General features: G+C 36.9%; 1 long non-coding RNA gene across 3 annotated transcripts; it reads left to right on the top strand.

Annotated features, from left to right (window-relative positions):
• Positions 1–13,233: 13,233 nt before the first annotated feature.
• On the top strand, positions 13,234–67,695 carry LOC116485528. 3 transcript variants are annotated; one of them, XR_004252886.1, is made up of 6 exons: positions 13,234–13,287; positions 37,309–37,469; positions 57,083–57,137; positions 64,077–64,155; positions 66,307–66,437; positions 67,366–67,695. It is a non-coding gene; the product is annotated as an uncharacterized LOC116485528 (long non-coding RNA). The 3 variants fall into 3 exon arrangements; XR_004252885.1 differs by lacking the exon at positions 57,083–57,137; XR_004252887.1 differs by lacking the exons at positions 13,234–13,287; positions 37,309–37,469; positions 57,083–57,137 and adding an exon at positions 61,824–62,003.
• Positions 67,696–72,089: the final 4,394 nt, after the last annotated feature.

Here is a 72,089-nt window from a genome sequence, read left to right as displayed (position 1 = left end):
AAGGGAAGCAATGTAAAATGAAGATGTAATTTGATGATTTGTTAACCAGAGCAGCCTGTATTTTAAAAAAATATATAGTAGGGACAGAGTTCTCAGCTAACAAAGTTCCTTATCTTCTCTTAAACCAAGTACTAAAGATTAAGAAGGAAAAGTAAAAATTCTTAAAGTGGATCAGGGACTCAGAATAGAATCTTTGTTTTCCTCATAGAAGATGAACTTCCATCAAGAAGAGTTGAGGGCATTCCTGTATTTAAAGCTTTAAAGATTGGTGTTTGAGAGCATCTAGTATGCTCGTAGTTAACTGCAGCTAATAGCTCTCTGGGCAACAAGTTTCCTAAAACACTGAAACCTAGCATTCTTGAACTCAAATATGCTATATGCAAACAGCAGTGTAAGCTACCTCTTGATAGCAGTTCTGAATGCAAAGCTCTTGTAGGATTATTTGCATGATGATAGCTGCAGGTGCACCTGCAAAAGATGAGCTTCACACATCAGGTTTGTGTTTTGTATGAGCAGTATTTCTGTTTCAGATGATGTACAAGTCAGAGAGCAGTGATGAAATTTCCACTTTTCATGACAGACATGTCTCCTGTACACAGTGAAATGGGGGCTCTATCCAACAAAATATCTCCCTGAGCTTTTTGTTGGCACACAACGGAAATCTGAGAAAGAAGTCTCCAAGTGTAAATCGGTCATTTGCTAAGTCTTACATAGGTAATGAGTGGGAAGTACTTAGGGTTGTGACAAAGTTCTTATGAGCCAACTTCAGAACTGCTCTGATCCAGACCCAAAGGATTGTTCCAAAACAAATAATGGTGCAGGTAAGCTGGATATAGCTAAGCTTACCTACCATTCCTAAGAATTAAATCTTATTTTATTTCCTCACAGTTATCACTAAACTCTAGTTTACTTGAAACTTTACATCTTCTGCTTAAGTTTATCAAACTAAATAGTTTTGTTGAGCTCAAGCTGTTTTTCTGCAACAAAGCTTTCTTCCTTCTGACTTCTTATCGATTTTTTTTCAAAACTCAGAGTAGTTAATTCTGTTCAGGAAATTACATATTTAAATGTTAGACAATACCCATCAGTTCATTTGCTGACCATACCACAACATGCTACAGGAAGCAACCACAGTCCTTAAAATGTTCTCATCTGGACACATGGAATGGGAGGCATCATATTTGCAACACCTACTTCTGAGTCTTCATGGCTAACAACAACTTCTTTGACACTTGCTTTTCTGGCATTTGGGATTTTTGCTTGGAGGTAGGTCACTGGTTTGTTAGCAAGAGGCTGATTTTGGTTAGGTACAATTGACATAACCAGGCAGGAAATTCACTCAAATTCTTTTTATGGCTTTGCAGCTGCTCTGGGTCCCCCCTCCCTGGGCTGTAGGACAGGTGGCTATGCATAGCTGAGCTCTTTGGGAGGGCTTTGCAGTTCTGTCCCTGCTATGATACTGCATTTACTAAGAGCCCTGGAGCATCCTGCAGGCTTCCTGAGCCTGGAGTTTGCTCTCAAGGAATATCTACATATCATTATCTCACGTTTTCAAAAACAGGAGACCCTGCAACAACTTTGAACATCTGCCTATTTTTTTATTTTATATTTTTTTTCCTGGGTTGGAAAAGGTCTGGGATGACTACAGTCCAGTGCATGTTTTACCAATTCATAAAGTACATGGCTGGTTTCCTTGTGTGTTCTCGACATTAAATTCCCTTTTATCTAAGCTGCAGTGCCACTGTGCCATCAGACCGGTTATCATACAGACTCTTTCTGACTGCTATTTGTAAGTTCTTTTATACAGTGTACATGTTTTTTGTTGGTTTAAGTCCTTTAGAAACTTGGGGGAGCTTTGCGATGTTGTCTGATTAGTTTTGTTTTGTTTTGTTTTTTTTTATAAACAAGTTTATCACCAGCTGCTACACTGAACCTTCATTTCTTTGTCAGCCTCAGGTCCTAGAACTAACTCTCTGTGATGATTAGAGACTTAAATACTTTTTTTTTTTCCCCCTTTCTTTTTGTCTTTAGTTTCATAAAATATGAAAGTGATTACAGGAGACTGTGACACACAGAAATAGCTGGAAAAGGTTTACGTACTGGCTTTGCAACCAAACATAAAGTCTAACACAGAATGCTGAGAGTCAGTAGGATTTTCCAGATTTGCAAACTATAGGATTACCAGAACAAAAAAAAATCTAATGCCTGTATGAAAGTAATTGCACACATATTGCAGACTGTACAGACAGTTTTCAGAGTGACCTTAGAGAAATTAAGGGTAAATAAAATGGGTAGATTCCTCAATGTGAAGATGCATTAGATGATTTGTGCCATATTGCCATTCGTTTTTCTCCTATCTTTGAAGAATCACTTCTCTCCTTGTATAGCATGATGGTTAACTACTGTATGACAGCTGTCAAATACAATTTGTTTAAAAAGCACACATCCTCCAAAACTATCAAATTCACTCTTGCTTTTCAAACAGGATGCTCATTAATCTTGAAATGATGGCTTAGGTTTGTAAGAACTGTGGCACTTAGTTACAAAGATGCCACATGTAGTTACAAAGATGTCACTTTTCATACTTGCTCTTTAGCTTGTGCTTGGATTGTACAGTGTATATATGCAACTAATAAGATTGTGGAAGGAGTATAGCTTTTCATCAGCCCTTATATCAACTCTCCCCAAGACAAATTATACACTCAAAGTCAGACCTTGTAGTCCTGCATCCCCATGAACACAGCAGAATGACTTAAAAATGCTAACATGGAGGAGTATTTAATGCAACAGTATGTATTTTTGTAATGGTCTGATTTTAATAAAATAGGATAGATTTATAACTTTTTGAAAGTAAATGAGTAACAGACTGGAGAACATCAGGGATACTTGATGTGAGTATGCATACCAGCCTACAGCATCTTTAATAAATCCAGCTTCTGCTTCTTTCAAAAATATTGATAGTAAATGTCAGGTTTTTGTGCAACTGATATATGAGTTATCTATATGTATGATATGTAGATAGATATCTGATAGATTGATATACATATTCTATCTGTACATGTTCTACCTGCATGTTCATTACTATAGTAAAAAAATAATCTTTTATGCTGGACAAGCTGTCTATTTGGCACTGAAAGATCTGGTATAGTCATGATCATCTAAGGACACGACATAGCTGAGCTGTGCAGGTAGGGCTGATCTCTTCTAAGTAAATGACAAATGTAAACTAGTTTGGAAACAGTGTATAAGCTATCAGGTGTACAAGCCATTCTTCAAATTTGAAAAGGTAGTAGTAAACTTCAAAAACCGAATACATATTGGGAACAATCTTTATGACATCAGCTAGGTAGGCAGTGAGATTGTTTGAAAGAGAGTAGTAGCTGATATCTGTAGAGTGCAAAGGAGATGGGAAAGAAAATGAAATGGTTATCTGTATGGGAAGGGCATAGCCAGTATCATTAGGATTTTTCACTCAGAAATGAACCACCAGAAAAAGGAGTAGTTGGTTTGAGTTGTCTCACTGGCAAGTTTTTGTCTGACTTTACTCTGGTTTGAAATAGTTGTTCAGATTAATCTTTGTAGGCACTGTAAGTGCACCTGGGACAATGGGTGAACTCCCAGAAATGCAGAGGCAGCATCCAGGGACACTGATGGCTTGGTTATAGGGAGATTTTACTGCATCAGTAATGGAATAGATATGACAAGTTTCACACATTTTGCTCAGGCTTGCTCTACATTTAATGTATTTGTCCTTTCAGGGTAGGCTCATCTTATGTAGCAGGAATAGGGAAGCATGTGAAGACAAAAGTGGTTGGTTCTAGGACTTATTTCCAAAATAAAACCCCAACAACCAACCAACCAAAAACAAACAAACAAACAAACAAACAAAAAACACTACTACATGCTCTGATTGGTTGGTGATTTTTCTGCGTGAGCACTGTCTCTGAATGGCGTAGAGCAAACACAAGGCTGGGACCAGAGGCCTCTTCTGAAGATCTTGCAGTCTTTTGGTGCTTCTTTCAAAATCTGACTTAATTCCTTAGATGAATGTCCTGCTAACTGTTCTCTTGGTTGCAGGGATATTCATCTGAGAGTAAACATTCGTATTTGAGGACTTAGTTGTGTTAGACAGACTTTTGGGGGTATATTTCAGATGGTTACTGTTTTTGACAAGAATAGATACACTTACCTTTGGAGGTTTTTGTTGTTGTAGTAGCGTGTATTGTTCCTTCTGAGCTATCATTGTGGTGGCTTAATGTACATAAGAAATTGAAGTGATAAGGGAGTATTCTAAATCTGTTTCATCAGATGATGGCTTTCCAAATCTGGGGGAGAAATCAGTGACAGAAGCCAGGTTTCTTGTGAAGACAATCAGAATGTCATCTGAGTGTCTTAGCTTTTTTCCATAGAGGAAAATCTTGTTCTCCAAAGCAACCCTTGAAAAGGTTACTATAGTTTAGGGCTTTCTTGGTGCTTATTGCTGTCTTGCCATACATATCCTATTTCACTTTCTTCATAACATGTGCCAGAGAGAAATGTGTTTGGAATGGTCCTCTCTGGGGAGATGATGCAGTAATTTAGTGATCAATAATTTACTTTCTTTTTAGAAGAATGTCTGTGCACCAATTTTCATTCAGATTGACTGACAGTGGTGGTGGATGACAGAGATGAGAAAATATTATGGGCTGTTATTAGTTTCTTTTGCTTTTTTGTTCCTATGTGGATGGCAGAACTTTCTGACAAAGGAGTGAATACTCATATGATCATACTTAATATGATCACAGCACTTAGGATAATAGCTCGAAAGCCTGTATCAGCTTGTTCATATGCAGTTGAAAAAGCTCACATAATATCTCAAAAAGCTCAAAAATATATCAAGCGTTTGAAAATCTCAATTATTTTTTTTTTCTTTTACGTGTCTTAAAATATATATTATGTATCCATTAAAGGTAGTTATACAATGAAGAATGGTTACTGGAACAAACAGACAATCAGAACATAACGTTCAGTTCCATTCATCTTCAGTTATGAGCAGCAAGAGAAATAAATGCAAATAGGGAAGAAAATGTATGTAGGCAGAGATAAAGCCAAGTATAATCACACTTAATGCTAAAAAAGCTCTGTTTGACTTATTCACAAAATGCCACCTGTGAAAAACATTCTCAGCTTGGGTTTCTGGCTCCTCTGACATTTGATTAAAGCTGGAATTAAGCAGCCCTCATTAGAACTTCAGGAGAATGAATTATACTTAATAAATGTATAGTATGTGTACCTGATATGAATGCCAGCACTGTACACCCTACTATTAACATCCAATTATGTTGATGAATAGCAACTTAAACTATAATTTCTTAGAGCTATAAATTTTTAGTTTTAATATGCTGCCATGTGTATGTTTACTGTGGCAGAAAACCAAGGCAGTCATGTGATGACAACAGCTTGGTACCAAATCTCTGACATACTAGAAAGGCAACAGTGACGTTGGGACTCAGCAAGAAGGGAGAAATGGTGGAAGGAAAAAGGAAAGAAAAAAGTATCACTTGTTTTAGAGACTTTTTGTGGATTAAGTACTTTGAGTAAAGCCATTTGTGGTGTGGCAAGTCCTCATGACGGATAAATTCTGGCAAAACTATTGTACAGCTGGAAATACTTGGCACTGAGATGCTTTTTTGTGTGCTTGCCAGTAAGCGTTGATTTAGACTTCGTCTTCATAATACATTTTTAAGCAGGGTTTCAAATAAAAGCAAGAGGAAAATAAAATTATATTGGCTTTGATTGACTCCCGCTTATTTCTGTTGAAGATGATGGAACAAAAATTCACAAAATATCAAGTGGCTGTATCAAGACACTTGGAAGCTGTTCAGGTTTCTGTAGGATCATCACATTTTTACTAGTAGCACCCCAGACCTATTTAGCAAATATTTTCAGGTCTGTTGACAAGAGGACAGGGGCTTCCAAGTGAAGATGTCAAAGTAATTTCCCCTGAGGTTATGGGAGAAAAAGTTGTTTGAGTGGTTTGGCTGTTGTGGTGTTGGTGAGTATTGGTATTGTCTAAGAGGAGGCCCCACAGAGGAAGAGGGAGAGAGGACAGCTAATTTTTTCATATTCCTTTCCCACCTTCCCTTTGTAAATGTGGCCAGTGACTACTACATCTTGAAACTTAATCATTTGAGAAGTGGACGGCATATTGCAGGAAGAAGTAGCTGGCTGCTCCCAGGATGAGGTGTCTTATTGTGTCTTGTATTTCTTTGGAAAACATTCAGTTCCAGTAGCTTGAGCAAACAGGAATCTTTGGCTGGCAGCTCTTCTGTTGGAAACTTAATCTTGACTATAGAGAACATGATGGTGAACAGCTTCCCCCTTTTGTGAATTTCATTTACATCCTGACAAATATTGTTCTGTCTTATGTGTGATGCTTATTGGAAGCTTACAAAATGTGCATTGACTGGAATGTAATTTGGCTGCATACCATCTTCTATAAGCAGGAATCCTCTGGTTGAAAATTTGAGGGGCAGGTGAGAAGGAATGTGCTGTCCCTTGATACTTTGTAAATCAACTTTTTTTAATAGTGTCCCAGTAACCCACTGATTCATGGCTAAATAAAAACAGATTCAGAAAAATACTGTTGTTTTTTGTTGTTGATGTTGTTATTATTTTTATTTCTTAAGAATCACTATAGAGAGGGAGTATTCCCCAAGGATACCAAACAACTATTATTTTTTCAAGATTTTTTTTTCATAAAAAAGGGAGATGTTTTAATGGAAGATACTAATATTAACTACAGAACTGCATTTGTAGTAGATAGTTTCATTTCCTTTTAGTGGTGTTCTATAAAGCTTTCTGAACAATGCAGAGAAAACAAGGGCATTTTTGAGTTGCAAATTAATCCCTTTTGTTAATCGTTCAGCTGTAGAGGTAAAATGTCTCACAGAATACTTCAGAATCCAGATCATGTGAGCTAATAATGTTGTTCTTGCTAAATTGAGAAGCTGTCTTTATCCTAATTTCTTGCTTCCTGTCTAAAAATGTAGGAAAGTCTATTTCATGCTGTTTTCTTTAATATTAAAGTGTTTCTCCTTTAAAGGTTTAAAGGTTTATTCCTAAAAGGTACTGTAATGTACTTTGGCCTTATACTTTAAAGAAAACAGTCACAGTATTTGCCTAAAAAGATAAGTTCTCTCTCTCTCCTCACTCCCCCCCCTCCCCCGCCCCCCCTTTTTTTTTGACAGTAAATGTGAAGCACAGTACAATGTTATAGTCAGACCTCAGATTAGGTCAACTGTGATTCAAATAAGTTTGTATTCTCTTGGACTTTGTGTAATTCTGTTGGATTTCATCTTGTTGGTTTTTACCTTGAATCTGTGTATTTGGGTCTCAACTTAGTGCATTGTCAACCTACTAAAAAAAAAAAAAAAAGAAAAAAAGAAAAAGTAAAAAAGCATCAGGTGCAATTGTATGGGATTAAATGGCACAATTGCTGAAACAAACAATTGTGATTCTATAATTCCCCCCCCCCCCAAAAAAAAAATAATGGCAGAGTGGTTGTGTTTTATTGCATTTTACCAGCATAAGAATTCATTTTTTCATTACTCTCAGATGAAGCAGTCCCTCTTCTATTCTGTTTAATTATATGCTGTAGCTGTTGGTGAGGACAGTCCTGGTGTGTGAAAATCTAACAGGTCTTGAAGATTGATCATACTTTTGCCACTAGAGACACGTCCCACCAATCATAATTGTAGCTTTGTTTGTTCTTCCAAGGCATTTCAAAGCTAAGTGTAAGTTCTTCACATTTTTACTCTTTCAAAGGTCACTGCCCCATATAATGACAGGTGATTTGAGGAATGGATGAGAGGGATTGCTCTAGAATCTTGGGAAATATAGAGATAGGGAAATAAATAGTATTATATAGACATATAATTATATATAGAGTACTGCTGCTGGAAGTTGAAATGCTCCAAACTAAAGCATGGTGCATGTGTCCTTCCCCGTAATTTTGAGCAACATTCTCAATTTTTTGTGTTGTTTGTCCCTAGGAAGAAATACAAAGCTCATTGTTATAAGTAATAATTTATTCTTCACAGCTGCTTGTTTTCTCCTTCATTGGGTACTTGTGTTTCCTCTCTCTAACTGGCACAATAGCTTTGTGTGGGTGCCCTTGGAGGTGGGACTACGTGTATTCTTTCAGGTGTGCAAATAGCAAAAGCCACTTTAAATTTAGTACCCAAACTAGTGGAACAAGAAGGTTCCTCCAAGCTGATTATGAATGAAGAATAATGTAGGAAAGGGGAGATAAAAAGGAGATACTGTTGCAGGGCAGCCAAGGAAGGAAGAAGTGACAATGACCCCTCTATTAAAAGGAGTTTGTTTATTTAAAATAAGGAAGGGATAATTGCAGAAAGGTGGTCATGGGTTTCAAAGTGCTTGCATAATTAGGACCTTTCTGGGAGAAGTGACTTCTAGCAGTTGGATAATGCTTTCTGAAACCTGTATTTGTAAATACTTCCCCAAGAGGCCAACAAGACATTGCGTGTGATCTTTACTAGTCAGAAATTCTTCAGCATTTCTCTCCCAGAGGTGAAGTCTTAGAGTTACATGGCAGTTTTAGATTCTTATTTTGAGGCCTTATGCTTCATCTGAAACTGAAATGCCCTTTGTTATAAATTAAAAAGACCAATAAGGTCTTTTTAAAGCATAAAGCATTGCAAAGGGTATAATTACATTCCCATCACTGTACAAAGGAGGCATTTATGAATGCTTTGTGGTTTGAGTGAGCTGCTATGCTTACCCTGTTCATGAACAGTTACATTATAGTACAGCTTTCAGTGTTGTTTTCTATTATTCTTATTCTTACTATTTTATTTATTTATTTTTAATGGCAAAGTTCTGTTTCTGTAATTGTCTGTACCTGTGAACAGTTGCAGGTAATGTCACAGTCTTTGGCTTAAAAGTCTACAACCTTCTGTCCTATTAAATCAGCAAAATATTTATCATTATCAACATGATTCCCCAATTAGCTTTTAATTAACTGTGCCATTGCTCTTCGCTTTCTGGTGCTTGAGGCAGAACCAAGATCTGTTTCTGTTCTTGCAAATCCATTTGTTCTCCTTTGAGACTGCTCATCTTATCTCAGGCATGTCTCTGACAGCCAATGTTTTCAGTGTGCCGTTAAACTACCACTTTACCCTGTTTAGATGTTCCAGATGCGCTGACTTCCTTTGCTCAATATTTATTACAGTTAACAGAATGAAATGGAAGCTGAAAGCCCATGGCTAAAACATGTCCATTATTTCTTCTGCTGTTTGCTTGCATCTCCAAGTAGCTGTATTGGAAATACTTCTGTTTTTCTTTTAATATTAGGTTATAGGAACATATCTTTTGGACATGTTATGTCTAAACTTCTTCCCTGACACCTGAACAATAACATAGTCCTGAACTGCCAGCAACGGGTCCTGAATTTATAGAAAAATATCTGTCTTGGACTTAGTACAGGATTTTCATTTGCAAAGTATTAAAACACAAAGAAACAAAGCTGTGCATATCAAGCTGGCTAGCAGCCACGGCGTAGGCAGCAGAGAATTACTTAAATTATTGGTAGTAAGAAACAGTAACGGAAGTGAGACATGCTTTTTATAGTGAGAATTTCATAGAGGAAAAAAAAAAAAAAAAAAAAGAAGAAAGCAAAGAAATGTATTTTTGTTTATAAGTGACTTGACTTGAGTTCAAGAGAAACATCATGAGCAAAGTATTGTGGCAACCTCTCTGTCACAGGCTGTTTTCATTCTTAAAGTGGCGTGGTTATTTAGAGAAATGCCGAGGAAAAAGCAACAACCCGCTAAAAGACAAAAAGGCTAAGTTAAGTTCTTTTGTTTTATATTTTGCCTTTATGTGGGATAAATGCAGAAATGTAAATGGCATCAGGATATTACGTAGGGCAGGATAAGTTAATACTTAGTCCTAGGTTAAGCTGTTGGACAAAATAATCTCTTGCAACAAGATGTCACCATCAGGGAGTAAAGAAAGCTTTTGATCTCTGTTCAGGTGACAAATGTCACACAGTTTTTTGTTTGTTTGTTTGTTTTGTTTTGTTTTTGTTTGTTTTTGTGTGTGTGTGTAAATGGGAATTTCACGGTGAATGCTTTGTAATTTGGATCTAGATTCAAACATTGTTTCGGTAGGGTAAAACATGGTAATTACTTTTGCAAAGGAGATCCTCAAAAGCTTTTCTCAGTGCTTACTGGAAGAGAAGTTCATATGCTTAAAAGCTCATCAGCATTTCTAGTTTGGGCATTTCCTTCTGCAAATGTATCTGCTTAGCTTAGAGGGAGACAGTATCATTTGTTACATGTTTCATCTCTTTGAACTCATGGACTGCCACAGGTCTGACAGTGTTTCTGTACATTCTGAAGGAATTCAGCTTCACCTCTGCTGTGGATCAAGCCATTGATCAAATTACAAGTTTTCTCTTCATATTAATTTTCAATGGGTATTTCCTATATTTTGGAAAAAAAAAAAAAAAAAAAAAAAAAAAGCGCCTTAGTAATAATTTTACCCAGTTGTCTGCATATTTTTGCAAAAGCAGTTCAAAGGAGTTGTGTATTAGTACTAAACCCAAGAGTAGCAAATTCCAACTTTCTTGAAGGTACAGCAATGATTAAAAGAAAATGCTGTGACATTTTATGCAGCTCTTCAAAATGAAGGGGAGAGGAATAACTTGAAGAGGAATGATTTAAAAGAAGCACAGTGACAGAGTAGTCACTAACTGCTAACAGGTGGATGCTAACTGATAGAATGACTTCAGTAGTGTGTTCTACATTTTTTTTTCCCTGTCCTTTTGCTTTCATGATGCCAGCATCCACAGAAGATGCCAAATTACATAACTGGAAGTTGATGTATGCTGCTCAGGGGAGACATCTCCCAGCAGCCACAGGAATATCTGCTCTGTTATCTTACAAATTCCATGAGCTGTAATAGTTTGGGTGCAAAAAGCAGCTCTCCAGCCTCCATTCAAACTGTAGTCTTTCTGCTGGGACTGACAATTGAGAAGTGTTAGATGCTCTAAGAAGTGAGCTGAGGCCACCAGTTCTTCCCATATGTCACCAAGCTGCTGCCAGAAGTTAATGACTTCTAGTCACTACTGATATGAGATTATTTTATAATGAGCATGTAGTGACAAGCTACCTATCTCATTAATCCCAGAGCTATGAAAAGCCTTTTTTTTTTCTTTTTTTTTTTTTTTTAATTTTTCTTAGATACCTTCAACAGCCTGCTTGCAGAAGGCTGAGGGATGCTTGCTAAGCACATCCCTGTTCTGTGTGGTTATTATTATTTTTTTTTAATGTTATGCTATATCATAGATACAAATTAGGAAATATCATTTCTTTTGAATTCTTACTTTACATGCCTTTTGAATTCTTACTTTTAGAAAGGAACTTAAAACATTTTTTAGTTGAAATTGCAGACCAAGGGGTGGTACAGAGTAACAGTTCCCAACCTTCACATGTGATCCTGGAAATTAAATCCTTGAGGAAGTCTACCTTTTCCCTGCCTGATCAGCCAACACAAGTGCAGTGTGGTCTGAAGTCATCTTAGCTTGCTTGTTGCAAAATGATAGATACATCGGTGTAGTAATCTGGTCTTGGGGCAAGTGGGACAATGGGACTCCTGGCATCATTTGGGATTGATACCTGTAGGGTATAGCTGCAGGTCAAAAATCATCAAACCTGTGAACCTGAAAGTCACAGACAGAAAAGTAAGTAACAGGATGCAGAAATTCAGCCACTGTGATGCCAAAAACCAAAATCGATCTTTCAAGGACTGGAGCTTGTCTCAGCTAATTACCAGCTGTGTTTCTAATGTTGCTCTTACTCCTTTCCCATCTTATCTTTGCTTTCATTTTGGATGTTATAGGAGCGTTTCCCTTCCCTTGTAGGAAGCCCTGGTCCAAGCTACCTGTTTGCTCTCAGAGGCAGTGCCAGCATTCTCTTTCCTCCTGAGCCTGCAGGATGGCAGTGGGATATGGATGAGGGCACTACACCCTTTCCCATCAGCTCACCATATGTATTCCTCCCATTCGATAAAATCTAGCATGAGTCTGGCCTCAAATACAAAATGATTAGCTGGCACATTTCAGGTCAGTGGTTTTTATTCTCTGTATAAATCTTTGGTGTTTTTTAACTGACAAAGGCCTGTAAGCTGTAGTTTGCAAAGGAGCCAGAAAAACAATGTAAACTGTGTGTCACCAAGAACTAAAGCTCATAGCCTGTATCAATTATAGGACTTTCCCTCCTTGCCCCTCCTGGGTTCTAACAAGCTCTTTTTTTAATTGCTTTATTATCCAGCTAATTGGTATTACTTTTAAATATGGTGTTAGTAGTTGAACTTCACTGCTCCCAGCCCAAATTTTTTAGCTTGTACTTGACTTCTTTAATAAGTGGGTCAAAACACAGTTCACTGGAGACTAGATTCCTACATCTATTATTACTAGCTGACCTTACTGATCATTTTAGAGAATCGTGCCTCCCTCTGCCTCCCATCTTCCTCCTTCCCTCTCTCACTCCTGCTCCCTTGTGGTCTTTCTCACTCCCTCTTTCTTACTCTTTCCATTTCCCTACTTCACCATGAAAAACAGAGTCCTTAATTCCAGCTGCCTCTAAAATATTTTAAAATACCATTTCAGTTTATAAACTTTTAGAGATGCATAATCACACTTAGTCTGTGGGCCTGTCTCTCACAGGCTTAATTACCTTGTACATATTTTTACTGCAAAAATGTATTGTGGAAAAGTGAGAAACATTTAACTGAAAGGTAGACTTTGACTCACAATTTATAATGTAAATGACTATTTCATTTTTATTCTTTAATTACTGTCCTGGGACACTTTTTATTATTTGCTATTTTCATGAACTAATACTCAGTGAGGACTGTGCATGTGATTTGTGACTATAAGTGGGCTCACTTTTTTTTTTTTTTCATCAGTTTCAGCTGTCTGATGCAGAAAATTCCAGATCTAGTTCTTGGAAGTATTTTTTGTTGTTGTTGTTTTGTTTTGTTTTGCTTTTGAACTCCTTAAATTTATTTTCCTCTTTTTTTTTTTTTTTTTTTTTGTCAGAAAAATAGAAACAAATTTATCTGGTTATTCATACAATTTTCCTCATCTTTTTTTCTTCTTTTCCCTAGGAACCAAAATGAAGAAAGGAGATCAATATCTGAAGATTTCTCTTCTTTATTGTCAGAAAGCTGACAGGCATTTCTTATTTTTTAAAAGACAACAAGAATTCATTCATATCGGTGAGTTTAGTTCAGTTTACTTCATAACATAGGGAGCATCTAATTTATTTGTTCAGCAGAATGTATTTTGGGCATGAAATATTTTGCACGCTTAGAGATGTGATGCAAGTGACTTCTTACACATCTTTGTTGAAGAAATACTCAGGAAACACAGATTCAGATCCCATCCTATAAATCATGTGACCTTGATGTGTCAGATTAAGTTAAACCACTTGTATTAATGTAAGTGCATATTTTTCTGCTTATGATTGCTCATTGCACAGATTTCCAATGTAAGGGACATATAGGGAAATAGAAAGGTTAAAGAAGGACTTGTAGCATGTAAAGAGAAAACTATCTCTTTCATCTGGTATTAATATATTCAACATTGTGTCATTAAATTAACCTTAAGGATTCATTTATACATGCCATTATCATAAGTTTATACTTGAGGATCATAAACTGTAATCCTTGTTTGAAATTTGGCTGTACTCTATGCATATGCTTAATACTAAAGTCTCAGGAAATAAGGTTTGATTTTGTAGGTTATGGATGGATAACTAATAATAATAAAGGTTGTATATAAATATTGTAAGATCAGCATAAACATTGTAAAATATTTTTTTGGTGATGGGCAATCTAATAGAAACTTGCAAGCAAGCTTTTTTTTTTTTTTTTTTTTTTTCTCTTTACAAAAAGAATAAGCTAAATTGATTGTAAATTTTGCAGGTGAGTTTAAGACTTGCAAAACTGAAAAGGCCACACTGTTCTCTTGCATACCTGACTCCTAAGCACATACTGTTTATTACTGGAGAGCTGCAGGAGCACAGGAAAGATGGTTTGGCAGTATGTGTCACCTCACAGTGAGAAACAAACAGAATGAGGCATTCTGAGTATGACCAACTTGAAACAGCTCAGTACTATTTCCAAATATATATGCAATTGCATGCAAAGTCAGATAACATTTTATTTTATTTTATTTACTTATTTATTTTTGCTTTTGTGCAAATACTTTCTTCAGGATACCTCTACTGAGACTTGAGGTAACAAAAATCCATTTAACAAAACCTCTTAAGACCAGCCTTACTAATTAAAAATGTCTGTTAACATGAAAGTGATTCCATAATTGCATGCTATAGCATTTTATGTGCAATTTCTTTCTAGTGACACTTGTCTTTTAGTCCAGGAATTCATGACAGATGTCAGCAGGGCTTCTCTTACACTTCTTACTCATTTGAGAAAAACACATCATTATATTTCTGATACATGCAGACAGTTTTAGAAGAACCGCAAGAAAATGCAGTATGCATTTTGGGGGAGAAATTGGCATTTGTGTTCACTTATTGTAGAGTTTTTGCTCAATTGTAGCAGTCAGATGTTACCAACATATGTATTGTCTGTTAATCAGTAATGTAACACTCTCTGCACTGATCCACCTAGTAGAAATCTTTTACTAAACAATAACTTCTGTTTCCAATAAGGATTTGAAGCAGCTTTTTTATTTCTTATTTTTTATTAAACTATTGCAGTCCTTTACTTCTGTTTATAAACACAGGTGAGTCCCTTCAAAAATGTTACAAATGTAAAAGCTAAATTATCTTGACATCAGATGTTCCAGGGTAGATTTCTGACTAAAACGGAGTGTAGACTGTTTTGTCAACCCTAAACTGATAACTGAATAAATGCATTAGTTTCTTGTATAGTTTCTTTATTGTTACAGGTAAGGATTTTTTTTTTTTTTTTTGTAAATTACTCGATTGAAGCCAAAGTAAATTTTCCCAACCATTAAATAAGGCTAACATGCATTTTTTCTTCTTCGTAAGAGCAGTATTTCCAGTATATTCTCACATGATCAACTTTTGTTTATTTTTTATTAAAACACATACTACAAACAGGGGAAATTCCTATTGCTATTTGGGGAAAAGACAAATCCTTGAGAGTAATTTTGAATACCATTCTGTTTTGGTTGTCAGTCATTTTTGGTTTTGCCTTTTCAGTCTGAAATGACTATGGAACCTTCTTGTTCCTTAGACAGTAGCAGATCATAAGCAACCACATTTCTTCCAGACTACGACAGCTGCCTATTTTTCATCCCTAGTCGACGTTTCTGTTCCATGAAACAGCTCTTTAGTACAAAGCAACAGGCTAGCACAGTAGTGAATCTGCTTCCTAAAGAAGATAACCCTGTGGATTTCTGTTTGGCTTTTATTTTCAGCATAATCTTACTTTAAGCAAATATACAATTCACCTATACTAATGCACTGTGTATTTAAAATAGTACAAATATCAGTGAACAACCTTTAATAGGACATAACAATTTTCAGTATGTGTTGGTAAAGGTTTCCCAGAAGAGACTATATTTCAACCAGAAAAGGGCAAACCTGCCAGCTTATCCTGAGATTAGAAGCACAATCAGTGGGAATGTTCCACCAACTGCACAAAAAGATTTGAAGATAATGCTTCATCTTCAGATGAAGCATTGCCCTTTCTCCAAAGTAATATCTAATTATTAATGCTTGCCCAAGAATAGCTGTGCTGCTTTCATGCTTCTTACCTTTTTAATACTTGCATCTTTAGACTTGGATTTTAGGAAAGGGAACATTTAGCATAACCTTTAGAGCTTAATTATGGGTATAAATTAAGTAAAGAATAATGGTTTATTAACCATTATTAATAGAGCTAACAGGCTACCCTTGTCAGTGATTAATAATCTTCAAAAGACAACTTCATGATGAAGAAACAATTGCTGAAACACCCAGTGATACCAACTTGAAAGTTGTTAGCACACATTATCACAGTGAAAATAGAATCACCAAGCCTTTATCAAGGAAAAAATCAACTCAGGAAGTTAGGAAAGATACAGTCACAAAGTTTGGCTTTCTCAGAATGGATTGGGAGTGTGAATGGAATGATCACATGTGGTCAAGGGAGAGAAATAATGTGTGAGCCTATCATAAACAAGCTTTAGGAAATCTTTGTCTTTGCTTAGTACTAACACACTCTGTTCTAATAAAATAAGCTATGCAATGATATTAAGATAAGCAGCAATTTAAAAATGAAAGAATAAAGTCAAATAATTTCTGCGTTTTTGCAGAACAACTGCAACCAAGAATGGTTAGTGCTTTCAAACATGAAAGGCTTCTCTCCCTCTGTCAACCTAACACTGTAAGACCTAATTTGTGGGAGGTTGCATCCACATTTTTGTTAATGGGAAATCTTTTAGTCCTGCTCTTTAGTAGGGACAGGAGAGTAACAGATGCTTTTTCCCAACAGAATTAACATGAGGTGATGTGTTCAGGTCTTTTCAGGCATGAACAGGTGCCCTGTTTCTAAAAATTAAATTAAATAAAAACAAAACAAAACAAAACAACAACAACAAAACAAGAAAAAAAAAAAAAAAAAAAAAAGCACAACTTTCTAAAGCTTGTAGATGAGGAAATAGATGAGCCGAAACCAAAACATATATTAGATTTCAATGTTCCCATCCTATCTTTGCTAGAACTGTAAAATTCTACTTCCTTCTATCTAGTAGTAAATAAACAGATGTTTTGAAAATTACTTAATGAATATATTCTGCTTCTGAGTTAAGCTACAGATGTGCAAGACTCCAGATGTTAGTTTAAAGCTCAGATTTGCTGTATTTTGAAACAAGAATCCTGTTTTCTATAACAGAAGGAAAAGGAGACTTAGTTTTCCTATAAAAGGTCATGTTGTTTTTCAGAAAAATGTTCTTTGTTTCTCCTTTATTTGCATTAGCATATTAGCCCTTGAGAAGAGAAATGCAGCGATCTTCCTTTAATTGTGTAATGGCTCTTGATCCTTTTTCAGCATGGTATATCATCTCCTACAGAATTGAGGAGTAGGATTGACAAAATAGCTATAACTACTATCATCTTGTTTAGGCACAGTCTGTTCCTAACTCTTCATGTAACAAGCTGTAGGGATTAGGAGTCTGCTACTCCTAGAAATAGAATTTAATAGAACCTGATTCCTTCTGGAGTTCCTGACCTGCAAAAGCTGCCAATAATAGACAAACTGATGAAGTATGGATTAGATAAGTGGACTGTGAGATGAACTGAAAAGTAGCTTAACTGGTGGGCTGAGAAGTTTTTCACAGTGGCATGAAGTCCCACTGGAGGCCAGTCACTAGTGGTGTACCCCGGGGGTTGATAATGGGGCCAATACTGCTAATGGTATTCAGTGCTAGTGACTGACTAGCAGCAGACTGCACCCTCAGCAAGCATACAGAAAACGAAAGAGTAGGAGTGGTTGATATATGAGATGTCTGTGCTGCCATTCAAAGGGACCTTGACAGGCTGAAAAGACAGGCCAGCAAACATCTCATAAAGTTCAACAAAGGGATGTGAGAAATCCTGCATGTGGTGAAGGATAATACCATACAGTGGAGCAGGCTGGGGCCTGACTCTCTGAGAAGTGGCTTTGTAGAAAAAGCCTTGATGGTCCTGGTAGACAAAAAATGAGTAAAAATTGAACATGAGCCAGCAGAGCATCTGTGTGTCAAAGAAGGAATATTGGAGGAATATTGCCAACAGGCCAAGAGAAATGATCTTTGCACTCTACACACTCCTGGTGAGACCACATTTACAGTAGTATGTCCAAGTATGGCCTCCCCAGTACAAGAGAAACCTGAACATATCAGAGTGATCACAGCAAAGGGTCACAAAGATTATTAAGGGAGTACATATGGAACCAAATGTCCTCGTACCAGTGCTAAATGGAAAACATTGCTGCCTTTTGACAGAGACTGATCCAAGCAAATAAGAAAAGAACAGCAGAGCTTTTTTTTCTGTCATTTTTCTTTTCCTTTTTTGGTGCCAGACCTGTTCTCTAGCTGCTTCCACAATATTGACTCACTTAAATGGAGATAGAAATTAAGTTTCAAGTGGTGAACATATCCAATTAAGAGAGGTTGCTGAGTAACTCTTTTGCAAGGCTCCTAATCTGCAAACACTTTTCTAATCGATAGCTACTTCTGTTCAATATAACCCCAAGGTGACTGTATTCTATCAGCTGAAAGTAAGACATGGAGCTCTTGAAAACCTGGAATGGTTTATGTCTTTAGGAAAAATCTGATTTTTCATTACACACTAGAGTAGCAAGAAATTCAGCATTCCTCATTCTCTCCACTTTTTGCTATACCCATCTTCTGGCTGTGCAAGGTTTCCAGAATTCTCTTTTTCTCCTGTTCATGCTATGATTCAGAGGTCATTCCCTGAAAGAAGAAAAAGACAGGATATCTGCTGGTGGGTAAATGTTTGTATGCCCTCTCCAAGTCCTTTGTGTGTGCCCTTTCAGTCATTAACTCAGGCCATGCCAAGAAGTGACATATCTAGACAATTTCCAGCAGAGCTGTGATTGAATTGCAATATGTTGGCAAAATTCAACCATGTATTTACACTGGAGTAAATTTTAGCCTGTGCTTCATGGGAAGGAGACTCTCCCTGAACTTATCTGCAGTATTTAGTTGTCTGATTAATGAATATTCATACATAGAAAATGGTATCTGCTGTGATGGACATTAGAGCACAGTAATTGGTTTTAGGATTGATGGATGTTTATGCTGCAGTTTACCCCAGGCAGTGCATAGTAGAAACATTAGCATCCTGTTTTCATTGTCAGAGCCCATAAAATGAGTGGGAACAATTTAATTTTTCTCTGTGAAAATTGAGTAAGTAAGTGACAGTTTTTAATTTCATACAACTTTTCTGCCAAGTCTCTTTCTAGATGGCACAGAAAATTACTGCACGTGGTGAATTTCTTACTTAAGTCTAGGATCAGGAGTCTGTCTTTCAGATAATGCTCCTGACTAGCATGGAATTGCTTTCATTTGATTTCAGAACTGCATCTGAAACAGCTGGTTCTCCTCAGTGACCTTGATCAGAGACATACCTTGTGTTCGATACCTGTCAGTGGGCCAGGGGAGCAGTAAAGGTTGTTCAGCATTTTGTCCCAAAAGGAACTTCAGTTGAATTAAGTCCCCTAAAATATCTGTGCCTGTAAGATGCACAGGCAGATAATCAAACAAAGGAGGAATTATCAAGGAAAAAGCAAAATCCACAGATGCTTGGGAAAAGAGATGGATAAATGTCAGTCTTCCAAATGGTTCTTTTATTACAAGTGGATAGCTTTCTTTCACTACAGTGAGGTACCTGTTTAAAGGGTTTTGGAAGGAAGGGAATGAATGCTCAGACAGCAACAATGTATTGCAACCTGCAAGATGGGGATATCTGTTACAAGAATGCAGTGTAATTCCACCTTGCAAGGCATGATGCATTTTTACATTCCCAAGTTGTAATGCTGTAGATTAAGCTTGTTTATTTGCAATGTGTTTTTCCCCAAATGCAGCAGTATTTCAAGGGCACATACTAAAACCAGGCAAATTTACAGATGGAACAAGGACATTACAGATTTTCTATTGTCTTTTTGTTGCTTGAGAGAAAGTACGAAAAATTGCCCTTACATGTAAAATCGCCAATTAATATTTAAGTGCTTACACTGTAATATATGGCAATCACTGGGAAAGACAAACGTTGTATTTTACTGCCAGAATTCTGGAGAGAAAATGCAATAGAAACAAAAATAAACCCCTGTCAATCCACACACATAGCATGGGAGACCTGAAAACTCCAGAAGGATTAAGATAGACTGTAAAAGTTTGTCCATCAGTCAGCTTACTCTAAAATATAGTGGAATCTCATTGAAAACCAATTTGATCCTATTGATCAAATACAGGTTGAGAGATTAATGTTTTTTTTTGTGTTCATTAGAGTAATAGTTCTCTGTATTTGATGCTTGTCCTGTGCCTTGCAAATAATTTAACAGTTCTTGCAAGACAACAAAGCTGTGTTACGAGGTGCTATTTCCAACAGGACAAAAAGTTACCCAGCAAAAGCACATTATGCAAGTTTAGGTTAAACACAATCTTTTTGAATCGGTTTACTTCTCCGAAGTCTGTAACTGAAATGCTTTCATGCAACTTATGGGTGTCAAGACTTACTTATTTTTTGTGAGATTTATTGAGAATCTTTGACAGAGTACACAGTTTAGGAGCAGCAGTCCTACTTTCTGTGTGCAAATATGTGTGTCTAGGTCTCTTATTTTAGGAAAAAGTTGTTTGTTTGTTTGTTTGTTTGTTTGTTTCATGGCTAATGAGGTTTATGAAGTTGGCAGGCATTTCAAGTTGTAATTGTGAGTAACTGGATGTTAACCCAAATAACTTGCTCTCTTTGCACACATGATATAAGCAATAGGGGGAAAAGCAACACAGCAGAAACAGCTTGTATGGTTGTATGAACAAATTAAGTGACTACTGCCTCCCATCAAGTTTCTCACTGCAGCAAAGACTCCCTTTGCCTGGTGAATGGCTGGTGCCAAGACCATGTTGTCCCAACCACCAAATCAGCTTTCTATACTAATTAAAACTGTTGGAGTGCTCTGTTGGCATCTCTTGTGAAGATTGGCGGTAGACATAGGCATAAATATGTGATTGTGTCAGTGTAAATTCTCAATACCATTTATTTTGATACCTGGAATGTGAAAGAATAGGGCTTAATACTTTCAGTTTGTTTCTGCTGCTTTAATTAAAATCAATAACTGTCGCCATCATAATGGATAGTCTTCCAAGACGAATAATATTGACTTGTTGAGAGAGAATAAGGAATGAAGGGAAAGAAGCTGTAAGATCATGAATTGTCTTACTTGCTGGATATGTCAGGATCTTTCAAAAAATAATTTTCTGAAGAACAAATGGGGACTAGAGCTTTCTGGAAACCAGAGCAGCAGTACATTAAAAACTAAACAAACAATAAAAAGAAAAAAGTAAACAAAAAAAAACAACAACAAAATAAAATCTTGTTCTTACGAAAAGAAAAAAACCTCTAAAATGTTGCTCAATATCTTGATCTGCAGCTATTTGCAAGTTAGGTGCTGTTGTGGTTTAACTCGGCTGGCAGCCAAGCACCACACAGCCATTCACTCACCCTCCACCCTCACTGTCTGGTATGGGGGAGAGAATCAGGAAAACGAAGCCTGTGGGTTGAGATAAAGACAGTTTATTAGGACAGAAAAGAAGGGATGATGATAATAATAATAATAATAATAATAATAATAATAATAATAATAATAATAATAATAATAATAATGTGTACAAAATAAGTGATGCACAATGCAATTGCTCACCACCCGCTGACCGATGCCCAGTTTATCCCCGAGCAGCTGCCCCCCACCCCGGGTAGCCACCCCTATCTATTGTTTAGCATGACGCCAGATGCTATGGCCCTTTGGCCAGTTTGGGTCAGCTGTCCTGGGTCTGTCCCCTCCCAGCTCCTGCTGCACCCCCCAGCCTGCCCACTGGCAGGACAGAGCGAGAAGCTGGAAAAGTCCTTGGCTTAGTGTAAGCAAACACTGCAACAGTTAAAACATCAGCATGTTATCAGCACTCTTCTCATCCTAATCCAAAGCATAGCACCCTACAAGCTCCTAGGAGGAAAATTAACTCTATCCTAGCTGAAACGAGGACAGGTCCCTTCTTGACTTTTGTGTTTCGCATCATGTTGTCACCGAGGTTATGTTTTAAGGCTGTGATTTTTAGCTTAGAGCTCCAGGATATGCCTGAGCCCAAATTTTCTGGTCACTCATCTAACAGAATTACTTGCCTTTCTCATATCTAAAGTTACCGTACCGTCTTCTGTTACCCTATAGAAACTAATAACATGAACTTATATAGTTGCCTTCAGTACATGCACCTGAGATCTTGCTACATTGTTTTTGCAATGTAATTGTGAGGTCAGTGCAAAAACAGATGAGGTGAAATTGGAATTAAGGAATTAATCAGGGTTTTGTTATTAGCAAATGGAGAACCTGCAGAGCAGCTAGGTGCTTTCCTGATCCATCCAACACTTAACAAGTCACATTATATTATCCTATATCACATTATATTATACCTATGTTGTTCTTCATATGTTGTTTTAGGAAGCTACCCTTAGGGAGCAGAGTAAGAGGAGTTATTGCACAGGATTAGAATCGCAGGCCATATTAAAGTAATTTCTGACTTATTTAACGGTTTACATTTTATCCATCCAATATGTTATAAATGATCTGTATTGTTGCTAACAGAATGTGAAGAACAATGGAGATGATTTCATGAATCAGAGTATGCATATATACAATAAACTCCCAGGAGAGGGAGTAAATTTAGGGAGTATGGGAAGTCTGGAGCAGAGATTCTGGTGTATAAATAGGGGCTAATTTACTGAAGGAAAATATATAAATCGGAAGACTGGCGTATGGAATATCCCCTTGGTTATATGGAGAGAGAGAGAATTGTGTTCTTTATTTTCTCTGAGCCTGTCTGCTTTCTGACCTGGCCAAAGATATGTAGAACATAATTTGTAAAATTATTACAAGTAATATGTTTTATTATTTCAAAAATTATTTTTATGCCTTGATATCATTTTTTCTCCTCTTAAGGATATGCTGGGAAGAAACTGAGTTATTGCATTCAAGTAATTGTGAAGGCTGTTTCATTGCTGGTCTAAAAATGACAGTATGATAATTACTTGACAGATTCAGCAGTGGATGTTTTATTTCTCAGTCTCTCTAATTTCAGTATTACAGAACTTTCTCTTATAATACCATGAACGATGTCAGTCATTGATTTCTTGTATAAATGTAGGGGAAAAAAAGATCTGAAGATGTAGAAATATAGGAAAGAAAAGAGTAGTAAATGTAGAGAAAAGTAGAAAAAAGTCAAAACCCCATTTTAGTGCCTTTGGGTGTCCTAAGTATTGATACTGATAGATTTCAAAGGCTGTCTGTGGAGACTTCAGTTTGTTATTTTGCAAAGTTTCCATAGATAATTCTATGTCACACAGACTTTCCAGGACTGGGTCCTTTCTGACATTTTCTGTTTAGTCCTTTCATAAACAAAGACACAGGTTTTATGGTGATAAGGGATGGATCAAATGTTCAACACACGTGGAAGTGAAAACCTAGATAGTTTTGGGGTGTTTTGAAAGAGGAAAACAAGATAGTTTTTCCCCATAACTTGGATTGGAATAATGATATATATAAATAAGCAAGGCCTATTTTTGTAGGTGGTAATACCAGCATGTTGCGTATTTTGGAAGAAACAGCAAAGAGAAAAGCAAAAAGATTTAACCTCAAACTAATAGTTCTTATCTCTTTTTCTGAAATCATCAATAGCTATAATGCTTTCCCAGGAAATTTCTGAGTTCTACTTACAGGGATTCAACAGAGGTGCCTTGGGCACAACAATTTCTGAAGCCCTGTGACTCCACTTTCTGAATGAACACCTTTAATGTGTCATACCTGTCCTTCACAGTCATTGGTTGTTTTGTAAATCATGGCACTTGATAGCATATTGGATTCCCAAAAGACTATTAGCAATTAGGCAAGCCTTTTATTTTTTATTTATTTTTTTTTTCACTCTTATCTCTCATTCTATTTAAACCCGTCTCTTTTTCATGTCATTTTTTATTTATTTATTTATTTATTTATTTTTAAGGTTACGTAGTGTCTGCAGCTCAGTGCATTAGCAGTGCCCTGCAATCTGGGGCAGACAAGTTATATATCAGTAATTTAATAAGACATACAGAAAACAAAACAGCACACATTTATTTTGTTTTAAAATTGAGTAGGGTCAGTTTTGTGAGCAATGTATCTGCCAACTATTGTCATTGTTCTGTCTGGGTAAGCTCATTTATCTTGGTTAGTAAACAACTTAAAAGGCAAAGAAGGTGGATGGCCTAAAGAAGTGTTGTTAGGACACAGAATCTTTGATGTCTTGCCTAAACCCAGGCCAAATCAGATATTAGAAATCTACCACCACTAGGCAGTTAGAGAATGCAACTAAATATATGACTGTTATTAGACAGGTGACAGTGGAACAGACAGTTTTCACAGCTGGAAGGTCTGCAGAGTTCAATCAATCAAACTCAGGGTGTCTGCAAAGAAAACAATAAAGGTGCAAGTTCGTAACTTCATATAATCATGAACATTGGAGGTGCCCAAATTCAATTGACAAATCTTGAAAGTTAAGGGCCACTGACTGGAAACCTTTGGCATAGCTGATGATCCTAGAACTATTTTCCCCTTTTTAATCATATTTTTTTTGGCACTGGAATGCTTTGAATCTTCTGGTGTGAAACTACATGGTTTCTTGATACGAGAAGCAGTTGAAATAAACTGCACAAGTAGAAACTAGGGAACAGGTCATTTAGTTTTCCAGTCACTTAATTTCTTGCAGTTTATCAGTTTAACAGTCCTATAACAACAAATAACACAGTAATTTGGAAATGAAGCAATTTAAGCATGGATACACAAACATGTTGGATGATGGGGTAGGGTGTTCTCTGTTCAAGAACCACAGTAAAACCACTGTAAATTAAAAACATATAATCTTCCTGCATTAAAAAAATAATAAATAAATAAATAAATAATAATAATAATAATAATAAAACAAACAAACAAAAAAAAAAACAGCAAGAGCAAGATCTTACAAAGCATTTCTGGGACCATTAAAAATGGCCAAATTTCCCAGTAGAACTCATTACTCTAAGAGTATCTCTGTGGACTCCAAGGACCTCAGTTGTATTTGAGGAGTATCTCAAGGGTAGTTGCTTGCTCTCTCTCTGAAAGGAGCATTGCTTTGCTCTTTTACTAAAGGCAGCACATACTTAAAAGGATATGTTGGAGGGATAAAAAATAAATATGTTTTAGAATAGTATGTTGGCTTGGTAAGTCAACAGTTGCTGCATTGGGTGCAGGCTGCAAAACTATTCTATTGTGAAGAAGTTTGAAACACTGAATCATGTGAATCAGTAATGGAAAACCCCTATTAGGCCATGTACACTACTCAGTATTCAGAGTGCAATAAATCTCTCTAGTCCTGTTGTCCCTTTTTTCATTCAGATAGTATATTTCCTTTGACAATGTCTCTGTATTTCCTGAAGACTGTTTCACAACACACTGAGTTGTTGCTAACCTAATTTCTGGTGGTCTTTATTTTCTTGTATAAATAGTCAAGTTATTATTTTTTTAATTTATTTTATTTATTGTTATTATTGTATTATTTTGTTTTATTTTCCCATGTCAAATGGGTAAAGCTTGGGATTAGTATTTCTTAAATTTAGTACTTTTCATTGTTAGGCCTTGAGTCTGTTTTGCAGAAATGATCTTTGACTTCACAAATAAAAAATGCAGTGGGATATAATGCTTCTATTTCCTTGCTATTGACTCTTCCCAACATAGAACAGAATTTAGGGTAGAAATTTGATGAAAGAAAAGTCAGCAAAGAAGTCTAGTAAGCCACTTAGAAGTTTTTCTAGGAAGCTGTCAAAGTGCAGATGATATCATCTAAGTTGTTTCATTGCGTTTTGTTTGTTTTACTGAAGCTATAAATTTCTCGGGAGATGTAAATTACTTAATTTTTCTTAGTGTGCAGGTCATCAATGTGCAAGAGCGTTTGTTTGAGGAGGGTGGTAGGCACATATGAATGTATGAAGATTGCTATTAGAAAATAATAGGAAGCAGTTGGAGATGTACTAATCAAATATTTGGAGATGCAGAAGTAGCTGAATAGCTATTTTGGCTCTGTGGAGTTGACAGAAGAGAGTTGTTTAGTTTTCTCTTAAACTTCTAGATGTTCCCTCTCTCACACTTCAGAAAAGGATAACAAACAGTAATGATGTGAGGTCAGCTTGGTCATCCAGTTCACTTTACTTACAGGATTACTTTTTTTTTCAAAAGATAAGCATGGTCCACTGACCGTATTACAAACTACACTGTTAATTAACCTGTCATAGGACAACAGAGTTCCTTGGATATTGGGTGATAAAATGGCAACAGACCATGGACTAAGTTTGATGGATTTTATTATAACTCCACACAGTGATCACCAGCGTAATTCAACCTGAGTGGAATGCAAGCCATCTAAGCATAAGTAAAAGAGAAAGGGAAAAGCCACTTGCCATGTAGGCAAGGCATGATGCTATTAACAATTAGTCTTAACCACTGATAAGGAATGGTCAGAAAAGTGGTTGACTTCCAATGTTCTCCATCACAACGTTGAACATCTTTGCCAGGCAGCACCCCTGTACCAGCCAGCAAGAGCTACCCTCAGCTTGAGATGGGGAGCTACTTTTTGCAGCTTTCAGTCATCTGACCAGCAGGCTGATGCAAGAGTATAAGGTGTGTTTCTAGAAGATTTGCCAGTCTGTGAACAGCAAGCTATTGTCTGGTGAATAGTCTATCCATATGCTTGAGGAGGACATTGTCTAGACAGTAGACAAGCAAATGAGTAGATCAACACAGCTGTGTATCAAATAGTCCATTGATATCTTTAAGGACCACCATATGATAAATCACAGATTTGTTTGTATAAGTTGGCTATGCAAGCACCTCACTTTAGTGTTTTATTTTTTTTTTAATTGTCTCATGCCTTATTAAGGAAAGGAGCATCTCACCACATAGCCTACCAAAAGAGCAGAGCTGTGCAACATAATATGTACATAAAGAAAATGGACACAAATGAGTATCAAAATGATTGAACTGTGTGGTTTATATTGCACAAGACTAAGACATCTGGTAAAAAATTATTTGTGAAGTAACTTCCCGTATCAGACAAAACAATGACAAGCAGACTGTACAGACAGGTGAAAAAGGAAAATTAAACATAGAGTTTGGAACATTTTCTATGTTTGCATTATTTAACATTACATTTTCCTTAGTCACTTAAGTGGAACAATTCTGATGTAGCAGTGAAAATTAAAGGCCAAAGATCAAATCTGCCACTGTATTTTTTTAACTTTTTTTTTTTTTTCTCCACAGGCTAACTATGTTTATGAAAGCCTGAAATTATTCAAAGGTTGTAAGTGTCACTTCAGAACAGTTTATTGAGATTACTTAATTATAATATTTTAATATTATAACCTAGTTATAATATTTTCTACTTTACTACTTATTGAGGATCTATGTCATCTATATCATCTATTATTTTCAGAGAAGGAAATAAAGAACCCCCAGTTCTTTTAATGATGAAAAAAAAAAGATTAAATCAACAAGCTGTTTCTGTTTCAGTGACTATTGGTATCAGTAGTTACTGTACAAGTAATAATGTTGGAAATTTGTGAGAGGAACACACTTCGGACAAAAAAAAAAGAGAGAGAATGTGAAAAAGCATCTGAAGAAAGGATTTATCTGCTCAATTAATCTTAGTCTTAATCTCATTTGAAAGATGTAATTCTGTAATTTTTGTACATTTAGAGAGAAACTAGCAAGGTTCTATCCACTTTGAAATGTTCTGCAGATGGTACTAATAACCAGAACCAATATTTTGATGTTAAAAACTTGATAATAACTTCAGAGTTCACTGTAAAGTTTATATCTTTAAGTTTTCTTCCATGAGGTACAGCTTTCCAGCCCCCCAAAAATCCTATTATAATACAAGACCTAGTAGAGAGATCCTGATGAGCAGGAATAAGACAATTTATTTACTAAGAAGGTTCAACTTTTTCAGTATTTCTACACACAAAATATATTTTAATGAAAATGCTATGACACTGGTTATGACTATTCAAACTGGAAACTTTTATTGGAGTTTTTCAGTATGAACTGGTAAGCTTGAATACTGTAGCAAAACAAAGGGGTTCCTTAACGAATCAGAAGACCAACTGAGTCTGAGTTGGAAAGACAGCATAATGCCGCCTTCTCACTAAAGGACATAAAGAGTGGTTCAGTTGAAAAAAGTTTTCCAAGGTTAGCACAATGCTGGAAATAGAAAGACTTGGATTCTTGAGGGCTTTCTTGAACCAATAGAGGTCAGCAGACCAAAAGAAGCATAAAGTGTATTTAAAAGAATTTCTTTGCTTAATTGCATGGGACTGCCCTTCTCTTTTAGCTTACTTAAAATTAGCCATCTTGAGACAGTGGTTAACCACAGCAACTGCAGTATTTTTTTGCCTGACCTAGAATATAGGGAACCAAAAGTTTTTACTCTTGCTCCTGACAAGCGTAAACAAAACAATAAAAAAAAAAAAAACAACACACAAAACAACAACAACGACAACAAAAACTTTAAAAGTATTATTATCCCTAGATTAAAGAGGCATTAGACAGAAAAGGAGTGGATAATTTTCTTGTAACAAGTTATCAAACTACACTATACTTTTTCTCAGATACTTATAGACATGAGCATGTCAGTCAAAGGCTTCACAGGGATATTCTGTGGGTGCAGATGTGGATTTAAGAAGGCAAATTAGAGGATTAGAGGGTGTTGAGATGATCAGGACTGTCCTGAAAAGCAAGCACTGAATGTTACAGTCAGATGTTACTCTTCCTTCGGGTGTTGATCCAGAAGTATGGGAAGGTATATTTGCTCCAAAACCTAGAAATCTTGGAGTATATAAGTTTCGTTTTTCCAATTGTATTTCTTGGATGGTGTCCAGATCTTCAGAGCTTTGTTAGCTCACTTATAGCTGAATTTCATTGTCACTTATGTAGGTTAAGTTGGAAAATATCTGGCTCTATAAATAGATAGCATTTTACATAGCAGATATGTCGACATCTCTGAGAATTCTTTATTATTCCCAGAAAAAGGCACCTTTGGATACAGAAGCCAACTGTGGAACAAATCAGCATGTTCTTGAGTAGTAAGAAGATCCTGAAGTTTCCATGCTACGATTATGGAGAAGATTTATGTAGAAATGATCTGAGAGTTAATAATTGCTACCTTTCTCCCCCAGCTTCTAGTCAGTCAATATTCATCTATAAGAAAAATGAGAAAAGTTTGATTTACTGATGAGTGACCACTTTCTTGATTCCAGGAACTATATGACTTACTAAGTCATATAGTTTCTCGATGAAATATTTTTTTAAATTACATGATAAGAAGATGATTCAGTACAACCATGATAATAATGAACTAAGTTCTATTGTATAAGCATTAGCTACAGTAAAACTAAATGATTCACCTTGTACATGGGTATCATAAGTAATAAGATCAGCAGTCTTGCAACACCCTATCTCAGTTTGCATAAAATAAGGTGAAGAGTAGAAGACAGAGTAGACTGCTGTTTAAGACGGCTTTTAAGGTATTAATCTAATTTAATTTTGTAACTAAAACCATAACTTCCTGCTCTGTTTGCTGTAGCATTCCTTGGGTCATTCTGCTGAAGGCATTTTCTGTTTTGCATAGAGAAAAACACATGAACAAGATTTTGAGTATACAACAATTATTTGTTATTAATGCACACAGTAGTGGGATGGGACTAACATGTTGTTGGGTTGAGATTGTAGGTTCACTGTACTTTCACATGATGAGTCTATGCTGGCCAACAGTTTCCTGTTGAATTTGGAAGAGTAAAAATCCATAGTTTCTTGGAATGAAACAATCCACAGTTTTGCTGAGCTACCATTTCATCCACTCTGATTTGTTCTCTTAGTTTGAATTTTGTCACAGTGATGCCTTTTTAAGAATCTTTGATCTTGATTCTTGATAACTTTTACTAAAGTTTCATGTTGCCCCTTTTATTTCTGTGGACTTTCTTTATTTACGCTTTCTTTTCTTCTTGGTTGCCTGGTTGCCTATGATATCTCTGGCATTCAGATTAAGGTGAGAGTATAGTTAACGGTTTCACCGTTAATTAATTTCAATGAAGCTAGTCACATATTTTCTCCTCTCCTCCATTGCATATTTAAAAAGAAAAAAAAAAAAAAAGTACAAGCAGCTTATACTCATTACGGATATTAAAGACTGCTTGAAACTAAAACTTCTGATTTCAATACATGGTGCTATGTCACAGATGCATGAACACAGTAGTTTTCATTTGTGAAGCACATTAGTTCAATATCTCTAAATTCTCTCTCTCTCTCTCTTTTTTTTTTTTTTTTTCTTGTGGTAAAGTGTGGGAATATGAGTCCATCATCAAAAATAGTGTGAGAAGGTTTGCCAGGAAAAAGAAAAAACTTCCCCTCACAATTAGTGTTGTTTCTGCCAAAGACTAATCCCTTTAACTGAAGGGGAAAAATATCCTGAAACATTTGATAACGTGACATCTTTGTGTGTGATTTTTGATTGCCTGTTAAGTTAATATCGAAAAGCAAAAAGTTGTTATATGGATCCCAGAACACTGAGCTCAATTTAAAGAATGGACAGCTAATTTCAACACTGTCTTTTCAGGCCATAAATTTCACAGATTGAGTGTGAATAGCTGGAAGCAATGTTCTCTTTTCTTGATCTCAAATTCCACTGCTGTTCTTTTCACTGTGTCATTCTTGCTCTTCTGAAAGGAAGAAAGGAAGACTGAGACTGTCACTGGAAAACTTTCTAATGCTTCACAAAGGAAACTTACCTGCTCCTCTTGTTTGTAGGATAAGTAAATTGTGAGCTTTAGACCTGTTTTTAGCATGCTGTTCTCTTCTGTCTATTTACACTTTTATGAGTACCTTTGTGGATGCCTTCCTTAAAATGTGATTTTTCTAATGATGGCATAAAAGCCTTTCAAGATATAGCACAATCAGTTTGACTGCTGGCTAACTGTTTGCTGTTTCGTATATTGCTCACAGCATGAGAAATAGGACTTTGCACATACAACTTTGCTTAGCAGTGCAGTGGGAGGGCATTTATTTAACCTGAATGCTGTGCACAAGGAAACAGAATAAAAATTCAGTGTTATCTTCAGTAATTTTTGGAGCCATTTCATTCTTCAGTCTCCATCTTCTCCTGAGTACCATTTAAGAGCTTCCCCCCCCCCCCAAAAAAAAAAAAAATCTTATCTAAAAAATGGTTTGGGTTATTTGTTATTTAGGCTTTAGCTTTGTCTATCATGCTCATATCCCTTCTCAGTCTGAAAGTCTCAAAAATTTTAAGTGCTAAGGAGAGGATTTTGGTAACCTTGGGGTTTTTTTGTCAGTTATTCATTAACAGGGAGGGATTATTTTGTTTTTCACTAAAAATACAACAAGGTTCATCAGCTAATTTTACCAAATTGCCTTCTTTGCCTGGTCACCCATATATGGAATGGTTGTTATGAAGTGCTGTCCCCACTGTTACTCACCTTTGTTAGCTTTAAGTCTACAACTGCCTCACTAGGGGGTGAGGAGAGGCAGGTGACCTACTCTGTAAGCACCAGTGAAAGGACCCACGGGAATGGTGTTAAACTGAGACAGGGGAAGTTTAGGCTGGACATCAGGAAGAGGTTCTTCACCAAGAGGTTGGTTTCATACTGGTACAGGCTCCCCAGGGAAGTAGTCACTTCACCAAGCCTGTCTGAATTTAAAAAGCAATTGGACTGTGCACTTAGTCACATGGTCTAAACTTTTGGGTAGACATGTGAGGTGCCAGGAGTTGGACTTGATCCTTATGGATCCCTTCCAACTTGGGATATTCTGTGATTCTATGATTCTATGATTAAGTTCTCTGTTTGCATAACTTTAACTCCAGGTTCACTGTAATGTTTGAGTCATCTTAGCCAACACTGTGATGTCCTACAATGAAGTGTTTAAATGTCCAAAGCTGTTAAACCATGCTGGTTTGGCTCCCCAGCAAATCCAAACTGAAAACATGCCAATGTGACCAGATCAAATTCTGTTTCTCTTTGTGCAATATGGTAAATCTTTCTTATTCTGACTAAACTGTAGGGACTTCATGATGAGAAATGGACGTTATGTTGCAGTCTTTATGCATTCATAAATATTTGTGGTCTGGTGCTTTGTCTTCATTTGCTGTTTCATCTTTTTTTTTTTTTTTTTTTTTTTCCCTTTAGAGCAGACACACGAATAAATACTTTTCTAATCTAGCAGTTTACTATGCTTGAGTTTCTCAGCTTGTTTCTTATCTTCTGCCTGTAGAAAGATGAATCTTTGTGAACCCCTGGCTCCCTGCTAGGAGTTGTTTACAACTAATGTCTTCCCTAGTCATCTTTTCCTTTTGATGTCTATGAGAGGGGACTCTATTTTAAGACCACTTTACTTTCCTCTGCAGTTTCTCAGGGGATTATTTCTCTTGCTTTTTCACCTTCTCCTCAACATGACTGTTTTGAATATTTCTTTCATGACAGTTTTTTTTCCTAAGCTTTTCTCAAAATATAAGAACTTTACTTTTAAATACTCTCCAAATTACTGTTCAAAACCTGCAAAATGTAGTATGCCTCCTTTTTTTTTTTTTTTCTTTTTTTTTCATTTTCTGATTGCTTTTCATCATTTTATTCTCTTCTGCAAAGCAGCTGTATTGGTTGTTAAGATGGAAAAGAGTGCATTTTCCTGTCTGGCTGCCATTTTTGTTCAGTCTTGGAAAGACTCATCTGCTATATGTGAAAACAAAGCAGCCTTGATCCAGTCAAAGTCAGACCTCTGAGATCTGGCTTTTGAATCATTATGTTCTGGCTGTCATTAAGTATAGTCTTATGGAAGAAACCTATTAGGGGTGTAGATCAGGATAAAGTTTGTATTCTGTATCTAAATATTAATCATCAGTGATGTTTTGTCACTCACACCATGACTGTAGAAGCCCCGCCTCTATTTCAGCTGTGTATACTTCTTGCTGGGTGGACTTCATAGTCTAAACAGGAGGGTATACTAAACTGATTATCAGGGTAAGAAGTTAGATTTGTTATGCTTGTCCTTCCTTCCCTTGTAGTCTTACAAAATATAAACACCTGATTTCTCTCTCTTCTGTTCTCTCTCTCTTTCTCCTTTTAATTCTGGGTGACAGTTCTATGGTACGTTGAGCTAACCAGGGCAAAAATAAACAGCTTTGGTTCATTAACTGGAATGAAAAACTTGTGGAAGCTACATACAATAAACTCATCTCCATACTTCCCCTAGTCAGATCTCTGAAAGTTCTTGTGATAATAATGGTATTTTCATCTAATGTTTTCAGTTATTCAGGGAAAAATGAAAAATTATTTTTATTTTTTTGTTGTGTATTCATTGCTCTCCTCTGAAGTGACATAAAGGAGAATAATCTGATTCTGTGACAAACCCATTAGCCTAAACACCATTAATATCTGCCAATAATACATTTAATGACCTAAAACATTGTTAGCGATGGTCCTTGAAAATCTTAGATGATTATTGGTGCTATCCAGTTTGAAAGTGTTAGATTAAGCTGTCATACCAGGTGTGATTCTGGAGAGAGCAATTTAGAAAAAGAGCATAATTTTGATTCCCTAAGAAAACAGTTTAGCCAGAAAGCAGTAGGACTGATTCCTGCATTCCTGATAATAAAAAAATTCAAGGGAATTAACCTTATATTTTGGATGTCTGAACCAGATACCTACAGCTAATGGAATATTCCCCATCCCCCATTTTGACTTCATTTCTTCCTCTTTCTTCTCCATAATTATTTGCTTAATTCATAGTATGTCAAATGTGTGCATTGTATATAGTAGCTTGTTAATTCAGGCATAGCTGGAAGCCTTTAGTGGTTATTGTGGGCCATCTGGAACATGAACTTTAATCTACACATGCTGTATTTTAAATGGTCTGATGGACTCATTTTCCAAAGTTTAATTTGACAGAAGAGTGGTTTTATCTGTTATATCAATTAAAGCGGAATCTATTTATTATCACTCAACAATATTGTTTATGCTAAGTACTATAACTGTTAAACGCATTATGTTGCCCATATGGCAGCTATTGTGTCATTGTCTCTCTGCTCAAATATATATTTCTATTGGACCTTTTGCTTCTGTTCAGAGCATGCTAATCAGGAATGTAATTCTGAAATATAACCAAGAATTCAGCCCACAGAATTCTAATCAATGTGAAGGCTGAATATAGCAGAACAGAAAACAAAATGGAGATGATGCTATCCTACCTGAATTACTAAGCATGTTCTCCTATTAAATTTAACCAAAAAGGAAGTATTGTTCTACCTATTCTGAAATGATAAAAACATAGTGCCCGGTATATACTCACTCATCATGGCAAATCCGCTGTTGTTTAGAGAGCAAGCTGACTGTTAGTGTCACTATGCTCTTCAAAAATAATCATTTGCAAGAGATCTACATGGATTATTCTTTAGCCTCTTGTGGTAGGGGAATACTGTTTTAAGGTATATTTACATTTTGGTAGTTGGAAGCCTTCCAGAAACATAATGTGAAGGTTTCTTTTTGTGTCAGTCCTACAGAAATTCTGAAGGACGAACTTAAACTGAGTTCCCAAGTATTATAAAATGAGTAAAAATAAGTGTTGGGAGCAGTGGCATCTCTCTAATTCTTTTTCCTGAGCCTTAACAATGGCTAGTTACAAAAGCAGCTAAGAAGGCTCCATAGGTGATCTAGCACATATATTTTATATATTTTATAGTCCTTATAGCGTCCTAAAATCAAATTCCTGTTTTACTTTGAAGAATTCTTGGTTCAATGCATTATTACAGATTAATTATTCTGAGTTTTGGAAAACAGCCAGTTAAGATGGGCAGGAAGAGAAATGTTTGGTTTTGACCAACTACATAACAACTCTAACAGCATGTGACACTCTCTAAAACAATGCAACTTTTGGGGCATGTATGGGTACATATTTGTTATATTTTTATCATTATATTATTTATTTTATTTTTTTATCTTTATTTTTTTTTTAGCTCATGGTTTAATGGTAGGTGGATTATTGGAACTGATGATCTTAAACGTCTTATTCAAGAGAGAAATGATTCCAAGGGAGTTCCAGGCCATATTCCAACTCTGTCTACTTCGACTAAATCCTGCAGTTGTACTACTACATCCTACTGTTGCAAAATGTTACTTTAAATTTATTGGGCACATTTCTGAGAAATAAACATGAGCTCAAGGAACATGTGAAAAGGAAGAAAATTATTATTAATATTTTTGATCTAATTCTTTTCTTTCTGTTGTGGTATCAGCACTTGCTCTGTACAGACTACTCCTGAATGTCATGAAATATTCAACCAAGACAATTGAGTTTTGGTCACCAAAGCAAAGAACAAAATTCTTAATTATGTTACTGATCTCCCAGATTCTCCCTGTGAAGTTGGTGCTGGGGAAGGAAGATCAAAAGAATAATTGCACAATTATATGAATCTTCCCTTCTCTTTAAAGGATTCTGGTTTTGAATGGGTCTTGGAAGCTGCAGCATGCTTCAGTTCTGTCTGCATTCAGGAAAATGTATGAATACCTGAAGCAAAAGCAGAATTTTCCATACTTAACACTGCAAAAAGGATGGGGTTACTGTGGAGCTTCTCAGGAATATCTCACCCTTTTAATTTAACTCCTGTGTTTTCCTAAAGGTGATCACCAGCAGGGAACTTGCACATGGCTTCCATGTGGTCATACACTTCATTGTAACCAGTGCTGCAATTTTTGTACATAAAACTATCTTCAGTGCTTCATGGATTTTTAGTTACTTGTACTCAAAATGTCTGAATGTTTGAAGTAGTAAGTTACTGCCAAATGCAAATGAAATGATGATTGTGATGTGAAGTTAATAGCAATTTCTGAACATTTTTTTGTTCAGGAAAATCCTGTCAAAGTGCTTTGAGAAAATGAAGGGTGCATCAGGCTAAAACTTGTATCAGTCTATGTTCCCAAATCTCCCCATAGAACCTAATTTTCAGGCACTCTTTCTGGTCTCGACTCTCGAAGTCATACAGGAAATGAGGTACTTGCATGTACAGCACCCATGGAATTGGTGATCTGATAACCCTGCTATAGCCCATGCTATAAATGGGAAAATTCTTCCAGAGGGCTCTGCCAGTCTACCTCATACATGAACCCTTTACTGCCTTTGTCAGTCTTTCAGAGATAATATTTTGCATATGCCAGGCCATTTGTACCATCTGTAGCACAAAATTTTGTTGAGCAGAAGGAGCACAGACACTTGGATAATTGATTGGTCTTTTATTAGAGCAGGAATAGTTACTGAGGCAGAAAACTCGATACGAGGATTTTGCCATTTAAGTAAATAGAAATAGTGACCATATCTGTTTAGGCACTGCAAGTGTCAGTGCAAGGTAAACAGTCAAACTGAGACAACAAAGAAATATATGAAGTATGTGCTGTATTGTCTTATCTCAGCTGCTTGGTGTTGGAATGAATGGCTCACCTTTGCAACTTTGCAGGCTGAAAAAATAATTTATATGCATGTTTATAAAAATTAGTCTCACAGCTACTCCATGTTAAGGTGTTCATTTTTGGATCTTGACAAATGCAGTCCCTAGGGTTGAGTATTGTGGTAGTAAAATGACTGATTGCAACGTTTATCATCATGGCGCAATAACAAATAGCTCAGTCTGGCAGCCATCATTTTCCTAAACCCTTTTGTCAGTAAGTATGTGCTGACATAACTTTCATGGCAGTTGTATCTCTGTAGCCTGACTTTATTCCCTCATCCTTTACCTCATAATGTAAAGCATTGCTTCACAGATCCAGATGTGGTCCAGGCAATGAAAAGAAGCCAAAGCCAACTCATCCTATTACTCAAAATACTTTAGTGTTGACACAGTGAAAGGACACTACACATTCAATTAAGGGCTAATAGTTTGGCCTAGCTCCTAGAAAGGAGCCACAGCACTGTACAGCAGTAGTACAGTGCTCATTTCAGTGAGCCTATCATTGTAAAATTTGACAATTTCATGTATTCTGCACTTCATGGATTTAGGTTAAAATGTAAATTAAATTTGGGCACAACCCACCCAAGTTGTGAGTGCCCTGTTATACGCACTGAACTTTGATACTCACTGTGAAGAGGTAGTGTTATTGGTGGATTTTGTATTGGTCATGAGCTGTTTACAGAAACTTGATGAATTGAGCTCAAGTAGAAAGTTATCTTTCAGTGACAGATATATATAAAATCTATAAAATCTCCAAAAATTTAAAAATGTCTAATACTTCCTTGAATGATCACAGAACTATGTTACTAGCTGGCTTCTGCCTGGAGAGCACAGTTATCACATTTTCAAGGTATTAAAAAATATATATATATTGTCTTCACTACAGCATCCAAACAGATAGACTGTTTTCTCTTGACATTTTTGTTTGTTTGTAGTTTTTTTCAGAAACAAGCAAAGTAATAGCTGCAGTATGAATTCTGCCAGAGTCCAACACCCATGTTGCATAAGGGTTGAGGAGACTGATCTGGAATCCCAGTTGACAACACGAAGATGAACTCTCAGGGCTTGGGGTCTTGGCCATACATCATACAGATCTGTAAGTGGCTGTTCATTAACATAGGAACAAGTTCGAGTTGAGACTGTGGTGTCCTAGCAACAGAAAGCAAAATGTATGCAATTGTTTAATGCCTTAATTTACCAACTTCTTCATTTTGCATTCCACATGAATTTGAGATGAAAGCACCAATATATATATATTTGTATGTTTGCATATATACATAGATATTTTATTCAGTTATAGGTATATGCAAATACACACACACATATATATGCATGTGTGCATCCCTAGAATATATGGAAACCTCAGATTATGATCAGAAAATATTTATTCAAATTTCCATTTATGCTGTTGTGGAGGAAAGAAATAGATTTAAATGCAGAAACAGGTGAAGAGTCCATTATCAAATGAGTGACCTTGATATCATGGCAGTTTGCTGCATCATAGTGTTAGTCTAAGAACCTTTATAAAAATATCTTTTTACAAAACAAGGCAAGACATTAATGTGTTTAAAATATCCTCTAATGAATTCTGATCCTTTCTGTGCTGAAATCCAAGTGCATTTACAGATGGTTTTACCATATTCTATCCTATCGCAAAGAAAGAAAAAAAGCTGAAATTCAACTGGCTGGTTTCTCACTACTTCTCTAATCTGTCTATAATTTTGTGCATTTAGTCTGTGGGAGAGATTGGATAATTAAAGAATTCCATTACCTCAACTGCTTAAGCATTGTTACCTCCAGAGTTGGATTCAAAGGAGACTTTTTTTTGTTGTTTGACTTTTGAGGGAAGAACCTGTTTTTGCAGAGAAGGATTTCAAAAGCAATAAGAGAAGAATATGAACATAAGAGAAGAATATGAACATGCACATAAACTGAGAGGATGCATTCTAGCTTTGTGTTTATAGCACTGACATTTTATTTTACCTCTTTCTCATCATTGTTGAAAAAGTGTTTTGTATGACTTTTAGAAGGAAGTTCAATGGTTCCTTCAAGAGATGTTTCTCAAAAGGCAGAATTGGAAAGCCCACACTTATCTCATTCTGTTGATCATTTACTTCTGAGTCTGTGCCTGAAACAAGGGACAGTAATGGGCTATAGGTACTACTTCCACCCTACAGGGCTGTATAAGGCATGGTCAGCAAGCTACAGAGCTATATGGAAGAAGAATAAATAAATTTATTCTGGAACATTTTTCATTTCAGTGGATAAGAATACTTATCCTTATAACTGGTTAACACTCTGTGAAAGTGTTAGCCAAGTACAGGCTGCTGATCTGAGAAAGTGAGAAATATTTAGACTGCCTTAGCACTTCTTCCCACCAAGCTACTTCTAGATGTTTCTTGCTTGGTTTAAACACATTATTAGCAGGGGAGAGACAAGGAACTTCTTTTTTCCTCAATGACCCACTGTCTTCTCCTGCCCTCCCACAATCCTTTTTGTCTCTAGACATGTCTCTAGATGGTAAAAGGTGAAAAGGTTATTCCATATAATCCTGTAAAGGGGTTTTGTTGTTGTTTTTGTTGTTTTGGTTTTGTTGTTCTTGCTCTTGTTTTTTAATCTATAACTCAATGGCTAGTTCAATTGTATGACTTCTTAATATAACACAAGCGCTGGGCATCTCATCAACAGAGCTGGGGTGGGAACAGATTTCTTGATGGTGTAAGAAGGCCTCCCTATCTAAAACACAAAGAAAACAAGTTATTTCAAAGGTTTATATAGGGAGATGGAAGTTATACCAGAATATTTAGCAGCTTTGTGGCCTAGTTACCCACCTAGGATATGGAAGATAGTCATTAGATACAGGGGCTTACCTCATCTCGGGGCTGGACCCTGATACTGGCTCATGAATGTCTTCCTCTCCAAGTCCAGGTTTTCCATCATGGACCTGAGCAATTTTCTTAAGAAAACATGTTGTGTTTTCTTAAGATGTTGTGTTCCCATATATGTTTTATGTTTGGAGGAGGATCAGCCCTGAAGAGGGCTGTGTCCAGTGACTAGTCCAGTGACTAGGACTGGATGCATCTTTACCGTGCAAAGGGCAGGAAGCAGGAGCAACACAACCAGTTCTCCATGCTGTTGTCCTTGGGCTGCTCAGTACCACTCGGTACCCCACTAGGTTAATGACACTGCTCTGGGGGCTTCCTGCATGACTTACTCCCTCACCTGGCATTTCTAACATCCCCCCATGCTGCTCAGTAGAGAAAGGTCCTTAATTGGTGGTTGTGTTAGTGAAAACACATAGGCTTGGGCATTAGTCAGTCATCAGGGCAGAACTGAGAAAAACTGAAGTCCTTACAGACCTGATTCTCATAAATCTTTCCCTGGATGGGAATGACTTATTCCATTCTTGTAATATTCAAAGCAGGTAAATGTGAGTATTTATAACACCACAGAATTGTAGCTAACACTTCTTCACCCAGTCTCAAAATTTATGGTAACTTACTTTTCTAACTGCAGCAATTTGCCACAGGCCTTAAAAAGGATTTTGAGTATAAAACACCTTGGGGGATGGGGGGAGTGGAAAATAAATCAATCTCTGATGATCACAAAGTATTATGGTCACCATATAAAGCTGTAAATTCATATGTGACACTTAAATTGGGAATGTGTGTGTGTGCAGCAAATTATGCAGGGAGGAGAAATGTCTGAATTCAAATGATAGTGCAGGTCAGGGGAATTTCACCCCTTCAGATACTTAGTCTAAAAAAGACTCTGTATTTTGCAAGGTAGTTGCTCTTTACTAGCACATGGTAACCATGATTACCACTGCGTTTGCCAGGAGAGAAATACTCAAGAAAATTCCTACCAGTCCTCTTGGGGCAAAGAATTTTCCCTTGTGGAGCTACAGCTGGGTCTGTTTTCACTGCTGCACCTGGTATGTTCCTGATCTAAACCCAGCCCCTGTTTCCTCCAGTAGTTGGCAGGGAAGAAGTGTGCAAGCACATTCACATGTATGTTCAGCTCAGTGCTCCTTTGAACAAGCCTTTGATGCCTCTGAACCTGTGGCTAGCCTTTCAGGAGCAAACTGAAATCCTGCTGCCATCCGCAGACAGATTTGTTGCCATGTGTCACTTATTGTGGCTGTGACTATTTGCCCAGTAGCCCGGAGGGATCGCTATGGTGTCGTCAGTCCCTGTGGCCTCTTCAGCTTGGCTTTGCCTGTCAATAGCTCTCTGACTTTTTCCTTTGCTGTAGGTCACATGGATATTTCAGTGTTGTACCTACCTCTTGAATAGTTGCAGATCAATTTCTGGTGCACAAAACCATGGTCATTTTCACTTCTCACAATGATGTAATTCTCTGGAAGAGCAATCAAAGAAAATGTTATGTACAAACTGTATCATACATAGTAAGTGAAGGGTATAGCTACAATATACAGCTAATGACAGCAAATCAGATAAACTTAAATAGCATCTCCCTGGTGCTGTGAGGTGAATATTTTTCTCTTGTCTTCTCAAAGTTTCCATGCCAGCAATATATTATGATTTGACATTTAACATTTTGTTCTATTTTACTTTTGTCTGGGAGGGGTTAGACAGATTCTGTGATGTCCCACTCTCGAAAACTGAAATTAGGTTTAGGGGTGTGTGTGTGTGCATATGCATATATGTTCACATAAACACCCAAAGACATTTTAACTCTGTTGATAACTCAACAGGAAAATTAAGTATGTGCTTTATTGTTATCCTCTTTAAAAAAAAAAAAAAAAAAAAAAAAAAAAAAAAAAAAAAGTGAGTGGCTCAAAAACTAAAGCACTCGAATATTGCATATAATAACTATGTAATTGTGACTACTACTTGGTCTGGGAAGCATGATTTCTTATGCATATTTCTGTATTTATCGATGTATTATCTTAATAAGAAGGTATTTTAGAACGGTATTGCTTTAAGTTTGTAGGTTTCACTGTGGACTTGGCTAGGCAGAATGTGATTTGGATTTATTGAAGCAGATGTTAAGCAGAGAGAAGAGACTGACATGTCTGTAGTGGTTCCGTAACTGTCTGAATTATTGTCAAAATGCTAGCACTGGCACATCTCTAATTTAATACACATTTCAGCAGTGACCATGGTAATAAAATCTAAACTGTCTCATTCTTCTTTCATTAAAGGCAGAAAGGGGAAAAAAAAAGGGGGGAGGGGGTTGGGGACAGAGAGAGATCTGTATCAATATGAATACAGAGGTGCTTCTGATTGACATGAAAGTGTCCTTTTATGAAAAACAAACAAACACAAGAAACAAGAAAGCAAAGAAAGATTAATTTTGTTGTTATAATGCATTATCGATTGTGGGGTGTGTTCTTTTTAAACAAATGTGATGTTTCAACGGAATTCACCGTGCACTCAAATGGTTAATTGCAAAGCTGCCCTCCAAAGCACCATGTCTCATTTCTAAACTGTACATCTCAACTCACAAGAGAGAGACAAAAGATGAAAACAGCTTGGATCTCAAATTTAGAAAATTAATAAAAACTAGATAAATAGCATGAGTCCCCTACAGTGAAACCTGTCTGGGTTTCAAAGACATTTAGGGGGCTCCTGTACTTCTGTGATCCATGATAGGTATTGTGGCTACTGGGGTGCTCAGGAGATGGAAGCTCCCTCACAAAGAGCTAGGGACTGGAGCCGGTCTATAGAATCAGGGCACCTACACAGAAGACAGACCCCAGCATGGATTCTGCCTCAAACGGGCGAGGGCTGCTCAGGTGCTTGATTGCTCAGGTGTTTGGGTTGCCTTTCTGAAAGCTGCATTGCAGGAACAGAAAGGGCTAATGCCATGTCACAGCAATACCTTTTCTTAACAGGTTAGACAGTTTCAGCTGCTTGAGAAACAAGTGCCTTCATTTAGCTTATGGATAATTCCTGAAACAAGGCACTTCTTTTTGCATCAGCTGACACTAGCAGAAGACAAGCTTGAAGTCAGTGGGAGCTAGGGGTTCTATCTAGGTCTGCAGAAGCTAAGAGTATCTTCAGAGCTGTGCTGTGAAAGGATATTTTTCATCCTAGTAACCAGCCAAATTAGGAATGTACCACTGTGCTTAGAGTAGAACACTTCAGTAGGTGGTCAAACATCTGCTTGATAAGCATAACCCATCACCAGAAGTGTCTAATTAATCCCAGTGTGAAAGTGCATCAGTTCTATCACTGTTTTGGGGTGGAGTCTTTCAATTGCTTCAACAATTATGTGCTACTAACTTCATGCAGGGAGACTTGATAAGACAGTAGGGTTGAAAACAAATGGTTTTTGTTTGTTTGTTCATTTGTTTGTTTTTTTCTTCAGAACATATATTTGTGAATTTGTTACTTTGGCATTTGGTTTTAGAATTAGCATAGCTTTGGATTATTCTACAGGATGGGAAGTTCTGATTTAGCCTAGCCCTATTTATATATAAAGAGTAATGATGATAGTTATCCATTTATAAATGCTGTAATTGATCACTTGACACATAATGCTTAGATTTAATGCCTCATGTAGTATGATAAAACTCTTAAATATGTATATAATCCTCAAGAGGGTTTAGTTAATTACTTTGGGAAACAATAGTAAATTTAAACCTGTGGGTAATTAAATTCTCATCCACAGTGGTAATATCTTAGCTATTCAATATAGAATGTAAGCTGAGTTTATCTGCTTTTCATTGGGAAGTGGCATTGAACAGTAAAATCTTCTAATGAGATTTTTTTTTTCTATAAACAATAAAAATAACCCACTGAAACTTGGTTTCTTTAAAATGATTTAGCATAGTGGGAGCATGGAAACAACTCTGAATTACAAATAAGCACAACCGTCCAAGCAAAGTATGGTAACAGTGCTGAAGAGGCATTTGTAGTTATTTCTCACCTCTTAAACATAAGTCTAAAAGAAGTTTAAAAGTCCCCACTAAAAATTCAGAAGATTTTCTGTCACTGGCAAATTCAAGATTCATTAACAAACTGATTAATTGTGATCTACGTTCAGCTGGAGCACTAAAGAAACATGTTGCCTTGAGAACACTCCTCTATAATGACTTTTAAAAGTTCTAAGTAGTCCTGCCATTTTAAAGACTCAAATCAGTTAAATCTGTGTATTTTTTTCCAAGGAATATGATGGGAGGTAAATATCCATGATGATTCACACACACTAAGCTTAATTAAAAATAAATAAATAAATAAAAAATGGAATTTTCTGTGACATTGGACTCCATCTCATTTTAAAGATAATGTCTCTTTCCAAATTTCTTCAAACTCTTCTCAAGGAAAAGATTATACATATATCAATGTTTTTGTTCATCAGATAGATTATCTAGAATTATCTCTATTATATTATCTCTCATTACTAGAGGTAGAAAAGTACCATGGTTTTTGATACATGACTGTCCAGTTTGGCCATGCACATAAATTAGAGGTCTGATTTTTCCAATTCTGCTGAACCAGACTTGCCCAACTCTATAACTTACAAAACAGATAGTTTCACTCCAGAAAGAATAAAACCTATGAAAACAGGTAGCTTATGTAAAAGACTTTGTCAAAAAGCACTTTAATAGAAAAATATACCAAAGTCTATGAATCCAGGAAAAATTATTCTGCAGTGGAACTAAGTGTTTCATGTGAATACTTAGTTGCATTTTCCCCCTTATTTGTGTTATCTCCGTAATCTGCTTTGCTTTGGTCAAAGTCCTAAGAAGTTTCTGAAAGGGAAGACTTGTGTTTTGTAGTTCTGAAGTTTAATCACAATTATCCCATCAAGTTTTTTTTAATTTATTTATTTATTTTAAATTTTTCTTCTCTGGGAAGTAGCTTTATTATTTTTTATGAGAACTTTTAGTGAAAAAGTGTGCACTTCCAGTCAAAAACATTGCAAAGAAACTTTAAAATATGGCTGAATAATACAATTCAAGTTGAAATCTAGAATAATTTTGTGTAATCTGGAGAGTTTCAAACATGCATTTTTAAATCTGCATTGTCAGAGTATGTTTTGTCAAGTTAAATTTGTCTTATCAGGAAACAAACAACAAAAAAAAATACACTGGTAAAACTTGTTTACTGGAGTTTTGTGAAAATGTGCTCCTTCTGCTGCTGAAGTTTTTTTTTTTTTTTTTCCTGATTTTTTTTTCTTTTCTTTCTCCCTTTAAAATGATGGATATAGAATAAATGTTCCATATTGGAAAGACACATTGCTAATGCTCCTGTTGTCTTGGCATTCCAATACAAACCTCTTGTCTACACTGACCTGAGGTTATTGCCAGTTTAGCAGGCAGAAGGGGAGGTTCCCTTGGTATTCTTGAAATGTAGATGGTACATAAATCATTTTAAGGGTTTTAGAGGAAAGGAGTTTAACTTTTTTGAAAACTTTTCATCCTATAGCCCACTCTGTTGTACTAAAGCTGTCAAATTTTAAGCATATGTGGTGTTTTTCTATACATGGAACAGTGTCTTTCAGATGAGTCTGTCTTTTTCAAATTAAGAACAACAAAGTTGGCAGAAATGACAAACACATGGTAGGACAAAAATAATAAAAATATTGCTAGGACAACACAGGTTTTTCTTGGCAGAAATGGGAAAATTTGGTATATTGTAGTAACATTTGTTTTATGATAATATTTTTATGTGCATGTTGCAAGATGAATTTTGTTGCTTTTTCAGAGAGAAACAGAACTAGGAGGACAAGAGTTGCTGGTGACATTTGACTTGAATCTAGAAAGGCTTTTATTTTAGATTTACATTTCTTTATAAATATCTATATTTACACCTTGCTCTGAGAATATCTGAGATTATTCAAACATTAATGAATCATCTTCATAACCACCTTCTGAGGTAGGGAAATAGTATAATTTTGACTAAAGAAAAACAACCGGCAAATGGAAAGACTTAAGAGCCTCACCAAGATTAAGGTTGTTCTTTCCTATGAAGGATTGCAGGTCCAGATACAAAATTTTATTAGACTGTGTAAAACTGACAGATCTTCTTGGACTTGGAAGAACCTTTTCACAAGGGCTTATCTGTGCAGATAAAATGCTGGTATGGGAATTAGAAGGAGCTGTGGTCAGATGTAGATAATTATGTATTAGCTATGCATAGTTTCACATGAGATAGTTGTCAGCAGAAAATAACTTAAACTTGTTATATATTTTACTTACTGGCATTGATATAGCAGTGTGTTAATATTGAAATAACTTGAGACCTGGGGCTGGCTGTCACACCAATGGAAAAAAAAAAAAAAAAAGCAGTTATCCCCTTCTTTTTTGGTGGCTGTGAGCAAGTATTATGAAAGCATAACATTATTTGAAAATTTGAAGTGAGCAATGTCCATATAAAGATGTCAGGCAATGACTATTCTCAGAGATGTACTCTGGCCTCCCTTAGGATTAAGCTCATCCTAAACCCTCCCATTTTCTGATTTAGTGGCTTTCTTTTACCAACTCCTTTTCTCATAAAAGTGCAGTAGCAACCTTTTCAAAACAAATCCTTGCCTCTCCTCTCCAAAATAAAAACTTTAAAAATAAAAAAAATACAAATGACAAATGCAGTTCTTCCTCTGGGAAGAGAAGAAAAAAGTAACAAAGTACATGTGATAGATGATCTTCTAGTTCATTGCTGATGGGTAGTATTAAGTCTCTTAAAGAATAGGATTTTCTTCCAAAGATTCCCCAAACCGGCACCATTCTGTTAACCTTGATGATAAAGTGGTGTTTAATCCATTCCTTCACCCCTCTCTCCATCCATCAAGTATCTTCTTTTAAAGTTCAAGCTCCCATTTTTACAGCACAGTATTGAAAGCATTTTCATCTTAGTGTTATATGTATGTGGCTAAAAATGTTGGTCTGGTTGCCAAAATTCAGAACCCCAGAAGGTAAATAAAGCCCCATGTTAAAGGAGATTACTTTTTTAGTTTTCTTCTAGTACTTATTCATGTTTCATCCGTGAGTACTCCAGAAAATACACTTGAGTAATTAGAATAAAATTAGGCCAGTCCTCATAGAAACAAGACTTTTTCCTTCATTTGACACAGTATGTAGCTTTGTGTTCACCACAAGTTGAAACTGAGCAGTTAGAGATTCTCATTTCTCCATGTCTGCTCTTTCCCAACAAAACATGTTGGCTAGGAAGCCAGAGTGAAAGGCCTGCCAACCTGATGAAAATATGCAAGTTTTCAAAAATGTCCTCATGCTAAATCACGAGGAAGCCAAGGCCTTTTGTTTTGTTGTGAGAAATCAAGGCAACAGTCTAGTGGAAAAAACATCACATGAGGCTGGGAAAATGAAGAGTTAAATCCCAGCTTTGCACTATTTAGAGTCAGGACTTGGATGGTGTCATCTAATTAATACATGAATGCCCTTCTAAGTGCCACTGGCTACCTAAAGATGTATGCACTGCCTCATTCATTCCAACCTATGCTCTTTCTTTGTTGTAATGCAAAATTCCATCTGGAAACATCATAAACCTTTTTTTTTTAAATGAAGTTTCACTTAAAGCTTCCAGTTAGAAGTTCCCTTCAACTGATGCTTATTTTCTAGAGAAGGATAGTGTTAGTCCAAGATCCTTCTCCCAAGGAAGTTGACCAAGCTTTGTTGTCATCTTAAAGAATTAGAATAAAATGTGTGGCTTTTTGTTTTTCATGGTCAACTCGGTGCAGTTTTTAATATGAAAATTATTCAACTGTAATCTTGAACTGCTCGCAAAATGATTTGCTCATACACAGGTGTTCATGGAGGCTGACCAGCCCGACTGTAATAAGATATTGTAATGTGTTATATCATTGATAGACTGGGGACCAGGGAGTTTCACTTCTACACTGAATAATTAATTAAGCAAGAGGATGGAGGCAGCCTAATCTTTTAATAATAGCCCTCTTAGGCTGTGTTACAGACAAATTCTATTAGGAAAGAGATGCTTCTGATGAGCATGAGGCCTAATCTAATCAGAAATTTAAGTCACTTTCCTGTGTGGATCCTTGGATGACCCTTAACTACCACAGAGCAAAGAGCTTCACAACGCCAGATTGTGATAGGGATAGGTATTATGCTGAGATAGTGACTGCACTTTCTGAATAGCATGTTTCCTTATGATTATAGTCTCATTAATTCTCTCTTATTTTATTGTTTCTCTTGCTTTACTCTTTTACCACTTTTTCAGATCAGATCTATAGATGGATTGGATATAATTCCACATAAGCCAGGGGAAATATGCTAATATACATTACAGAAAGATGTTGTCTCACATAATAAAGTCAGATACCAACGTGAGACAGAATTTAAAATTGAGTAATCCCCTTCCTGCTTGAATCATAGCTTAATTAGTATTATTGGCAGTACCAATAGCTTACTGAAGTTTGGTCTGGGCTTCTAAGGAGGAAGATACAAGGCAGAAATTCTCACCTTTTCAAAGAAAAAATATCTTTAGAAATGACAGAAGTCCTCTTTTTCTTTCTATGCATGTTTTTTTCAGTGATATTCTATCAAAGTTTTTTTCTCTTAGTTGTGGCACAGGAAAATCATCTCCATATTTGCTGCATGTTCCTAAATTATTGTATCTAAGTAAGCTACCAGTTGCTCCTTAAACTATATTTGAAGTATACCTATCCACAAATCTCAGACAACTCAGTCATAACCTATTATTGGCATCCTGCTGAATGTCCTGGCCCACCTATCACTCTGGGGAGGACTTATGAATCCAAGAGCATGGCAGAACAGATGAAGTGTTCTGACCTGTGCACTGGCAACACAAATGAGAGCAACAGAAGACACAGGCAAACAGGCAGCTCAGTCCCAGCAAGAGGTAATGCAGAGAGTGAAGCAACAGGAGAACTGCCAGCAGCACAGACTCAAAAGCAGAATACAAATATGTTTCTACATGCCTTGCCTACTTCTGTCTCCTGCCCTCCCTTTTGCTGTCCTCTCATGCTGAAATTACAGTAACCCATTTTCAGGGCAGACATTCTCTAACTGGCTAGACATTTCAGAACTGTGTTGTAGGAATATGAAGTGAAAGCTTTCAAAATTATTTCTTTTTTTTTTTTTTTTTTTTTTTTTTTTCCCCTCCTCCAGCTTCCCAGCTCCTTTTCTAAAGCTTAGCATACAGTTAAGCCCTAAAATTTTAACACCTTTTCCCTAGCCATGTCATGTTCCCTTTCTTACATCTCTCATTTCTACTATGGTGCTGCACTCAGCATGCAAATTAGTAGCTTTGCTGAGAGCTTTCTTTTAAGACCCTAAATTATCTCCACTAGTTTATTAGATCATTTCTTTAATAACACCAGCCTTCATGATTCACAGTGCTCACTTCTACGAAGGAAATATATTGATAGTATAAAGCAATTTTTTGTGTTTTTCAATTCTTTATTTTATGGTAAGCATTGTAAGATGTTCATTATGTGCCTCTACCAGTTTATGGATGCAAATCTCTTCTCTTGCCACTTCCCTGGCTGTTTGTATTTCATTAATATCCAGAAATCTCAGCAATGGCCCAGGATCCCAGTGCAGTATTTGTACTGGGAGCACAAAGCTACCATTTTGAGGAAATAAACACAAGCATAGTGAAATTCTGAAAGCTCTGTGCTTTCAAATACTTTCTTTTTTTCCAGATGTGGGTTAAAGGGGTAAGTGTTAACCATTGGAAATAGTTACTAGAGCTTTTCATCTCTCAAGACTTTAATCTAATTTTTTATTAATCTTATGGTTTATGGAAAGTGCTTGTTTAGATAATGCAGACTAGAATACTTTTTCTCCTTGAGTAGAAACATTACTGATGTAGCAGCTGCTATACAATTTTCTGCAACAAAATGCATACAGGAAGTTGAAAAACACCAACCCAACTGTTTCAAATAAAGCACTACAGTACACAGGTGCTGCTCAAAAGACAAGTTGTTCTCATAGTTTAAAAAAAAATTATGCACCAACATAAAAATATACATAAATATGTATATACATTTTTATACCTGTATGTGTAAAAATAGTCTAAAAACAAGAACAGTCACAGAAATTCTCTTACTTAGTATACTTAGGCTCCACATATAAATCAACTTGACCTTATAGGTGGCATCTGAAGTAGTCCACCACCTGCAGTAAATCAAGAGAAAGAGTGTAGTAAACAGATGATGGTCTTGTGAAATTTTAAGGAAATCAGACATAACTGGCCTGAAATTCAGAAAGGTTTCTCCTTGGAGGGCAAGCATTGACCCTTAGGGCAGTATCAACAATTTTATAACATGCTCAGAAGCAAATATCTCAGTGGCACAGCATCACAAGTAGCTGTGCACAATATGTTTGCCCTCCAGTAGAATAAATCAATGAGAGAACAAATAGTGAGTGTGGCAGAAAGGGAAAAAAAAAAAAAAAAAAAAAAAAGCCACAGACAGGCACATCATTTCCTCCTGTGATGCAAGCTCATCCTTTTCATAAAATAAGAGAGGGTAGGAAAAATAAGTGGAACATCCTCTTGCTGAGAAAATGCCTTAAATATTTGTTACAAACAATTTTCAAAGGAATCATTGAAAAGCCAGTGTTGTGGATTCAGAATGCTGGAAGGAATGTTTAAGATGAATTGGTTGCTTTCTCCAGATAGAATAGGATACAATAGGGTACGATAGTATATATACCTAAGAGAGATTTTTACAAATTACACAGTATAATTTCTTTTTTTTTTTTCTTTTTTTTTTTCTTTTTTTTTTAAGTCTAATATAAAGTAGCTATATTACCTTATCAAAAGAGGACTGAGGTTTACTGTTAAAACAAAAACCATAAACAAGCTAACAAAACCCAGCAACAAAACAAAACAAACAAAGCTTTCAGAAAATGCAGAGTTAACTTAAGGACTTTATCTGCTATTTGCTAGTGGATAGGATTGGTTTCTCAGTGTTTAATCAAAACTGTTTTAGACACAGGACGTTAAGTTGGTGCATCTGTTTTGGAATTACACTTTGGAAATACACACAGTCATCTATCTTTTTGTTTATCCTTTGTTGATTTCTAGGCATCTCCACTTGAATTTCTAATCAGACTCATGCAGATGATGAATATGTAACAGTCAGTTATTTTGTAGCTGTGATAATGGCCTGAAGATGTAACAGAATCCACTACACAGGAACAGTTAATATCTCTTATTAGACTATCTGCAAAAACAAACAAACAAACCAGAAAAACATTTAAAAAACACCTGCTCTTGGCCTCATCAGATCAGAGGAAAAGCAGAAAAACTAAAATAGGTGAACAGCACCTGTGTGTACCCTCTGTTTTGCTGGAAATTTTTGCTCATCAGATCTGTTGGAGAGTTTTTGAGCTTCAACGCATGCCTATTTCTTCCAGCTGGTCCCATCAATGTGTGCTATCTCTGGCTCACCAAGTCTGTCTCCCTAGCTATAAATATTTAAAGGTCAAAGATATTTTCTCTGACATTATATTAATAATCACATAGCACTTATATATTGTTTTCAAGATACTAGGAAAATGTGAATCTTCTCAGCTGTCAGCAGTGGTTGCATTTAAGGTGGGAAAATGCAGAGAGAAGAAGAAAAGTGTGTTACCACAGGCTCAATGAATTGAATATTGTTGGCTCTTGATTCCAGTCTGTCCTTGGTTTATTGCACACAGCTCAAGTCAGTAACAATGAAGAACCAGTTTTCTAAAAATAGCCAAGTAGCCAGAAATATCAACACACAAAATATAGTTGGATTACATACTTGAATAGTGTAAAGAGTCTGATATATTTATAGAATACGATCTTGATCCTCTTCCAAGTGTGTGTATAGAAAATTTACAATTCTAATAAAAACAGTTGTCCACAACCTTACCTTATAGTTAGCAACCCTGAAATCAGTAATGTTAAACCTAAATCAGAAGAAGAAAAGCAAAATCTAGTCTCTGTGTTCAGTTAATTAGAGCTGTTTTCTGTCCCCATTATTTCAAATTTTCTATACATTTATTATTTTAATGAAACACTGAAGGTTATAAATGGTATTAACAGTTGTCTGTTCTGTCTTGCTTCTTTACCAACTACTGATTTTTATCAGAATTTCCACTACTTTCTCAGCTTACCATCAAATGCTTACAAAGCAAACTATTCATGTTTAAAAATGTTTACTTTTTTCTTCAGAAAACAAAAACAAACAAACAAAAATCTTGTTTAACACAAGCTTGTGTTACCCAAGTTTTTACCAAGTTGTTGCCTTTTTTTTTTTTTTTTTTTTTCCTTGAGGACACTACAATGTCTTTGAACAAATCTTTTTCTTTTCTCCTTGGAACAATATTTGCAATATTTTTCCCACAATGTGCAAATTACTATCTAATCAATCACGTTAATTTTGGCATAACAGCTATCAGGGTATCTGTTATGGTTATTCACAGTATTGTTTATTATCCTTTTCTGCGTTAAAATTGCTAAAAAGCAGCAAACTGGAAGAGCTTGAAATGTTTTTTTGAAGACTACCTGAAGCAGCACATCATGCTGACTACTCTTACATCCTGTAAATATCTGACTGAGGAAACAAGAATAATGTTTATGAAACAGAGGATGAGTCCTCTGGATTCACCTTTCTAGACCCATGTGTTTAACTCTGAAAAGCTTACCTGGAAAAATCCAGGGAGTGCATTTCTTTCAGTAATTTCAGGCCAGGGGATTGGTCTGGTCTTGACCGGCCAAGCACATTCAAGTCATTGGTGCTCTTTCAAATCCCAGCTGTGAAATGAATTGAGTGGAGTTCAACCTCAGCCAGAATTTTACATTTATTTTTTTGGGGGAAAATAACATCAAACTAATAAGCTGTGATCTTGTCTAATAAGCACTTTGGATTACTTTCCTGAAGGTAACTGGAACTTTTGGTTAATGTTTTTCTTGGCACCTGATTCCATTGCAGTCAAAAACATTGCAAACACCTTTTCAGAAGCAACTGGGGTCATTGCACCATCATTTTACGTGAGCATGAGTCACCAAGATGGGCTGGATGCTTATTCTTTTTTTCTTTTTTTTTTTTCCCCAGTTACTTGTGCTTGACTGTACTTATACACCACTTGATATCTGTGCAACTGTTCGTTTTTATTAAAAAGTATGGTTTAAATAAAAATGTTACTGGAGTAACATTTAAGATATAAGACTTAATATTTGTTCCGAGTCACAAGGACCCTGGCAGAAGTACCTCAAAACTAGCAGGCAGCATTCAGAGAATATGGTAAAGAAGCAGTGACACTGAGGAATGTTTCTCATTTGTGACAGAAGTGTGGAGTAAGACATTTTCCTCTCCAGAGTTTTGGACAGTATACAACACAACCCAGTAGAAAATTCTTCACCAGCCCTCTTCATTAGAAAGCCAGAGCCCTAGCATCACGTATTTCCTTAGACATCAGAGTATAATACCACTATTTTCAAACAGTATATCCTATAAGAAAATATGCCTACAAAGAAGTCAGGAATACTTTTCAAATCTATTTCACTGCTCAGTCATCTGAAGTAGATGACAATAAAGAAATGGACAATCTTGCTAATGCAGAAAGGCTCTCTGATTCCAATAACCAGACCACAGCACAAATGTTATCTTGGATTCTGTAATTTAAAATTGTGCACTCCCCAAACACTTTATTAAACTTTGAGACAGCTATTCATTAACCACAGCATTTGACCATCTTCATGTGGCTTATGCGTCACTGCAGCTATTTTCTGTTTATCACAAGTGTGCTCTCAGTCAAGTTATATGACCATTTTTTCCATCCTTTTTATCTTTGAAGAAATGATACTGGATAAGAGCAGGTAGATAACACCAGTCTGACAAAAGCTTGAAAAACTCTTAAAAATGAAATAATCAATTTCTTAAAACATACTATGTTTCTCACTTCACACAAAAATATTTGCATTACTAAGACGTTTAAATAGCTAAACGAACACTCTGTGCCTGCTACAAAAAATACCACACACACACACAAAAAAACACAAATGATAACATCAAGTGCCTCAAACGGCTATATTGCAATTGCCATACCACTGAATAGTTTTATCTCAGAGAGCAATGCAGCTTCTATACATTGTGATTTTACTTGCATAAGTACATCTGCTTTTCACCAAATTTTCTGTTATGCTGACTTCTTTGAATGCTGCTTTCCACCATCATCACACCTTCACTAATAACTAGAAACAGTGGAGGTGCTTTTGAAGTGCTTCTTTTTTATTTTTATTTTTTACACACCTACTTAAATGCTTGGAAATTTTGTCTTCTATTCTTACCACTTCTTTTTGCCTTCAATACATGCTTCTTTTTTAATTATGATTTTACATACTAGACAGACATTAGTTCATCAGCTCCAATATCATCACTCCTACATTAACCTACATTTATTGCGTTTAGGAAAAGTGAAAAGTCTACAGTGCCTTCAACACACTTAGAAATACATGTACTCTGAGGAACAGGCATTTGGCTCCTTGTTGTCTACAGCCATCAGTCAGCTTCCTGAAACATTACCTGTGATTGCTCTTGCCTTTGCAAGAGTAACATGTATTACAGATACTGAAAGTAGTCGTGCAAATCTAGAACAAGTTGCATGAAAGAAATGAAATGCAAAGTGACCTTTAGTGGATGCGGGTAAATTCCCTTTGTTTCCAATGCTCTTTGAATAGAAGTTGAGTCTTCAGGAGCTTGCAAACTTATGGTTAATTTTTGTAGTCTGTTATTATTCGTAAGTGCTTCCAAGTGCTGCAAATTTATAATATGTTTTCATTGGTTTATGGATAATTGTATACACTTCCTTTGTTTTGTGAAGGCTTTTCTGATAAGCAAGATTCATCTGTACTGTGCACAAAAACGTACCACCACAGATAAGGGGTGTACAGATTGAGGGCTGTTATGAGTTTTTTTGCTGTCTCCTGGGGAAGGCATTAACCCTCTGTCGTGGTTTAACCCGACCGGCAGCTAAACACCACGCAGCCGTTCGCTCACCCTCCCCCCTCCCTCTCTGGGACGGGGGAGAGAAATGGAAAGTGAAGCCCGTGAGTTGAGATAAAGACAGTTTAATAAGACAGGAAAAAAAAATAACAAAAATAATAATAACAATAATAATAATGATGATACAATGGTGACAATACGAAAGTAATAATAGTATGTACAAACAAGTGATGCACAATGCAATTGCTCACCACCCGCTGACCGATGCCCAGCCTAACCCCGAGCAGTCCGGCCCCCTCCCCCCGGCTAGCCACCCCTATATATTGTTTAGCATGACGTCAGATGGTATGGAATACCCCTTTGGCTAGTTTGGGTCACCTGTCCTGGGTCTGTCCCCTCCCAGCTCTTACTGCACCCCCCAGCCTGCCCGTTGGCAGGACAGAGCAAAGGCTGAGATGTCCTTGGCTTAGTATAAGCACTGCTCTGCAACAATTAAAGCATCGGGGTGTTATCAGCACTCTTCTCATTCTAAGCCAAAACATAGCATTCCACCAGCTACTAGGAAGAAAATTAATTCTGTGCTAACTGAAACCAGGACACCCTCAAACTTAGAAATTACATCAAACATTTCTTGAGTTTAGAGATATTTGAAGAGCAGAATTTTAAAAGGATGATGTTCACAGACACCATTGTTACTTATAATTTATTTTTTAATAGTAGAATATTATAAGTAACTTATAGAATGGCCTAGGAAAGCTCAGCTTTGTTGCAACAAAATCCACAGTTAAAACACACTTTGTTGTTGTTGTTGTTAACTCTTGTTGCCTGATGAACTCCTCTGTATAAAAGTCTAAATAAATATGCTAAAAGCTTCATCTAGTGGCTTTTAGTTTAGGATAGCCCAATAGAATAAAGTTGAGAAAGAAATGCTACCGGTATCTTTTTGTACCAGTTCAAATGATGGTTTCAACTCCAGGGCTGATATCTCAATATGCTTCACAAATAAAGTTATACAAATTTGTTTACTTTAGATGAACATTGTTTCAATATGACAGTCTTACTTCAAATCAGTGATAGATCAGTGATAATGCTAATACTCTCCACTGAAAACTAACACCAGCTTTTAGTATTGATTTTCATTTCAATGTGTATCTGGGTGGTGCATTAGCAATATGCTTTCAGAGAGTCTTCTAATACTATAACCATATCAACAGCTACACAAACAAAATCACAGAGATATTTGACCTCAGATAAAAATGTACAGTGTGTATTTATAGCTAGCACCAGAGTTAAATGTATTTTAAAATGGATTCATGTAGTTGTGATAGCCTGCTTGTGAGATTGTCAATGTTGCAGGTGAGCTTGTTTGGTTGTTACTACATCTGAGCAATAGTTATGAACTCCAGTTAAAGATAGACCCAATCCACTCCTGCTCATAAAACAAGATGGTGAAACTCATCATAGGGCCATTCCATAGATATCATGTCCTCTTCCTCCATGCATTTCTTTGTACCAAGTGAATGTGCGGTTTCTTAAGAATCATACAGGAAAATGTATATCAGAAAATCCGAGTTTCTTGATACGTTTTTCAATTGTTGACACAGATCATCTTTTAGAGATAAAGCAAGTTTTTTGCATATGTGGTGTTATTTTCAAACAAAGTATTGCTTATGTATTTTCTTCCTTATGGGTAAAATATGATGGGATCTATGCTGAGGGAAAGATTTCAGGCTGCAAATGCAATTGGTTTTTCGCCCTCTCAAGTTCAGGCCCAGAGCCTGAACTTGCCTCATCCAGGAGAGGCAATCTTGTGGGTGCATTCTGCTTCCCCAAATTTCCAGCCAGTTATCCTGGGTCAGCCAACAAACCCTGTGGTGACATCCCAGTGCCTAATTCTTCTTTTTAGCCAATCTAGCTACTCAAACATATTTCTTTCACAATTGCAGAGATCTCAGAAAGACAGAGGATATACCAATATACAAACTAGTGCATACACTTTTATAGTGTAAGTTGCTTGAAGTAATTAGTCTTAAGGCTTGTTGAAAAGTAAGGTTTCTGCTCATTTACTCCAGGTTTGTCTCACGAGTTGATGTTGTTTGACCAAAGCAAAAGGAATACTATGTCAGTGTGTTTGTACTGCATTTTCACATAAGTAAATGGAATGTTCAAGTTGTGGATTTCTTTCATGATCCTTCTAAATAATTTGATTTTTCCCCATTTGTTTAATCAAATCCACAAAACCAGCTACAAATCTCTTGGTTATTTATTTCTCTTTATCATTGAGCATGCATCACTAGAAACTTCCAAGTCTGTGATGCAAACATATGTATAAAGCCAAAAAATGTTCTGGATGAGAACACAAGGGAAAACAGTGCTGATAAGAGATGACTGCAGTGAAATGCTGACACTTGATACATTGATATTACAAGCCCTAGCACGTCCATTGTGCTTTGCAAACTGTGATATGCTGACCTAAGGGTCATGCACACAAAAAGCTAAACTGCTCATTTCGATCAAAATAATGGGAATAGGCATGTTACAAATAAGTGGATGCTGTCAGGCTGTCTTTCTAGCACAATCTGTGTGTCAATAGAACAGGTTTATTTTCAGCAGAATACATGAGTGTGACCTACACAGTATTATTACTATGTATATTTTAGAAATAGTTAATCATACTACTCAGAATTACTTTCCCTGGTCAGAAGACAAGAAATATATTTGTACATGCTGGGATCTGTGTATCTGTGTGCACTCTGTACTGGGATAGAAGAGTTAGCTCTTGATTTCTTTTTCTTTCTTTTTTCCTTAAAAAAGTGTGAATACCTCCCGGAATAGAGAATTGTTTCACAGCAATTCACTCTCCTTGGAGGTAAGAGATAAAGATTCTTACTCTTGAATTATGCAAATAAATACATGGAGGTGGGAAAACTGTTGAATTTGACTACTCTGTGCATCCCAGCCCCTCTCCCATTTCTCCTCTTGTTTGGCCATCTGAATTTACTTGTTCTATCTGATATCATAACAGTTCGACTGAAGCTGATAGGTCATGACTAAAAGTTTGAGAAAAGTGTTGTTATTGTTTTTTTTTTGTTGTTTTTCTTTTTGTTTTAATTTTTCTTTCTCTTTTTGTCTGAAGAAAACTAACTAACTAACTAAATAATCCTGGCCAAGTGTACCAGTTACATGTGCATATAAAACCTGATCTTTATGCAGCAAAGTGCTTTCACTAAGACTGTATTCTTTCACGTCACTAAAAAGAGACAGAACAGCCTATACAAAAATGGAATATTATATGTTAAATCAACCACAGTCCAAATTCATAGCCATCATAATAAAAGGTGACAGGTCAGTATGCCTTGTTCTGTCTAGTGTCTTTCAGTACATGAGGAAAATGTTAGTAAAGTTGCAAAATCTTAATTCATGATTTACTAAGCTAGCTGCTACATGTCAGTACAGAAATGTTTTGTGCATCTGATGTGCTTGTTGGTGGACTTCTTGATGCTATGTGGCATTTGACACAAACTGAAGTGTTTCTGCAGAAAGTGTTAAATATCTTTAAGAAAAAGCTGGTGTATTTTTTAGTTAGCAATTGCAATTAAAATGTGTTCTTTGCTAATGCCTTAGTGTAATGTTAAGTAATTTATCTACAGAGAGGCATAAAGAGAAGCACTTGATATAGTTTCTTATGTAATGCTTTGAGACATTTATTAGAAGAGAATGCTATTGCAAAAGAGATTTTATTTATAAAATAACACCTATTTTATGACATGTGGTAGGTGCGTTTGTGAGTGAATAGAGATATAATTTAGCTGGCCTACATCTAGGAATGGCATCTCACAAGAGAAGTTGCACAATTAGCACAGATCAGATTCTTCCTTTCAGCAGTGTAATGCTCAAATATTTAACACACAGTTTGGATATTGGGAAATGTAATGCATGTACATTGTTGCGTGTCACAGCTTGTCTTTGATATCTCTTATTTGGGGCTTCTATATATTAATTATGTGTATATTGTCAGTAAAGGATAATAAATACTTCATCTGTGCTGTGAATGAGGAATCTCGTTCTGTGGGGAACTGGTAACAGGAGTAATTTAAGAAACCAGATTGCTGCCAAAAATAACAAAGTAGAAACATGAGTTGGTTATAAAAATATCAGGGCAATGTTTTTTTTGTTCTACTCTGCAGATAATTCTATATTTAAGGTTATTGTCTTGCTTATGGATATCTCTCTCCTCCCTGATTATAAAGAAATGTAAATTAAAATTTTTTATGCAATGGTAGAAATCTACTACGAAAGAATATCTAATGATTGGTGTCAACATTTTCCCCCTCTTCAGTGTTTCTTCTCATCTCCCTGCATGCCCTAGCAGACATTTCTAGCCAAACTGAGCCACATTATGTTGGAAGTCACTGTTATTCAATGTACACCTTCTGAATTGTGTGAGATGCTTCTATGCATAAAGACTGTAGAGATTGAGACTTTCCTAAATGAGTCTGACTGGACTGAATCAGAGCTACTTCTGATCCAGACTCAGAGTGGCATACAGGACTTCCAACTGTTATTAATTCAACCTCAGCAGTCCAACCACAGCAGCACTGTGTTTAATGTATGTTTTACAGCGGTACTTGTGTTAAGCTATTAATTGAAACTATTTGTAGAAACTATGCAGAATAAAACTTGGGACTGATGATGAATGGCCTCATTGTACTAGGTCATTATAGTCCTAAGTAATTTTGTTGGTTGGTACTTTTAATTTTACACCTGAAATCAAATAAAAATGATGAATTGCAGAGAAATGAAATAAGTATAATTGGCACAATAGGTTATTACACTCCATGATTGGAAGTAATGAATTGCAGCAGGAATTAAAGACAAAGGTATACCACTTAAACTGAATTAAATATGCCTAAGTAGTGAAATAGATATTTCTGCCAGTCCTTAATGTTCTCAGGTTATCCAAAGATAATAAAGAATCTACAGCCCATGCATCTTTTTACTAACTGTGTGCAGGTAGCTTAATCCCACAGACTTGATTTATAACAAGCACTAGGTCATCATCAATGTGGGAAAGAGCAAAATCAAATCCAAACCAAATTTGGCCCTGCCCAAACCTACTGCATGGCCTGTGTTTAGATACAGCCTACCTCCAAAGTCTCCTCAGGCACAATAAGTCTTTTTCAGAGTACAGAAATGTCTTCAAGACCAATGCTTAGCAACATTCACTACACTCAGAAATCTGAAAATACAGTTAGTAAAATAGCAGATATTTGACATGGTCATTGTTCAGCCCAAACTGGATGTCACAGTAAAAGGAATGCGTATTGACTTTTGTCCCTCTTTTTGTCAGTAAATATTTTAAGGTTTAAACCCATGTTTTCCAAAATCCTTGATAAAGCTTCTATATAGCTGGAACAGGAACATTCTGCTATCTCATAATCTGTGAATTGTTGCTCCATTCAGTAATACAACAGCATCTGAAAAGATTGCATTGCATCTTTACATTGTTTTCTTGTATTCTTGTCAACAGCGATTTATAACAAAAAACAAACTAAAGAATTGTAGAAGCATGTAAATTAATAACAATTCATTATAAAAGAAAGTTGCAAATAGATTATTATTTTTTTATTTTATTTTGTGTCAAGGGAGTTAAATTATGCTTCATGTATTAATAGTTGGCATTTGTTACACATGAAATTTCTTTTCCTGAGATTGTAGGATGCTTTATTCAGACTGACCAATGTACTCTCCTCTAGACTGTAATCTGAAGAAAACCTCCTCTATTCTGTAATCTGAAGAAAACGTAAGCATGTTCTTGGATGTTGACAATTTTTGTTTTCTAACTCTCCAAAGAGGCTTTAGGAATAATGCCATGCAATTCTTAGTGAGGAGACTGAAAGCTCACTTTTGTTTAGATTGTGTCCTTTATTTTGCGATTTATTTTATCCATTAAAAAAAAAAAAAAAAAAAAAAAAAAAAAAAAAAAGTAATAAGAACAGTGAATAAAATCATTCGAGGAGCTGTAAAAGTTTGAAATCACAGTACAAAAGGGAAGTTGCTCACACAGGGATTGATGAATACTAATAGGCTTGGCAGATCAACTTGCTGCAGCTCCTTACAATCGTTGTAATTCAAAAAGTTCACCTTGAAGTTTGCATATAACTTTGCCATTCATTGTGCAAGTAACTTTTATTGTTAATGCTGGCTTTCTTTTACAGACCAGGGATGAGACAATCAAATTTGAGTAACAGCCTTGTCAACATATTAATTCCTGTTGTTTTGTTTGTTTGTTTGTTTTGGCCTTAGGTCACTTTTTTTTTTTTTTTTTTTTTCCCTAAATTCAGTTACCAGATATAATCTTATTTTATTTTCTTTTTCATGTAAGTCCCACTATTGTTAACAGGCATTTATTTTTCAGGTAGACACAGTATATGCTGTGTTTTATGCATTTCGGCATAGTTGTAGACTCACCTTTCTGCGGACTCATCTTCTCTCTTGTACAGCTCTTATAATGCTGCAGATTTATTGTATCTTTTTTTTTTTTTTTTTTTAATCTATTTCAACATGAAGACTGCATTTCTGCTTTAGGTTTTTCACTCTTAGTTAAGATTCTATGCACCTTGCCTACTTTTCAGATGCTTTCTGGTCCTAACCTTGCACCACTGTTGCTAACTACCCATTATCTTCTTGTTTCCCATGCTAGCATCCTGAATGTTTCATATCAATTATTATGAAGTTAAACCAAAGGTTTATGCAATATTTGTGATCTTCTTTTGAAAGTAAAGAAAGAATAAAAGGAAAATAAACAGACTATGCAGCAAAATGGTACATTTAAACAGTAAAATGTTTTTGTACCTCTTTCATAATATTTTCTACTAGGTGAGGAATATTATTGGGAAAACAGGATGAAAACTGGAAAAGTAACAGTCTCCTTATGAATGTAAATGGAACTCTTGTGAGTGATGTTTGTAAGGGCCTGAATAACCTTTGAATTTCTTTCAACCCTTCTTATGCATTTTAATTCTGTGCATGGAGAGGTATAAAACACAGAATGTTAGCAAACAACTAAATCAGATGTTCTGACAATGAAATATTAATTTAATTCTTATTTAAAAACACCTTGTGAGACTAAGATATGCATATCTGAGTTTCAGACTCAGATATGAGTATACATCTAAATAAGTAATACGTATGAAATAGTGTTTCAAGAATAAAAATAAATAAAATAAAATTAAAAAAAAAATGGGTAGCCAATACTTGAGGTTTAGCCTCTGTAAAAGGTAAATGAGCTTTTTACAATTTTATTTTGTGTTCATATACTTAAACCCTTCTGTCTTCTCCCCCCGTGTCCCTGTATGCTAGGCTATCTTGCATGTAAATGGTAAAATTTTCACATGACACTTCAATAGCAGCCTTAATTTTGAAAAATGTGTATATCTTTCTGTAACCTAGTCTGAGATATAAGCATATAAAAAGAACTTGAAGCAAATCAGTTCACCCGACTAACTTCTGTCTGGAAAGTGTTTCATCTCTGTTTGCTCCTGTCCAGAAAACAGCTGGATACAAGGAGGGAAGATAAACACCCTTGTCTTTACTTCTTAACAAAATACATCAACCTTGTCCAAGAAGTGTTGCCTATAGGCATGAAAGATGTGGCACAAAACATCTATTCAATCTTTGTCTCTTCTGAAATCACCGTTCTGTGCAAATTTATAGTATGAAGATGTTTTTTCAGGTGAGAGTTGGGCTGAAACCAATTTGCTTTACACAGCCCACTTGACAGACATCTGTCTAAAGTTAACAGTATTCTGTGTTTTGTTTTGTGTGTTTTTTTTTTTTTTTTAAATTTGTTTTGGTGCTTTTTGTATTATGTTTTTGAACTCGTATTGCTGTTGAACTTCATAATCTAACATTTCTTAACTCTTCACCTGCTGCCATGGAATTTAAGAACCTTAATATGTGACAACCATATTGTGTTACAAATTATTTTTTACAGCATCAATGCATATTTCTCAGTCATCCCAGGTGCTAATAAAATCTATTCAGCAGCAGTTGTCTACAGTAGCTCCTCAGCTTTGGATACTGAACTGGTATAGACTTCATTGTCTCATTAGAACTGGGTTTTGTAGCCTGACTGTAGCTATAGCACACACAAAAACCAGTTACACTAAGCTGTGACCATGGAAAAGTCAAAAGCATCAGGCAAATTACTTCCAAAGAATTAGGCTGGTATTAATATCATTCTGCATGTCTGTGGAGAAGACTTCGTTTGGGATGGCCTTCTGCAATCATAGAGGGTGAATTGTAAAATGGAAGAGGAGACGTGATTTGGAAGGAGTCTCTTTCTTAGAGGCTGAAAATCCTATAGTATATCACTTAGAAGTAAAGAAAGGGAAACAAGAGAGAGGAATGAAACCAGAGAACTGAGTGCAAGCAGCATGAATTTTTCAGTGGCTCTGAGATGATGATACAAGGTTCACATATGTCTTTCAGGGGTAATGAGGGATTAAAAAAGATTAAAATCTATGCAGAATGAAATTTGATACTTTGATGAGCAGAATTGTATGACATCCTTGTTTACAGTAGCAGGGGACCAGATTTACTGACCTGGAAGACTCATATCCGTACCATGTTTCTAAACTAAACACCATCAATATAGTGATCAAAAATAGAAGCCATATTTGGGCAAATTCTGAAAGATGTATTAAACTGCTACTTTGAAAATTGCTGGAAAGGTTAAAAAACAAAACAAAACAAAACAAAAATAATAAAACACACACACACTATTTTGGTAGTCTGCTTAGAAATACATACAGTAGAAAAGCTTGTGTGATTATAGAGTAGAATGCTACCATAGATGGATAGCACTGAGCAGGCAGAAGAGCAGCTCACTTGCTAGGGTGGTGTATCTGACACCATTCACATATGAATGCCTTGATTGCCACTGGGAAAAAAAAAAAAAAAAAAAGAAAAAGAAAAAATGTTTAAGGCAGATGTGCACTCTTGTCTGCCAGAAGACAGAGAAGAATAATGTGCACATATTTGACATAATGGGAACAGCAAACCTGTCTGAAATATTCACAGCAAGGCAGCACTCCAGGAGCTTAGTAGAAAGGAGGTAAAATAAACAAATCTGTTTTTATAATAGCTGCATATTGCTAGAGCTGAAGCAATTGGAAGGAAGCTAAAGGAAGAGAGTATGGTGCGATGCGAGTGCCAGACAGGAGAACTAGATGCTGGGAGAATGAGCAAAGCTTCTTAGCTCAGGCTGTCTGCTGTAAGCTCACAGTTCCTAAAGCCCAATTCCTAAGCTAATACTTATTTTTGAAGAGCTGCTTTCAGTAGCTTTGTGGGATGTGCAGTGGATTTTTGGTCTGTCATCTTCTTGTGATGTTCTTAACTAGCTCTGGGTCACATTACGTTACTGCTGACCACATCTGTAATTTGTCACCATTTTGGCTACCTAGAGATTTTGAGAAGAGCATCAAAAATAAATAAAATAAAATAAAACAAAATAAAATAAAATATTAAAATACTGACTTTGCAGTAGCAACATTAGGGTACTTTTCTATTCCCTTTCACATCCTACAAAATATCAAGAAAGCGAGATGATCATATTGTATTGATATCAGGCTTGTATTAAGGGAGTGATACATAACCAGATTTTAGATGGAGAATCTCATGAAGGATGGCATTATGGAAATGGAAGAAAAGGATACAGGGACTTGTGCTTTAACTGCATAAAATCACAAATGCTCATTTGCTCTTTAGCTAAATATACCATCTTCTCCTTTATTCTTTTAAATAGGAAGAAGCAACTTAGTGTCACATCAGCTCATGAAATTAAGTTTGTTATTCCCTGCCTAAATCTTCCATCTGGTAGCAAAGTAAGTACATTGTGATAATAAATATATTCTTGCTAAAAGGTGTCTGACATCTACAGGATCTCTGTCATTTTACGGGATCTCTCTGTCAGACAATGTTCAAATTTTGATGATTTAGCTAACTAAATCTTTCGGAAAGAATAAAAAAAAAAAAAAAAAAGCCATATGTTATCATTCTTTATTACATAAGTACTGATTAACAATTTCTGCAGTTATTTTGAGGCTTCAAGCACTTCAAAATATGGCTTGGATTGGTTTAGATACAGCTAACTAGACCACCAGATTGTAACCTAAAGGATTGTAACCTTTTTGATTGTACGAAATCAAACTGAAGGCTCATCACTATGGTGTCCCTCCAGGTGTGTGGACCCTGGGAATGGCCATAGGCCTTAATTTACTCAACAAGCTCCACTGGGGGCTTAATACCCATAATACCCTCTGTGCTTGGCCCAGGTCACCATTTCAGCTGAGGAATTCACCCACGTTGTGCCATGGAAGTGACTGTGCCTGTGTATGTACCCAGCCCCTGGTCCTGCTGGCCTAACATGGTTGCTGCACTTCCCAAACTGATGCTCGACCTGACTCATTACATTTTCTTGTCCAATGTTTACCAGGCTATTAAAGCACCTTGTCACTGTCAACAGACTGATCCTGTTCAGAGACCACAGGGCCGCACCCTGCCCACCTTGTGAGCACCCTCTGCTCTTGCCTCATTTTTCCTTGAGAAGCCCTGCTCCCAGTTCTGCCTGACCCAGAGGGCCAATAGTGAGCCCTGCAAGAGCTGGGCCCGTTCAACCTGGAGAAGGGTAGGATGAGGGGAGGGAGTCCTCAGTACTGCCTGATAGGAGGGGGGGCATTTAGTGGCACTGAATTTTAGCAATTATTTACTTTAATTCTTTCTCATCCCTTTGAAATTCAAGTTCAGATATCCTCAAAGAATGGTTGGTGCTAATTTACTGTAACAACATTGTCTTAGCAGACTACTAATATACTTCACCCAGCTATTTTAGGAGTTATTAAGCAATAGTGCATATACAGCTATTTACATTATCTTTGGGCATTTTTTTAAAATAATAAAACCAAAAAACATCCCTTGTATATTTTCAGTTATCGCAAAGAGCAGACGGCTGTGTCAGGAAGGCATGAGAGCTTCATTGCACATTTTAGTGTACAAGGCTAACATTTGTCTTTAAGCAGGCAAAAAACAACATGTATGTCTTCATTGATCCCAGCTAGCATCTAATTTTTATAAAATGATTTTTTGTTAAAAAAAAAAAAAAGGAGGGGGAACTTAACGGATATTATCTATAAACATATATGTAAGATATATATACATATTTGTATATATAGTAAAATAATAATATAATAATAGCAATATAAACATATGCATACACATACATCAGACTGAATTGTTTTGAAAAATGCTCCAGCAAATGGAAATTGAGAAATGTGGAGTTCATAGAGCTGCTGGAGGAATCTGCATGTACAGATCAGCTACACTGTCTGCTGACATGTGTTGGTCAGTTTTTGAGAGTCTGGTGCTAGAGCATGTTTTTTTTTAAGTGCTGTTTACTACCTTCTACTGCCTTACAAGTTTATGGATATCATTCACACCAATTAAATACAATAGTATGTCAGAGCCTTCCTGTTTATATTTAAAGGCTTTCTAAAGCCCTTAGTTACTATAATTGATGGACATCTTACCTGAACATAAACTGATAACCACATCTTTCTGAGACTAAGCTTTGCTTTACTCCATACCTAACACAGCAGCGGTAAATATTTCAAAATTTAAAGTTTGAACAGTATATTTTCAAGTCCTACACCTGAAGGACTTGAAGTGTGTTAAGCTCTGAGCTAGGGGCTCTACTTCTGAAGACAGTCAGTATCTGTTTCCCCCCTCTTCTATTTTTAATTGAAAAATTATGGTTCAAAGCAGAGATGAAAGATTCACATTGTAGTTCATTTACTAGAAAGAAGCTTATGCTATTTATGACTTTAAAATCTTTCTTTAAAATACAAGAAAAGACTTTGGCAAAGTGCTTGGATACAGCACAGCTGTAAATTCTTGTTTATCTGCTCTGTTGCAGTTTGTGTATCTGCATTTCTCGTCATGTTGTGATTTCTGAAGAATGTTTTTTCTTTATTTTTGAGAGCTCTACAGGGCTGGCATTTATCAAGAGAAGACACACAGCACAGCCTTGCATAAGTAATGGCACCGGTCCAAGTACAGCTGAGGTGGTTGCCAGCACAACTCCACTGAAGTCAAAGGAATTGCACCATGAGTGAGTTTGGACATTGGCTCAGGTTATATAGGACTTTTACATGACAATTTGCAGTAATACATCAGCTGTTTAAGGGAGTCAGGTCAGGTTTTGCTTTTTGGTAGAATTCTGTATTTGAGCTATTTCAAATTAAGGAGCTGAACTTCTGCTCAATAGAGTGAATGGGCTTTTTGTTAGTGAACCACTTTTGCACTTTCTGTTCTCACTTAACCTACTGCGAGTGCTAAATAACTCAGTTTCATGAAATGGCAAGTCAATAGCACTGGGGCCCAGTGAATTGCTGGGAAGAAGCACTGTGCTGAATGTTTTGTAGGTTTTGTGTTCTAATCTTGTATTTAATATATTGCATTTTAAGTGATAAGATGATGCCCATTGCTTGTATGCAAGTGTTCTTTTGTACTGTCCTTAAAAAGTCTGCAAATAATACCCATTTTTCATGGTGTTGCTTTTGGTTCATCTTACTGGCTGTTGTATGGCACTTGTAGTAATCAACCTCCTAAATAAAGAACAAATGACTAAACAACTTACATCATGCAGGAACAGAATAAACTATGCTAAGCATTTAGCAGTAGGGCAGGTCACTAGGTTTCTAATAGTCCTGAAAAGCAAGAGGTTTATTAGAAGCAGCCAAATGAGGGTTTAATGTTAAATCTGTGAGGATATGTAAGAATGGCAATTTGATCTAGAACTGAGATTCCTATTGCAAAGTACTGAGGGAATTCATTAGAATTCTGAAGAAAGCATAGTTCAGGTTTGTTTTCAATTAGTTATTGGTAGCCCATGATTTTATCACATATTTTTCAATAATAGTTATGTTTCTTAAAGTCAGATGACAAGGTCACCTAGTGAGATGAGGTGTTTTTGTTTTTTTGTTTGTTTGTTTTTGTTTTTGTTTATTATTATTATTAATTTTTATTTTATTTAAAAGCAAGTAGCCGTATAGATCTTTCTCAGGACCTTCAGGACTTGAAGAAATAAGTGCCCAGAAAAACTGAAATAAAAACAACCACACAGTAGCGATCAAATGCGAAGGATCCCAATGGTGAGTTTTCTTTAAAAGTATCTGACTTTATGCCAATATTTCCATGGTTTGTTGGGAGGAGTGGAACAACAGACAGTATTCATTTATGATGCTGAATTCTTGTAGTCCAGCTAACCCAGTGATTCCAGGCCCCAGTCACTTGGGATCAATACATAGTTCTAAAAGGAGCAGTCCAAATGAAAACACCATTCCTGGGCCCCGTTCCCGGGCCCCTAGAAATGCAAATTTAAATAACATTAAAGTCAAGAAAAGTCATTCTTTATCTGTCGTGACTAGACAGATGAAAATCTATGATGGCAATATTGCCTTTAAGGTCATTTCCTTCTTTCATTTATTTATTTATTTATTTATGTTTATTTAATTATTTGTCTGTCCTGGTCCCCAGAGTCCCAAGGGTGAATGGTGGAAGGCACTTTGAAATCCTTGCAAGTCGTTCTTGTTGTCAATTGCCACATAAATTAAGGCCATGCAAGTACTTTCTACTGCTTCCTCTTCCCTTTCATTTGTTGTCTGCTTACTACCAAATATTACAGATTTGGTGAAATGCCTTAAAAGAACTTTACGGTTTAAATAACAACTTTTTTTTTTTTCTCTCTCTAGGTTTGCCAGTAGCTGATAAAGTAGAAAGGTGTGCTTTTCGCTTTCATTCTTGTATAGAGTTAGAGGCAATGGCAATGTAATCCGTGACTGAGGCTCTGCAATGGGGCAAGTCTATCCTACTACTTCAAGTTCAGTGATGCAACCTGAGTTTACGCTAATTAACTTTCAGGGATTGAACCAATTTAACGCTTTTGGACTATGACAATTATCTGAAAACATTCCCACAGGTTTATTTTCTTCTTTTACGTTTGTTTGCTATCTCCATCTCATTCAAAGCAGTCAGGACGGCTTTGCTTCTCTCTCCTCTGGAAAAGTTCTCTGCACTAGGAACCATGGTTAGAATCAGAATCCTGATCTAAGAGTATGATGAAAAGCGTTGCACTCCAAGTTGGAAACTGGAGAGGAAAATGTTCACGTATACGTAAGGATTGTACTCAAACAGCTGCTTACACCTTTTCCTACACCTTAACAGCTGCTTACACCTTTTAAGGGAAAACTTTATACCTGAGACGCAATGGGTAGTTTCTACGTTTCCCTTGGGCGTAGCGTACTCTTCTGTATTTTGCTTCTATACAAACAGTTCAAACGTTTAAAGTCCCGTTGTCAGTCATACAACCAAACAACCTTGCGTGGCATTACATGTTCCCCTCCATATAGATCAAGCCCTGAATGCAAGATCAGTCAAGTAAATAACGCCAACGCGTAAAACTAATTCGAAAATACGTTCCTTTTTTTTTTTGTGTGTGTGTCTGTGTGATTTCTTTTGGCACTTTGTGGGTCTTAGCTGTACTGCAGTGAGAAGAATGTCTTCTGGTGTGAACTGGAATTATACCTCTATGCCACAATGTCCTTTTTTTTGGGTGTGTTGGGGGGGGAGGGGGACGGGGGAGGTGCAAAATTCTTTGTGGTCACCTGAAGGAGTCACAGCATAAAAAAATTAGGTGAAGGAAAAGTTCCTTCCCTGTTGTTGTTGTCTTTGTTTTCTTTTCCATACGGTCTGAAAATGAAGGTCCCATTTTCTGGCCTTTGGCAGATTGCAAGCATTCTGGAACACTTCACTTAATGTAGACCATAGTTGTCCGAAATGATATCATACCTGTAGCAGGCTGAAAAGTAGTCTGTGCCTCAGGGACCGTTTTATGCCTTTTGCTTCTGTTACTACATCCTTGTAAATCTTCCAAAGGGAAATGAAATTATTCTACCCAGAAGAAACCCTGTCCAGAAGACACTTGAGTTGTTAGGGCCTGAATTCTCACTGAAACCAAAGGCGGGGATCTTACTGACCTGAAGAAAGAGGCTTTAATCTATCCCGGCTTGTTTCCTCCTGAAGGAGCGTGAAAGAGATGCGTGTCCTTGTGCCTGAAGAGGAGGTGAAGGAACAGCTAGTGCAAGGACCAAAAAAGTCCTTTGCGCCGGACTAATAGGTGGTTGGCTGTGAGCTTGGAGGCTGCAACAGAATCACGGAACCATCTAGATTAGAAGAGACCTCCAAGATCACCGAGTCCAACCTCTGACCTAATGCTAACAAGTCCTCCACTCAGCCATATCACTGAGCTCTACATCTAAACGTCTTTTAAAGACATCCAGGGATGGTGACTCAACCACTTCCCTGGGCAGCCTGACATCCCTTTCAGTAAAGAAGTTCTTCCTAATATCCAACCTAAACCTCCTGTGAAATCTGTTCATCTGATTCATGTCAACGTGGAACAATGCTAGGGCTGCACGGTACGATGAAATGTGACCTTCTGTCGTGGTTCCGCTCGAGTGGGCAGCCGAGCTCTACCACAGCCGCTCTCTCACTCCCCTCCTGAAAGAGGAACGGGGAGAAAATACGATGAAAAGTGCTCAAAGTCCGAGATAAGGACAAGCAGATCACACAGTAATTATTGTAACGGGCAAAACAGACTCGGCATAGGGAGATAGTAAGATTTATTGCTTGTTACTTAGAAGCTAGAGAAGTGAGAAACAAAGGAAGGAAACCAAAAGCACCTTCCCCCCCCCATCCACCCTCTTCCACCTCCTCCCACCGAGTGGCACAGGGGAATGGGGGTTATGGTCAGTCTACAGCACTGCTTCTCTGCCACTCCTTCTTGGTCATTGTTGTCCCCAGTGCTGTGGGTTCCCTCCCACGGGATACAGTCCTTGATGAACTGATCCAGTGTGGGCTTCCCACAGGCAGCAGCTCTTCCAGAACTGCCCCAGATATGGGTCCGTACCACGGGGTCCATCCCTCAGGAGAAAACTGCTCCAACCTGGGTCCCCACAGGCAGCAGCTCCTGCCAGGTCACCTACTCCTGCGTGGTCTCCTCTCCACGGGCCACAGGTCCAGCCCGGAATCTGCTCCGGCAGGGGTCTTCCACAGGCGGCAGCCTCCGTCAGTGCAGGGCCACCTGCTCCACCGTGGTCTCCTCCACGGGCTGCAGCGTGGAACCCTGCTCCACCGTGGTACTCCATGGGCTGACGGGGGACATCCTGCTTCACCATGGTCTCACCACAGGCCGCAGGGGACTTCTGCTGCCGCGCCTGGAGCACCTCTCCCCCTCCTTCTTCACTGACCTTGGCGCCTGCAAGGCTGTGCCTCACTCCTCTCACTCTCCCAGCTGCTGTGTGGTGCAGCATTTTTTTCCCTGTCTTAAATATGAGGCGCAAACAACATCGCTTATTGGCTCGGCTCTGGTCAGCAGTGGGGCCCTAACCAAACATGGGGCAGCTTCTAGATCCTTCTCACAGAAACCACCCCTATGGCCCCCTGCTACAAAAACCTTGCCACGTAAACCCACCACACCTTCTGTCTTACATACCCTTGTAGTTATACAAGTCTAAGAAAAAGAGTGGTTAATGTATATAGTTCTTGTATCTTGCAAAGGAATTGTGCAGCAATTTGTGTCATTAGGGGATAAGAGAATGAAGGGGTTTCAGAAGAACTGCAAACTATTATGACTATTGCATGGGACACTATGCAAGTCTCTGATCTGTGGCCAAGAGCTGAAGGAGAAGGGAAAAAGCTGAAGGACAACTAAAAGGCAAAGCTTGCATGGGACGCTGCACAAGTCTCTGACATCTGGCCAAGATGGACAAAGGAGAAGGAGAAGGAAAAAGCCTGGGAGGAAGACTACGAGCCTTCAGCACGAGAGACCCCCAGAGGGACCACCAGAGACTGATACACATGTGCCAGTGGGAGGGTTCAGATTCCGGGAATTAATTAAAATAACCCTGCCTTTTCTAGAAGTGGTAATGAATATGTATTAGCCTAGGAGCATTAAAACCAGCCGCCCGATGTAACTTGTGTGCGTCTTGCTGGAGCAGAGGCTCCCGGCGCACCCAGCTCTGTTTGCTTACCTCTATTCCTTTAATAAATTGTAAACTGTAATTGCAATCCTTTCTGGGACTCGGTCATTGATTACGCTCCCCCGGCATAGCTTTAGCCCATTTCCCCTCGTCCTGTCACCAGGCACGTGGGAGAATAGACTAAACCCCACCTCTCTGCAGCCTCCTTTAAGGTACCTGTAGAGAGCGATAAGGTCGCCCCTGAGCCTTCTCCTTTCCAGGCTGAACAATCCCAGCTCCCTCAGCCGCTCCTCGTAAGACTTGTTCTCCAGACCCCTCACCAGCTTCATTGCCCTTCTCCGGACTTGCTCGAGCACCTCAATGTCCTTCTCGTGGCTAGGGGCCCAAAACTGAACACAGTACTCGAGGTGCGGCCTCACCAGAGCCGAGTACAGGGGGACAATCACTTCCCTAGACCCACTGGACACACTGTTTCTTATGCAAGCCACGATGCCGTTGGCCTTCTTGGCCACCTGAGCACACTGCTGGCTCATATTCAGCCCGCTATCAACCAATACTCCCAGGTCCTTCTCTGCCAGGCAGCTTTTCAGCCACTCAACCATCTTCAGACTTCCAGATCTAGAGGAACGCTTTGGCTGCAGCCTAAAAGCCATGTGTACAGAAGCTCCCCCAAGCCAGCCCATCTTCTTCCCACAGCCTGCCAGAAAACAGCTGTCCTGGTT

This window comes from Aythya fuligula, chromosome 1 (genome assembly GCF_009819795.1).
Source record: "Aythya fuligula isolate bAytFul2 chromosome 1, bAytFul2.pri, whole genome shotgun sequence".
NCBI lineage: Eukaryota > Metazoa > Chordata > Aves > Anseriformes > Anatidae > Aythya > Aythya fuligula.
Note: the sequence above shows the minus strand (reverse complement) of the source record. Positions and strands in the feature narration are given on the sequence as shown.